General features: G+C 39.2%; 4 protein-coding genes and 1 non-coding gene across 7 annotated transcripts; 1 reads left to right on the top strand and 4 right to left on the bottom strand.

The window, feature by feature from the left end:
• Window positions 1-21354: 21354 nt before the first annotated feature.
• Window positions 21355-26601, bottom strand: LOC142532388 (uncharacterized). Its single transcript, XM_075638698.1, has 9 exons — window positions 26392-26601; window positions 25645-26329; window positions 25010-25092; window positions 24672-24770; window positions 24403-24551; window positions 24089-24351; window positions 22645-24039; window positions 22431-22482; window positions 21355-21955 (listed from the first exon to the last, which is right to left on the bottom strand). Exons 1-9 carry the CDS (start codon window positions 26599-26601, stop codon window positions 21355-21357), a joined length of 3537 nt encoding a protein of 1178 aa, XP_075494813.1.
• A 2236-nt stretch (window positions 26602-28837) lies between these two features.
• On the bottom strand, window positions 28838-29791 carry LOC142533101 (zinc finger protein GIS3-like). Its single transcript, XM_075639734.1, has one exon. The coding sequence runs from the start codon at window positions 29676-29678 to the stop codon at window positions 28983-28985; it is 696 nt and encodes a 231-aa protein (XP_075495849.1). The 5' UTR covers window positions 29679-29791; the 3' UTR covers window positions 28838-28982.
• A 7591-nt stretch (window positions 29792-37382) lies between these two features.
• On the bottom strand, window positions 37383-38210 carry LOC142532386 (uncharacterized). Its single transcript, XM_075638697.1, has 3 exons — window positions 38091-38210; window positions 37838-38006; window positions 37383-37756 (listed from the first exon to the last, which is right to left on the bottom strand). Exons 1-3 carry the CDS (start codon window positions 38208-38210, stop codon window positions 37383-37385), a joined length of 663 nt encoding a protein of 220 aa, XP_075494812.1.
• A 13323-nt stretch (window positions 38211-51533) lies between these two features.
• Window positions 51534-58908, bottom strand: LOC142532589 (chaperone protein dnaJ 15-like). 3 transcript variants are annotated; one of them, XM_075638893.1, is made up of 13 exons: window positions 58851-58885; window positions 58753-58800; window positions 58199-58650; window positions 57113-57236; window positions 55325-55407; window positions 55136-55247; window positions 54933-55037; window positions 54644-54694; window positions 53723-53812; window positions 53531-53639; window positions 53278-53426; window positions 53123-53176; window positions 51534-51996 (listed from the first exon to the last, which is right to left on the bottom strand). In XM_075638893.1, exons 3-13 carry the CDS (start codon window positions 58330-58332, stop codon window positions 51769-51771), a joined length of 1239 nt encoding a protein of 412 aa, XP_075495008.1. In that variant the 5' UTR covers window positions 58333-58650; window positions 58753-58800; window positions 58851-58885; the 3' UTR covers window positions 51534-51768. The 3 variants fall into 3 exon arrangements, with proteins under 3 accessions (XP_075495008.1, XP_075495007.1, XP_075495010.1); XM_075638892.1 differs by having other exon boundaries at window positions 58753-58908; XM_075638895.1 differs by having other exon boundaries at window positions 58199-58509; window positions 58753-58891.
• Window positions 58909-67723: 8815 nt separating this feature from the next.
• LOC142533992 (small nucleolar RNA R71) lies at window positions 67724-67830 on the top strand. The gene has a single exon (XR_012816865.1). It is a non-coding gene; the product is annotated as a small nucleolar RNA R71 (small nucleolar RNA).
• The last annotated feature ends 4259 nt before the right edge of the window (window positions 67831-72089 follow it).

The following is a 72089-nucleotide window of genomic DNA, read 5'->3' as shown; positions in this document are numbered from 1 at the left end:
TGAGTTATGTCGAGAAACCGATTCGGATTATCGATCGCAAGGAAAAGCAACTCAGAATGAAGACTATTCATCTGGTGAAAGTTCAATGGACTCGTCATGGCATTGAAGAAGCCACATGGGAGACTGAATCAGACATGAGACAGGAATTCCCAGCATTGTTTCACTGATGTGAGTTTTCTATTTCAGTTTCTGTTATTTCTGATTTGATTGCCTGTGATATGATTGCTTGAGATTTCGAGGACGAAATCATGTCTCAGAGGGGGAGAATTGTAAGACCCGAGATTATATCATTTTAATCCGAGATTATTTAATTTATGAATTTTGGAATGATGAATTAAATTCCACGATTTTTGTAATTAATGAGGATTGAAAGGGAATTAAAAAGAGATTTGAGGACTAAATTGCAAATAGTGAAGAATTCAGGGGCTAAAGTGCAATATTGGCTTGAGTGAGACACTTGGCATACCATGCTTGGTTGAGATATATATTCTCATCTCCCTCGGCATCTACAGGAAGAAAGAATCGAGACTTTCCAGAAAATTTCTCTCAAGCTTCATTTGATACTAGAATTGTGATTTTGCATGTACCGATGATCCGATTTTTAATCCGAACACAGTTCTGTGCTCCTCTCGTCACCTACTACACAAGGACGTAAGTTTCATTACTTTCTGATATGGTTTGAAATTTATGTATTGGGAGAATTATTATTTGATCATTATGATGTGTTCTGGGAATACTAGACATTGCATAATCAAAGTCGGATCGAAGAACAGATTGATTATGGAATTGTTATGATTTTCTAATTATACTGATTTGAAATCAGACATATTTGGATTATGAATGAATTACAGATTGTATCGGATATGAGTTATGATTTGTAATTGATATCTGTTGATATGGTATTGACGGGGATACTGAGATTGTGCCGTTATGCCGCGAATTAAATTAAATCCAGATTAATCAGATTCAGTGTTGACTTGAGAATGGAATATTGATATTATGATTCTCGATATGTCGTTTCAGATTTACAGAGACAGTCTTGAGTTCAGAAATGTTATTGCTTCAGACCGAGACTACGAACGAAAGGTATAAGTCAATGTGGTATTGGGAGATCGACTCAAGTAGGATATACTTGAGTTTCCCTAAATCACATACTTCTTATTACTATGTTCATTGATTTGACTTGATATGCTTGTTCTATGGATGTATAGAAAGCATGTATTAGTCGAGTGATCTTGTGACAGAAGTGCCTGATAGTGGTGGGATCGCCACGGGCACATTGCACGATGTCACAAGATAGTGTATTGGCGATAGTGCCACAGTCTGTGACGGATAGGTCAAGACACTGGATGTTTGGTTATACCTGACGTGGATAGAATCAGAGTTTCTTCTATTACTGTTGGTCGATATAGGAATACCAACGTCTGGAAACCGGGATCCCTAAACTAGGATTGAGTCTAGTCTGAGTCGTGGAGTCACGAGTATGATTGATAGTTTTATATTATTTATGTTTCAGACTTTGATATATATATCTGATATCTGCTTCATGCTTTATATTGATTATATGATTGCATGTTCGTTGATTTATACTGGGATTATATTCTCACTAGAATTATCTGGCTGTTGTCGTGTTTGTATGTGTGCATGACAACAGGTGGGACATGATCGGGGTCGAGGAGATGACGAGAGATCATGATTAAAGTGGAGATCACGGACTTTGATGTTTATGTAGATAGGGTTTGAACACTTGATAGCTAGTTGTTGAACCTTCGTCTGTATTGAATGTATGCTATACAGGACTTGTACCTTATGTTATACTGATATGTATACTAGTATGATTTCCATTACGTTCCGCATTTAAAAAAAAAAATTTAGACCCTGTTTATTATAATTGATTAAATGGTCTTAATGACGATTATGAACTGATTAGTGTCCGGGTCCCCACAGTAGTTGTAGTACTTATTTTACACTACACTACACGGAGTTGAAATACATGTAAGTCGCTCTTTTTTAAAGTCGTGATAGATGTAAATTCGGATTGACACACACGATTACCTTTTTTCTTTTCAAAAGAAATAGAGAATAAAAAAAATAAAATAGATGTATTTGGATTTGATGGTGTTTTTGTAATTTATCATGTAAAATGTAAGCTCGAGTGTAAACTTAAGTATACATTCAAATTTTTTTCCCCGAGTCGGAGATGCAGTAAATTCTATTTTGAAATTTTAATGGATTTTTGTTGTTTTGGGTGAAGATAGTGGTGGATCTCAGTTTTATGACCCTTCATCAACTGTGGTAAGATTTTGGGCTTGGATTTGTGAACAAAAAAAATGGCAATAATTAATTTATATGGCATCAATTAGATGACCTAGTAATGACTGGGCCTTTTCGATATCCAGGCATTATAAAAATGCATGATTTGAGCAGTATATGATTCCAATATGTAAATTAAATCTGCTCAGTCTTTGAGCAGCTCAAGTTGTACAAGGCAGATATTCAGAATCGAACATACCTGGGTAAATGATTTTTTTTATATATAAAAAATCAAAATATATATGTACATTTGGGAAATAAATATTTCAATAATGAAATATAAATACATATATATACACACTGAAAAAATTTTGTGAGACGGTTTTATAAGTCAATTTTGTGAGATGAATATCATATTTGGGTCATCCATGAAAAAATATTAATTTTATGTCAAAAGTATTACATATTATTGTAAATATGACCATGATTGACTCGTCTCAGAGATTAATCGTTTCACGAAAGACCTACTATATGCGCGCGTGTGTGTGTGGGTGTTTGTGTTCTTGCAGAAGATCTAGTATTTGAAAGAATGAAAGAAATAATGCCCTGGATTTTAAAGCAAAGCATTTTTCCCTAGGGCTGATTGAATTACAAGTAGACCACAGGAGTTTGAAAAATCGATCGGCTCAAAACATGTTGAAGTTCATCAGCCCATCCAGTTCTCCTTGATATCCCAGGGATGAGCCCATCAAGATCTGGCCCAAACTCTCGGCCCATATCTAGGGCCCACAGGTGAAGGGCCCATGACAAGCCCATGTATTCTCCTATAAATTTCAGGTTTAGGTGTTCAGTTGATGAATTCACTATATTGTTTTCAGCAGCGCCCTTAGCTGCTCCCCCCATATATCCTCAGTCTCTGACTTGAGCGTCGGAGGGGCTACGCCAGGATACTCTCCTGGCCCCCTCCTAACGGTCTTATTTGTGATTTCAGGCCCAGGGTAATTTTGAAGCCCGTGTCTGGATTAGTGACGCTTGCGTGGATCGGACCCTAAATTTCCCGTGAGTATCACTTGGCGCCGTCTGTGGGAAAACTTGAGTTAATACGTAGAGATGGCAGGCAGGAAAGGAAGTAGAAGAGCTACCTCAGCATCATCGCGTCCTCAGAGGGGACCCGAACAGTCTCATGTTGAGACAAGACAGGAACAACCGCGTCTGAAGACGAGACAGGAACAACCTCGTCAAGAGACAAGAGCTGAGCAGCCCCGTCACGAGACGAGGGTTGAGCAAACCCGTCTTAATGAGAACGTGGGAAACTTGACCCTGGAACAGTTGAGCCAATTCATCGCCCGTACAGTAGATGAGGTCATGAGGAGGAACCAAGAGTCCATGGGTGCTGGGGAACAGGCCCCTCGTCAGGAGCATGAGGGAAATGTTGAAGTCCACCAGAGTAGGGTGGAGGAGACGCAACCCATACAAAGTGGAGAGATTAGTGAGATGGGGGAGATGTGGAAGGAGATACGGAGGTTGAGGGAGCAGATAGGGAGTAGGGCGCCAATACCCAAGAAAGGAAGCCATTTTTCACTAGCCATATTGGAGGAAGGGCTTCCTCCGAATTTTCGACAGTCGAATGTGGGAGAGTACGATGTACATACTGACCCCGAGGAACACTTGGGGAGATTTGAGAATGCGGCCCTGTTACATCAATATTCAGATGGAGTCAGGTGCAGGGTGTTCCTAGGCACGTTGGTGAGGTCAGCCCAGCAATGGTTTAATACCCTGCAGCCCAACTCCATACAGTCTTTTGACGATTTTGCTACAGCTTTCTTGCACAGATTTGCCAGCAGCAAGAGGCACCAGAAAAATTATTTGAGCCTGTTCGTGATGAAACAGCAAGAGAATGAAACTTTGCGAGAATTTGTTCAGCGTTTCAACAGTGCAGCGCTGGAAATACCAGCGGCTACCCCTGACATCATGATAAGTGCCTTCACACAAGGACTGAGGGGAGGGGAGTTTTTCAAGTCGCTGGTCAAGAAGCCTCCGTTGAGCTATGATGATCTGTTGGCTCGAGCTGAGAAATATGTAAACTTGGAAGATGCCCAACGGTACAGAAGCCCGGAGGAAGTAGAGTTGAGGGAGCGGAGAAAGGAGGAAGGAAGAGGGGTGCGGGGGAAAGAGAGAAAGACAGAACTAGTAGTAGAAGACAATTCTCATCCCATGTTCCCCTAGATAGGAGTCGGGACGAAGTCGCGAAGGGTTGGGTACAGTGCTAGATTGTCTTCACGGGATAGACGAGAAGGATCCTCATTAAGGAGTCGACAAAGGTCTCGCTCGCCCCCTAGGCGTGGTCAAGGCCCTCCATGGATAAATCAGAGGATGGGTGAGCAGAGAGGGGAAGGTGGATGTCAAGATGTCCCTCAGGAGCTCGTGGAACCGAGGAGGGGAATGAATGAGGATAACCACCATATGAGAGGAATGATTCATATGATCTCGGGGGGTGCTACTGATGGAGACTCTGGGCGAGCTCGGAAGGTACATGGGAGAAGGTTGGAGAACTTTGAGATATATAGGGGTGCAGACTTACCACAAGACCCCGTCATCAGCTTTGGGCCGGAAGACCTCCGAGGCGTTGTGACTCCACATAACGATGCCTTGGTGGTAACGACCACCATTGCCAATTATGATGTGGCGAGAATATTTATTTATAATGGAAGCTCCGTGAACGTCTTGTTCAAGAGCACGTTAGATCAAATGAAGATGAGAGGATTTGAGTTTGAGCCGGTATCCACCCCGCTGTATGGGTTTGCAGAACACGTCATCTTGCCTTTGGGTCAGATTGTTCTTCCCATGTCCTTGGGGACTGATCCTCGGCGGGTAACAAGGGTGATAGCCTTCACTGTAGTAGATACCCCGTCAGCGTATAGTGGAATTCTAGGACGACCAGCCCTGAAGGATTTTAGAGCAGTAGCTTCCAGTTATCATCAGAAGCTTAAGTTTCCTGTGGGAAGAGGAGTTGGAGTCCTGTGCGGGGACCAAAAAGTCGCACGTCGTTGTTATGAAAGAATCGTGAAGGAAGAAGAAAAGAGAGGTTACGAGCATTCGCATGGAAGCTTGAGCTCAGTCTTGCAGTTGTATAGTCATTCGGAGAAGCTTCTAAATGGGTAACTTTGTCCTGTAGAAGTACAAGAGGAGCTGAGAGGAAAGTTGGAGAATGCGCTGGGTAAGGCTCTAAAGAGGCATGGGAACACTTACCATCTTAGAGAATATCTTTACTTCATTTTTGATGTATTTCGTTCCTGAATTTGTCTTACGTTATCAGTTGATATTTAATAAAGCCAAGTTCTTATATTAAGTACGTGGTTGTTCTTGTATTATGAGGATTATATGAATTTTATTTTACCTACTTAGGCTGCGCCTAGTAGAGGAGAAGAGTGGGGGGGGAGAAAAGTTAAATTTTTCCTGCTAAGGCATCGCCTAGCAGAGGAGTAGAGGGTGAGGTGGAGAATATTTATTTTCCTGCTAAGGCATCGCCTAGCATAGGAGCAGAGTCGGCAATGAGAGGAGCAGAGTGGAAAAGAAGAATTTTTATTTTCCTGCTAAGGTATCTCCTAGCAGAGGAGTTAGAGGGTGGTGGCGTTGAATTTTATTTTCCTGCTAAGCATCGCCTAGCAGAGGAGTTAGAGGGTGGGCGCGTTGAATTTTATTTTCCTGCTATGGCGTCACCTAGCAGAGGAGTTAGGGGTGAGGGTGGATAATCTTTGTCTTCCTGCTAAGGTGTCGCCTAGCAGAGGAGTTAGGGGGTGAGCGGAGTTGGGGATGAGGAGAAGTTTTATTTTCCTGCTAAGGGATCACCTAGCAGAGGAGTTAGAGGGTGGAGGTGTTGAATTTTAATTTCCTGCTAGAGGGTGGAGGTGTTGAATTTTATTTTCCTGCTAAGGCCCGGCTTAGCAGAGAAGTTAGAGGGTGGAGGTGTTGATTTTATTTTCCTGCTAAGGCCCGGCTTAGCAGAGGAGTTATGAGATGATGAGGTGAGAGTTTGATTTTTCCTGCTAAGGCCCGGCTTAGCAGAGGAGTTAGAGGGTGGAGATGTTGATTTTATTTTCCTGCTAAGGCATCGCCTAGCAGAGGAGCAGAGTCGGCAATGAGAGGAGCAGAGTGGAAAAGAAGAATTTTTATTTTCCTGCTAAGGTATCTCCTAGCAGAGGAGTTAGAGGGTGGAGGCGTTGAATTTTATTTTCCTGCTAAGCATCGCCTAGCAGAGGAGTTAGAGGGTGGGCGCGTTGAATTTTATTTTCCTGCTATGGCGTCACCTAGCAGAGGAGCTAGGGGTGAGGGTGGAGAATCTTTGTCTTCCTGCTAAGGTGTCGCCTAGCAGAGGAGTTAGGGGGTGAGAGGAGTTGGGGATGAGGAGAAATTTTATTTTCCTGCTAAGGGATCACCTAGCAGAGGAGTTAGAGGGTGGATGTGTTGAATTTTATTTTCCTGCTAAGGCCCGGCTTAGCAGAGGAGTTAGAGGGTGGAGGTGTTGAATTTTATTTTCCTGCTAAGGCCCGGCTTAGCAGAGAAGTTAGAGGGTGGAGGTGTTGATTTTATTTTCCTGCTAAGGCCCGGCTTAGCAGAGGAGTTATGAGATGATGAGGTGAGAGTTTGATTTTTCCTGCTAAGGCCCGGCTTAGCAGAGGAGTTAGAGGGTGGAGATGTTGATTTTATATTCCTGCTAAGGCATCGCCTAGCAGAGGAGTTAGAGGGTGGAGGTGTTGAATTTTATTTTCCTGCTAAGGCCCGGTTTAGCAGAGGAGTTATGAGATGATGAGGTGAGAGTTTGATTTTTCCTGCTAAGGCCCGGCTTAGCAGAGGAGTTAGAGGGTGGGGATGTTGATTTTATTTTCCTGCTAAGGCACCGCCTAACAGAGGAGTTAGAGGGTGGGGGCGTTGAATTTTATTTTTCTGCTAAAGCATCGCCTAGCAGAGGAGTTAGAGGAGGGTGGACGCGTTGAATTTTATTTTCCTGCTAAGGCATCGCCTAGCAGAGGAGTTAGAGGATGGAGGTGTTGATTTTATTTTCCTTCTATGAACTATTTTAGCAGAGGAGTCAAGGGCACGGGGAAGTGAAAACTATTTCCCTTCAAAAGCTTAGTAAAGGACCTTGAAGATGGGGGCGACGAGGGCATATTGTGTTAGAAAAATTTATTTCGTTTGTCGTTAACGAACAATGTTTGCCGCTGCGAAAATTACGGGGATCGACCTGGGCGTGCTTGGGCGAGGGCATGTTTGGGCGTCGGGGCGAGCTGGCGGATGAAGGGCGAGCTGGCGAGGGCGAGCTCGAACGTTGGCGATGGGCGAGCTGCAGGGGCGAGGCTCGTTTGGGCGAGCTTATGTGCTGGGAGAGGGGCGAGATGGCGCTGCTGGGCGAGCGTGCAGGGCGGGCGCGCGGCAAGCTGGGCGAGCGCGCATTCTGCTGGGCGAGGAGCGAGATGGCGCTGCTGGGCGAGATGATGTGCAGGGCTGCCGAGGGGCGAGGGGCGAGATGGCGCTGCTGTGCGGTGGGCGAGCGCGCGGCGTGCTGCTGGGCGAGATCGCGCGTGCTGCTGGGCGAGATGGTGTGCAGGGCTGCCGAGGGGCGAGATGGCACGTAGGCGGTGGGCGAGCTCGCGGCGTGCTGCTGGGCGAGCGTGCAGGGCGAGCTCGCGGCTGCTGGGCGAGCTCGCGGCATGCGGCGGGGCGAGCTCGCGGGGCTCTTGCATGGGACGAGCACTCGACTTGCTGAGCGTCGGAGCAGGCGAGGGCGGGGTTGTGTGGGCGAGAGCGCGGCTGGGCAGGGCGTGCGCGCGGAGAGGCTGGCTGGGCGAGGTGGCTAGGGCGGTTGGCGCGGGCGGTGATTTGCGGGGTGATGTGTAAGCAAAGGAGAATTGTTGAATGTAACGCAAAGGAAATTTTGAGGAGACTAGTGAGCAGCAGAGCAAAAATGCACAACTCACATGTTGCATACCGAGGACAATACAATTAATCGAACTTCGAACCTGCGATTCAGTTCGACTTGGGAGGGGGAGACTGGTGATACCCCAGGGATGAGCCCATCAAGATCTGGCCCAAACTCTCGGCCCATATCTAGGGCCCACAGGTGAAGGGCCCATGACAAGCTCATGTATTCTCCTATAAATTTCAGGTTTAGGTGTTCAGTTGATGAATTCACTATATTGTTTTCAGCAGCGCCCTTAGCTGCTCCCCCCATATATCCTCAGTCTCTGACTTGAGCGTCGGAGGGGCTACGCCAGGATACTCTCCTGGCCCCCTCCTAACGGTCTTATTTGTGATTTCAGGCCCAGGGTAATTTTGAAGCCCGTGTCTGGATTAGTGACGCTTGCGTGGATCGGACCCTAAATTTCCCGTGAGTATCACTCCTATTTAAATTTACACTTCATGTTTTAACTATATAATGATTGCCACTTATTATAAAAATAAAAATATATAAATAGTATTTAAAATATTCACACATATCTATTATTCTAATAAATCATATGAATATATATTTTTCATGCAATAATTTTTTGTGTAAATAATTTTTTTAAAATTTTTAAAAACTAGAAATCATATTTTGAAAGGCTATTTTTATAAAGTATTTTGACAATTAATTAAATAAATATCCAAACATATTAACTTTTATTTTTAAAATTTATAGTAACTTACGATTTTCACCCGAGTTTCAAGTTTTGACTGCCACCATGAAAACGATGTCCTGTGCTATATCAGTACAACTTAGAAAATCAAATCGAACGAATTTTGATCGATTATACAATAAAAAAAAACATATATAGAGACTATATATTTCTTCTCTCCAGTTCATTATAATACATTATTGTATGTCAGATCAAGGAAAATATTAAAAAAATATAAATATCATTTAATTTCAAAATAAAGAATTTAAAAGCTTTGACCAATAAAAATGGACAGCGATCTAAGGACACCCACAATAGGATGTTAAACCTCTTCATTGTGAGTGAGCGTTAGGAGAGAGGGTATGGGACGTTCAAAGAATTGAATGCCCCTGTGTCAGTTTATTTTTTTAAAAAAATTGGATAGCGACGGCTTTTCAAAAACCGTCGTTGATTGGCTAACACGCGGGTCCCACGACTTTTTTTATTATTTAATTATTTTAATTATATTTTCATTTGGGGTGCTCCAAGCTCGATGGGCAATTGTCAGAGGTCCAGCTCGTTATTGGTACAGAAAAAAGTTAAAATATATTATGTTAGCATGCATTATTTTACATAACATGATTGTCGAAGATGAGGGGGTTCACGTGACAAATTGATACAACGATGAAGGTGACGAACCCGCACAACCCGTCCAGGGCTCAAACCGAGGATTTCATGAATATCTCCGAACAAATTCCGAAATACGTGACACTCATGTTCATCACCAACTTCGTGCCGACTTAGTTGAACATATTTGGCCACAATACAACAACAATCCTTGAATTAGTATTTTGCATATTCTCTTAAGTTTAATTTTTTTTTTATTTTTATGAAAGTTTTATTTATTATTATATGTTGTACCGTTTTATTTTAGGTTTATAATAAATTTTTAATTTTAAATAAGTGACACTCATAAAATTAAATTATTTTACGTACTAAATATATAAAAACATATTATTATTAATATAAAATAATAATAATTTAAATTTCTTAAAAAATTTGAAATTGAATTTATTTAATTTAAAGTAAGAATAAGATGAATGAATGGACAGCGGGACCTACAAATAATGTGTGTGAATGTTTAAATGAATGTGGGAGAAGATGTGTTAATGTAATGTGTATGTGGTATGTGGACTCTACGATTTTTGATGAGGTGTTGGGTGTGTGCTCTAAGGAGACATTTATGGTATCTAAAAGACAAAAACACGATCGAGTAGGGGGACCGTGTCAAACAACGTAGTATATGGTCTGAATTCTGAACTCTGGAGACCGAGAAGTAAAAATCAGCAACAAATGGGAAAATAATAATAATAATAATTTAAACAAAAATGACATGAAATGAGGAATCCGTAAAATCATGTCACGTCTCCCGCAAAGTCTACTGGAAGCCTGGCCGAATAATATGGTAATTTGGCTTACATATTCTTTATCAAAACTTTAAAAAAAAAAAAAAACAGTGGCAAAATAGAGATATTGCCTTTTCATGTGATTGTTAATTGAAATATTAGCACACACACACATATATTTGTTTGATCTCATCAGTATTTAGGTGAGCACTGTTGAAATAACGTACTTTGTTAGTTTTTTTTTTTTTTTTTTTTTTTGTATCTTATCAAATCATCTTGCAATTTAACCCATTTTAGGTTTTGGTTTTTCCGGAAAATAACTTTTTTTGTCATGTAATTCGCACTTTTCTATTTTTTGTAATGTTAACGATGAATTTGACTTTTTAGTCTTGTAATTCGTATATTTTTTCTATTTTTGGTCATGTTACATTGAATTTTCGTTTTTAGTCCTGTAAATTATACTTTTTTTTTCATTTTTGGTATTTCAACTTGTATTATATTTCATTTTTGGTCATTTTTTAAATGTAGTACGCGTTGGACTTGGCTAAAAAAATACTAAATGAAGGAAAAAGCATACAAGTTATATGCAATGAAAAGAAGCGCAAATTAAAAGGCTAAAAATATAAATTTATTATTAACAATCAAACACATACACTAACATTTGACCACCAAAATATCATAGTTCATAAGGATATTGTTGTAATAGAGCTAACATATCTTCACAATGATATGATATTGTCCACTTTTTGCATAGGTACTGATGGATATGCTTTTGGACTTTACGTACCCAAAAAGCTTCATACCAATTGAGATTTTCTTTCTATCTTATTAACTCGTGATTTTCCTTGTGTATTTTTAATGCGAGACTTTGGTTGATTCTAAACAATCTTTTCTTCAAACGAAGGACTATCATTCTTCTCATGGTTCGGACATTCCCACAATCCCCATTTGTCCATTCTCGAAGCAACTTCTCTCCACTGTTGGGAGCACACGCTTTATATGAAATATTTGGAGCACTGTCTACCTCGATATCATCAAAGATTTAATGAGAGCCTCCACTTCTATCGTTTAAGTATCCGAAAATTCTAACCACATGAAACGATCTAAACCAGAAATCTAATACCACTTGTTGTACAATGAAACTCACATATCTCCACAATAATATGATATTGTCTACTTTGGGTATAAGCTCTCATAGATTTGCTTTTTGACTTTACCCAAAATGTCTCATACCAATAGAGATTTTCCTTCTTCTTACTACGATCTTCCTTGTGTATTTCTAATGTGAGACTTTAATTGAATTTCGAGCATACATATAATATCCTAGTACTATGTTGTATGCCATGAAATATTATTTTTTTATTACATGTACCATTCAAGGTAATGTTACGCCAAAAAAAAAGAGAGCCTATGATGGTTAATAAATTACATGCTCGTAAAACTTTATAAAATGAAAATAAACACATGTTAACGTATATATAAAAAGTTTTATGGTAATATTCTACATATTTACAAGAGAGTTGTTGGGAGGAGGATTCGTTCCTATTTGGGTAATCAATTATCACTTCTAAGGCACATGTGATTTAGGGAACTATGGGCCCTAAATTGATGGGGATCATGTATATAAACCTAAACCGGACACATGATCCCCATAAATGTCGGGTCCCGTGGTATTCCTAATTCACATGTGCCTTGAAATTGATATTTATTTCCAATTCATGCAATCGATTAGTCAAGTACTGTGAGAACTCGAAATTTCAACAGTAGATAGCATTTTGCAGCGGCTAGCAATATTCAGCAGCAATGCAAAAAGTTCAGCAGAAGCTAACAATTCCAGCAGCAACTGATATTTCAGAAACTGGTATGTTTTCAGCATATGGAATCCAGCAGCAGAAGAGTTCAGTAGCGCGAGTTTCCAGCAGACAGTTACTGATTCTGCTTTTGACTTGTAACTGAATCATTTAATATGGAATAAAGGCTGTAATGGCACATAATGGCAGATTATGGCCATTTATTTGGGAGGCTAACAGTTAGAAATTTACCTATAATTAACACCATCAAATCTCTGAATTAGTGTTACACAAATCTTGAGTACCACTTGAAAATTTGAGTTAAGAGAGTGCCTTTGTTCAAGCAGAAAAATCCAGTAGCGAGAACAACAGATTTCAGACTTCAACCGAAACTCCTAGCAAATTACTGTAAGTGGGCTTATGTATAAATATCTTGAAAATCGTTTGATGACTTCTGTTTTGAAGCAAAGTATATGTATTTTTGAATTCTTATATCTGATTTTTGAAGCACTGAAACCTAGCGAACTAATGGTAGGAATATATATTTCTGAACATTACTGAATTCTAATTACTGACCTCACCCCTTAGAGGAGAGAACATATATGAGACTGATATCAGTTTAGCCATGAAATTCACAAACGTGCTCAGTGCTTACTTGTTAAATTTCTGATTTCTGTCCTGAATACTGATTCCTGTTTTGAAAATAAGAGTTTCTGTATATTATTTGTATGACTGTTTCTGTTGAAAATGACTTTTAAATCGGGAGTTATTCCTGCCCCCGCTTACTGAGTGACAACCATATCACTCACCCACCAAACCCATCTCAGATAAGAACGAGGAAGAGTTATTAGAAGAAGAAGAGCAGATCCAGTTCTGGGGCTGATGAAGAAGACTGTCATTTCTCAGTTCTAGTTTATGTTTTTCTAATGCATCTGTTAAGACGTTGTTATATTTGTTTTACATTTTCGCTGTAAAACATTAGTCATTTGACTTTGTATCAGACAATGGATATTCAGTATTATGAATAAAAGACTGGTTTCTGAATTTTGTACTTCCGAGGCTTGTTGTTTTCTAATGTAAATTTGAAAGCAACGCCGGTGTCGACCAACCCCATCCCTGGGACGTGACATTGAAGTGGTATCAGAGCAAACCAGGTTTCATAATCTGGGGAGGAGGAACTAGAAATAATGAGTTCGGATAGACTCCCGAAAATAAGTTCTGATAAACTACTGTAGTAGACTACTGAAAATAAACTACTGTAATAGAATACTGAAATGAGTAGAAAAAAAATTCAGTAGGCCAAAATCAGTAGATCGAAACCAGAAGATGACTGAAAAACAGTAGCATCAAAACCAGTAGTCTGGAACCAGAACCAGCAGATAGAAATCAGTAGATCGAAATGCAGCAGACTGGTTTTAATAATGCTGGAAAGCAGCAGACTCAGAATTGCAGTAGGAAGTGAATTCCAGCAAGCGCATGCAGTAGGACTTGCAAAATTGTATGGAAGTTGAGGTGTTTTTCGCACAAACTTCAAATGGCCATAACTTTTGATCAATGAAGAATTTTTACTATTAAAAGATACCGTTGGAAAGCTCTCGACGAGGAGAACCTAACCTAGAACCATAATTTTGTGCCAATACCGCCGACGAACCCCAAAATCCTTCGTTTAGATAGTGATATCGTCATTTCCGTAAAAATTTTCAATTTTTCAAAACTTTGAGGAATTTTCATTTCCAAACGGCTCAGTATTTTTGCACCAAACTTGGTACACTTCATGATCTTGGTGTGAAGAATTTTTAGTAAATTTTTCACGTGATTCTAAGTCAAAAAATTTTTGAGCTAATTTTTCCCTTTTAAATATTATAGACTGTACTGATTTTGTTCATTTCAGTAATTGTCTATAATTCTTGAGATCATTTCTGAACCTTGACTCACATGTTTTGGATGTAGATCATGGCTGACCAGAGTAGCTACATTAAGAGCTTAGAGAGGAAGCTAGAAAAACTCAAGGAACATAACTATTGCTTAAAGCTGAACAAAGATGAATTACAGCGTAGAGCAGAGCACTTGAGAAGTGATGTTCAACGTTATGCTCACTATCTGCAGAAGGCACAAGATAGGAATAGGAAAACTCAAGAGGAGTTCGAAACCTCCCAAGAGTCTGTTGTAGAATTAATCGAGTTACGTGATAACTTGGTTGAGAAGATCCAAGTGCTTAAGGATCAGAATCACCAACTCGTGCACCAGCATAATCAGTATGGTGAGCAGACTGATGCTCAGATTCATGAGTTGCAGAACACTGTTGAAGTTCTTAGCGACCAGAATGCAGTTCTGCATGGTCATATTGAACATCTGGAAACAGTAATAGCCAACCATGAAGATGAACACGAGGAGGATCCCGAAGAAGAAGAAGAAGTCGAAGAGGATCCTATGGATTTGGGATTAGGAGAAGTGATAGATTAGACATTCAGTAGTAGTTCTTTGTAATAGCACTTGTTCCATTTACATTTCTGTTAGCATTTTCGATGTTCAGTTGTAATTGCACTTTCGTGGAAATCAATAAAATTTATTTCTATCCATTGGTTTCATATTTAATTTTTGAGTAATTACTCAATCATTTTGATTCCTTTGTATAGGCTCTATTCTGCCAACAACCTTAGAAATTTCATATTTGTAGGAAATGGACGGGAGATCCGTGAGAAACAATCGCAACCCTCGTTATGGAAACCGCAACAACAACCGCAACGATGAGGCTTCACAACAACCACCACCAGCAGTTGGACTCAATCAGGCTGATCTGATGGCTATAGCCACGATTGTGGCAACCACGCTACAAGGGTTTGTCAACCCTAATGCTAATCAGCCATCGCCACCACCTCCAGCTCAGAATGGGACTAAGCAGCATTATGAGTCCCTCCGAAGAGCAAGAGTTCTGAACTTCGATGGAAGCTCCGATCCTGAGGTCAGACAGAATTAGATGAAGGAAGTGGAGAATCATCTTCGACTACTTGAGGTTCCACAAAGGATCAATGTAGATGTGATTACACCATTTCTTGTGGATAAAGCAGCCAAATGGTGGGAAGGAGTCTCACCAGCTATGTCAGGGACGGGACCTATTACGTGGCAAAGGTTCCGAGAGGTATTTCTGAATCAGTACTTGTCGACAGCAGTTCGAGTGCAGAAACTGTCAGAATTTGAAAGCTTGGTTCAAGAACCAAACATGACAGTGGTGGAGTATTCATCTAAGTTTCACTCATTGGGAACTTACTCCCCAACAATCATGAGAGACGAAACCTTGAAGATACATTGCTTCAAGAAAGGATTGAACAGACGCATTCAATCTGCCCTTACTGTTATCGAGCCCAACAGCTTTGATGAATTGATGGGAGCCGCCATCAGGGCTGAAAACAACATCAAGAGGCGTGAAGGTGGGAACAAACTCAAACGTCCTCAGTCAAGCCAGTACCAACCGGGCCAACAATTCAAGAAGCCTAGGTTCTCAAGCAATCAGTTTACTAGTGCTCTAGCCCAAGGAACCACTTCTTCTCAATCAAGCAGAGAGGAAGTCAAGTGCCAAACTTGTGGATTCACTCACACTGGTGAATGCCGTAGAAATTCTGGAGCTTGTTTCCGTTGTGGAAAGATGGGCCACCGCATTGCTCAATGCCCTTTTTCAGATCCAAGGAATGGTCCAGCAGGAGGAACAACTCCAAACAAGCCTAAGGAGAACAAGCCCAATGCTCGAGTCTGTGCTATCACTCAAGAAGAAGCTGACAATTCAAATGATGTCGTAGTTGGTACCACTCTAATCAATAATATACATGCTTATTATTTGATTGTGGTGCTACGCATTCATTCATGTCTAAGAGATTTACCAAGAAGTTAGGAGCTAAGCATGATAACTTAGAAGAACCATATAGGGTAGCAACTCCTGCAAATCGGATTTTAGAAACTCACATTCTATATCGGGATATTAGTGTTCTCATAGAAAATCAGGGTTTCAAGGCAAACCTAATCCAACTAAACATGGTGAAATTCTATGTAATTCTTGGAATAGATTGGTTAGCCAAGAATCATGCTTTAGTAAACTGTCATGGAAAGACGATAACCATCCAAGCTCCACACCAAGAGAAACTTTTATTTCATGGTAAGACAAAAGAACGAAAGACTCTTCTTTCTGCTTCTCAAACTTGGAAAGCCATGAAGAGTGGAAAAGAAGTTTACCTAGCTATGTTAAGCGAGGTAAAGGAAGAAACCACACTTGCACTAGAAGAGATTCCGGTAGTACAAGAGTTTCCGGATGTCTTTCATGAAGAACTCCCTGGCGAAATTCCCAACCGCGAAGTGGAATTTGAGATTAATTTAGTACACAATTCTACACCAATCTCAAAAGCACCATACTGTATGGCTCCAGTAGAGTTGAAAGAACTCAAAGAACAACTTCAAGAATTGTTGGATAAGAAGCAGATCCGACCCAATGCATCTCCGTGAGGAGCCCCTGTACTATTTGTGAAAAAGAAATACGGGAGTATGAGGTTATGTATCGACTATAGAGAGTTGAACAAGATTACAATTAAGAATAAATACCCATTCCCGAGAATAGATGACCTTTTTGATCAATTGAAAGGAGCCAAGGTCTTTTCAAAACTCGATCTGAGGTCAGGATACCATCAACTGAAGGTCAAAGCGGAAGATGTTCCTAAAACAGCCTTCAGGACAAGATACGGCCATTACGAGTTTACAGTGATGCCGTTTGGACTGACCAATACTCCAGCAGCATTCATGGACCTCATGAATAGAGTCTTCAAACCATACCTCGATAGGTTCGTGGTCGTATTAATCGACGATATTCTGGTACATTCTTCAAGTGAAGAAAACCACAAAGAACATCTTCGTCTCACCTAGAAGACGCTGAGAGAGAAGGAACTGTATGCCAAGTTCAAGAAATGTGAATTATGGCTAGAGAGCGTCACATTCTCGGGACACTTAATATCAGCAGCAGGAGTATCTGTGGACTCTAAGAAAGTTGAAAAAATCTCAGATTGGCCTAGACCAAAGACTGTGACAGAGATTCGAAGCTTCTTGGGATTAGCAGGCTATTACCGAAAGTTTGTTGAAGGATTCTCTTCAATAGCAATACCTCTCACCAAACTCACACAAAAGAACTCAAAATTTCAATGGAGTGAAGATTGTGAGAAAAGCTTCGAGACTTTGAAGAAAAAGCTTACCTCCACGCCAGTGTTGGTATTGCCAACTGAAGGCAAAGACTTCACCATCTACAGTGATGCATCTAAAGAAGGTTTAGGATGTGTACTGATGCAAGAGGGAAGGGTGATTGCATACGCGTCAAGATAGTTGAAGTCGTATGAACAGAATTACCCAACACACGACCTCGAACTAGCTGCAGTGGTGTTCGCACTAAAAAGTTGGAGACATTATCTTTATGGAGCCAAGTGTGAGATTTTCACTGCTCACCAAAGTCTCAAATATTTGTTCACTCAAAAGGAACTAAATATGAGAAAAAAACGATGGATTGAACTCATGAAGGATTATGACTTGACGATAAGCTACCACCCAGGCAAAGCCAACAAGGTAGCAGATGCTTTAAATCAAAATAATATGAGTAAGGTGATCCTGACATCACTTTCAGCACAACCATGCCTTCAAGAGACAATCAAGATAAGTCAAGATAGAGATTCTTCTTTAGTGAAACTGAAAAAGCAAGCTAAAGAAGGAAAATCACCAGATTTTGAGACAGACAACAAAAGAATCTTGTGGATGAAAGGACGATTGTACGTACCAGACATTGATAACCTTCGACAATAAGTAATGTCTGAAACACATAAGTCAAAATTTTCAGTTCATCCTGGCAGTACCAAGATGTACAAAGATTTGAAGAAAAATTTTTGATGGAGTGGAATGAAGAAAAACGTGGCAATGTTTGTTTCTACGTGTCACGTGTGCCAGCAAGTCAAAGCAGAGCACCAGAGACCTGGTGGACTTCTTCAACCATTAAAAATCCTGGAACGGAAATGGAAACATATTTCCATGGATTTTGTAGTTGGTTTACCCAAGTCGAGACAAAGTCATGATGGAATATGGGTAATAGTAGATAGACTGACGAAATCTGCGCATTTCTTATCTGTCCGCATGAACTATAATTTGGACAAGTTAGCAACATTGTACATGAATGATATCGTGTGATTACATGGAGTTCCAGCTAGCATACTGTAAGACAGAGATCCTAAGTTTACATCTCGATTTTGGAAGAGCTTTCAACAAGCTATGGGAATGAAAGTTACTCTTAGTACGGCATATCACCCTCAAACTGATGGCCAAACTAAGAGGACAATACAAACTCTTGAGGATATGTTGAGAGCGTGTGCTCTAGACTTCAAGGGTAATTGGAGTGAACATCTGCCCTTAACCGAGATCGCATACAGTAATAGTTACCACAGTAGTATTGAAATGACACCATACGAAGCTCTGTATGGACGAAAGTGTCGATCACCACTGTATTGGAATAAAGTAGAGGAAAAAGCCATCGTTGGACCCGAACTAATCCAAGTAACAGTGGATAAAATTGCTATGATCAAAGAGCGACTAAAAGCTGCACAAGATCGACAGAAAAGCTGGGCTGACCTAAAAAGAAGACCCCGTGGAATTTGTAGTGGGAGAAAAGACATATGTGAAAGTGTCACCCATGAAGGGTGTAATCCGATTCAATAAGGCTGAGAAACTGAATCTCAGATATGTTGGACCTTTTGACATTCTAGAGAAAGTGGGAACACTTGCTTACAGACTGGCACTTCCCCCTGATATGTCAAGAATCCAAAATGTTTTCCACGTGTCACAGTTAAGAAGATATATTTTCGATCCAAGTCATATTCTTGAAGCTGGACCACTGTTGGTTGAGGGAAATTTAAATGAAGAACTGAAGTATGAAGAAATTCCAATTCGAATCGTGGATAACAAAGACCAAGTACTGAGGCGACGAACTATTCCATATGTCAAACTACAATGGTCCAACAACACCGAAAAAGAAGCTACTTGGGAGTTGGAAGAAAAGATGCGAGTACAATACCCTTACCTCTTTGAGGATCAGGTATAGCCAAGTTTCGAGGACGAAACTTTTCATAAAGAGGGAGGGATGTGAGAACCCGAAATTCCAGCAGTAGATAACATTTTACAGCGGCTAGCAATATTCAGCAGCAATGCAAAAAGTTCAGCAGAAGCTAACAATTCCAGCAGCAACTGATATTTCAGAAGCTGGTATGTTTCCAGCAGATGGAATCCAGCAGCAAAAGAGTTCAGTAGCGCGAGTTTCCAGCAGACAGCTACTGATTCTGCTTTTGACTTGTAACTAAAGTATTTAACATGGAATAAAGGTTGTAATGGCACATAATGGCAGATTATGGACATTTATTTGGGAGGCTAACAGTCAGAAATTTGCCTATAATTAACACCCTCAAATCTCTGAATTAGTGTTACACAAATCTTGAGTACCACTTGAAAATTCGAGTTAAGATAGTGTCTTTGTTCAAGTAGAAAAATCTAGTAGCGAGAACAATAGATTTTAGACTTCAACCGAAACTCCTAGCAAATTACTGTAAGTGGGCTTATGTATAAATATCTTGAAAACCGTTTGATGACTTCTGTTTTGAAGCAAAGTATATGTATTTTTGAATTCTGATATCTGATTTTTGAAGCACTGAAACCTAGTGAACTAATGGTGTAATATATATTTCTGAACATTACTGAATTCTGATTACTGGTCTCACCCCTTAGAGGAGAGAACATATAGGGGACTGATATCAATTTAGCCATGAAATTCACAAACGTGCTCAGTGCTTACTTGTTAAATTTCTGATTTCTGTCATGAATACTGATTCCTGAATACTGATTCCTGTTATGAAAATAAGAGTTTCTGTATATTATTTTTATTAATGTTTCTGTTGAAAATGACTTTTAAAACCGGGAGTTATTCCCGCCCCCGCTTACTGACTGACAACCATATCACTCACCCATAAAACCCATCTCAGATAAGAACGAGGAAGAGTTATTAGAAGAAGAAGAGCAGATCCGGTTCTGGGGCTGGTGAAGAAGACTGTCATTTCTCAGTTCTAGTTTATGTTTTTCCGCTACATCTGTTAAGACGTTGTTATATTTGGTTTTACATTTCCGCTGTAAAACATTAGTCATTTGACTTTGTATCAGACAATGGATCTTCAGTATTATGAATAAAAGACTTGTTTCTGAATTTTGTACTTCTGAGGCTTGTTGTTTTCGAATGTAAATTTGAGAGTAACGCCGGTGTCGACCAACCCCATCCCTGGGACGTGAAAAATAGGCTTGAATCCTGATGTGACATCGAAAATGTTGACATGAAATAGAAAATTACTGTCTTGTCAGATGTCACATCAGTAATTAGACTAAAATAGTCGAAAATTAAAAATTAGTATATCAAAACAAAACTTTTACAAACTAATGGTCCAAAACCTAAAATTGAAAAAGTTAATAGATCAAAAAATAATTTTCGTTAAAAAATATCATGCATATGTTTTTGTTGTATGAAAATGATTGACCTGAATTTATTCATGTGATCCCCTAATTAATCAATTCAAATGCCTCTTCCAAAACGAGATATGACAAATGTATTATTATTTACCCTACTTTAGAATGAGGCATCATTGACATGGTTAGGTTCATCGAAGTTACCGGTATCGAGGTTCCAAAGATGATATTTACATATTCCACATATCGCTCTATGTAGCATTTTATCCCACAAATTCAAGATATAACTTCCACATGTGTATCACACGTCTCTGATATCATTTTGTCACACTTTGAATATGAAACCACGTAATTAACCCCGGTTGTGCTTAATTGTCATAAGTGTATGTGTATATATTTATTAGCTAAATGAGAGAGGAAGAATGATGAGGCACTGACTTTAATTTACCTAAAACATGAGCGAGTCATGCAAATGGAGCGCCGACTTGGGACATATAATCATATACCCATAAAATAAAAAATGCCCTCATTTTATTATTTTTTGCTTTTTACTATTTTCATGATTTGGTTTAAAATATTTGTGGGCTGCTTTAGGCTTTAGGTGCTTAATTCTTGGAATGCATTATCTTGTTTTCGTACTTACACGCTAGCTTCCTAAGATGCTAAACTCTATTGGTTCTTCACATAAAATTATTCGAATTGGATTTTAATAAATTGTGCTCTTATTATTTTTTTTTGAAAGGTAAGCTTGTAATTAAATTAAGATAAATCGTTCATTACAAACTCAACCAACCAACGAGGAAACTCCCCATTCAACCAAACAAAGGGTGAAGGGGACAAAGAAGCAAATTTTGCCAAATTATGATCAACATTATTAGACAATCTAGGCTCATAAACTATGTCAGAGATAAATTGATCTTGAACCAATAGATTGATGTCAGACGCACAGGCTCCAATATAACCAAGGTTTTCATGTACGGCTTTGACTGCTTGCACTGCCAATACAGAGTCAGAAACAACTAGAACCTCACGAAAGTTCTTTTCATAGACCAATTTAACTCCTTCCCGAATAGCCAGAAGTTCACCATGGGCAACAGATAGAGGTTGAGAGATTTGGTTTCCAAATGCTAACAATAATCTCCCCTGACAGTCTCTAAGAACACCACCTATGCTGTATAGGTTAGAATTCTCATTAACACAAGCGTCAACATTCAGTTTGTAGGTACTTGTAGCTGGTTTCTTCCATCTCTTGTTAGCAAATTCACTATGAGATGCGACCTCTTGATAATCGAGGGCCTTAGCTCGTTGAAATTCTGAAAGAAAGGTCAAACTCCACGAGACATCCTTGGCCATGCTAGTTCTGTTTGTATCATGAATCATATTTTGTCTTTCTTTCCATATGGCCCAAGTTTGAATAGCAAATTTTTCAAAATCAACTATTGATAGTTATCCCTCATCCACCCACAAAGATCAATAGTACTGCTCCTTCTTGCCAATCGAAGGAATAAATAGAATTCGGTATTTTTTCATATAGGCTTGGATGTGGCACAAAAAAATAAAGAGTGGCTTGTTGTGTCTTGTAGGTTGAAACAAAGCACACAAGCTCCAGAAGTCGGGACTGGTGCCTTAGAAGATTGATATTTGTAGGTATAATATCATGGGAAACATGCCACCAGAAAATAAGCACCTTCGGCGGAATAGAGAGACCCCACAGGAATGTCCACCATGTTTTCAACATGAGCGCCGATTGGTGGGCTGGTTGTGTAAATAATCCTTGTTGTAGGCGATAACCATCACGAACCGAATATTTCCCTGTCTTGTCAAATCTCCAGAACCTCGTATCACAATAGTTCCTTGTCGGCAGAGGAATCTTTAGAATCTCCCCCGCTATCCAAGGGTTAAAGTTATTAGTTATAAGGTCCATATCCCAAGCTCCATCCTTTATCAATGTGTCCACTGTGGAGTCATTTCAGTCTATTCCATCCATCCTCCCTAGCATCGAGGCCATACTAGGAATCCACGTGTCGTCAAAGACTCTTATGGACTTACCGTCACCAACCCTCCAAAGGAATCCCCTCTCCAGAAGCCCTTTACTCCAGAATATTGATCTCCCAATATAAGATGGATTGCTACCCAAACCCGCCTTCAACACTTCTCCATGTTTAAAGTACCGTCCCTTAAGAATTCGGGAGGCTAAATAATCTGGAAATCTAATCAATCTCCAAACTTGCTTCGCCAGGAGTGCTCGGTTAAAATCCTCCATTCTTCTGAAACCCATACCACCCTGTACTTTAGGCTTGCATAATAAATCCCATGTCTTCCGGTGTATTTTCCTCTTCCCATTTTCCACTCCCCACCAGAAGTTAGCGCACTCCCTCTCAATCTCAAAACAAATAGCCTTGGGAATTCTGAAACAGTTCATCGCATATGTTGGGATAGCCTGAATAACAGCTTTAATCAAAGTATCCTTACCTCCACTAGAGAAATATTTGTGTCCCCATCCTTGTATTATCTTCACAACTCTTTCCACAAGATACTGGAATTGGAGGCGCTTGCTACGTAGAGAAATAGTGGGGAGGCCAAGGTAAATCTCATGCCTCTGAACAATGGGAATAGTGAGAATAGATTTAATCGTCTCCATTACCAGCGGATGAGTATTGGGGCTAAAAGAAAGAGCCGATTTTTCATAGTTAATCATCTTACCCGAAGCTCGTTCATAGAGGTATAAGCATTCTTTGACCCGAGCCCCATCCTCCATTGTGGCCCTGAAGAATAAAAGGCTATCATCTGCGAAAAATAGGTGTGACACTACTGGACAAGTTGAAGCAATCTTCACTCCTCGAATCAGCCCCCAAGACTCATAAGTGGTGAAAAGTCTAGACAAACCATGTGCACATAGAACGAACAAGTAAGGCGACAAAGGGTCTCCTTGTCGAAGTCCACGGCTTGGAGTAATAGGCCCAGTAACTTCCTGATTAATACGGAAAAAGTATCTCACTGTCCGCACACACTTCATAATCTTATCAACCCACTCTGTCGCAAACCCCAATCGAATCATTAGAGCCTGTAAAAAATCCCATTCCACTCGATCGTACGCTTTACTCATATCAAGTTTAAGCGCCGCATACCCAACTTTGCCTGATTTTCTGGTACGCATCCAATGGATGAATTCATATCCCACAATGATATTGTCTGTGATCATCCTTCCCGGAATAAAAGCACTCTGGAACTCATCAATCAATTTCGTCATAACTGGTCTAAGCCGATTAGTTAGCGCACGAGACACAATCTTGTAACAGACGTTACAAAGACTAATTGGTCGGAATTCCTTCGTAAGCACCGGATTAGCGGTCTTTGGTATCAAAGTGACCATGGTATCATTCCATTTATCAAGAGGGGCACCATCATTAAGGACATGCAGGACAGCATCTGTAACATCATTACCTACAATATGCCAGAATTTTTTGTAAAAGAGCGTAGACATACCATCGACCTGGTGCTTTATCTTGGTTCATATCAAAAAGAGCTTTTCGGACATCCACGGTATTAAATGGAGCACAAAGAACTGAGTTCATAAGCTCATCTACGACTGGAGATAAAGTGTCTAAGACAGGATTCATATTCGTTACAGTAGGGGAGCCAGAAATGAACAGGTTGCTGAAATACTGAAGAACAATAGCGGCCATACCAGTACTATTCGAACACCAATCTCCATGAGAGGAAACCAAGCCCTTGATAGAATTCTGTGCTCGACGCCTAGATGCAGAGATGTGGAAATATCGGGAATTTCAATCACCATCCTTTAACCATAAAGCACGACTACGTTGCTGCCAATACAATTCATCTTGGGTTGCAATTCTTTCAACTTCAGATTCTAGCTCTCGAATCTGTCCAGTAGATGAACTCCAATTCCAGCTTTGTCGAAGGTTCTTTAATTTCCACCGCTTCTCCAGCAGCTGCTTGGATAAGCATTTAAATTGAGCATTAGACCAGATTCTAAGCTCACGTTGGCAACTCAAGATACGTTCATGTATTGTCCTAGAACCGGTAAAGGCGCCCCACCCTGCTTTAACTACCTCCCCACAGTCTTCCTCACAGAGCCAATATTTCTCAAATCGGAACAAATCCTGCTGCATCCCACCTCGATCCTGAAACAGAGACTTGGTTCCATTGAACTGTAGGCAGAGAGGTCGATGATCTGAATGATAGAAGTCAAGAGATGATACATGTGCGGCCGGGAAAAGTAGTCTCCAGCTCAGATTACCAACATATCTATCGAGTCGTTCAAGAGTATCACGGAATGCCTACAATCTACTAGGGGCTCTCCTAATACCACCCAACTTTTCACTATCAAAACAAATCTCATTAAAATCACCCCCGACTAATCATGATAAATCAAGGAATTCAGTCAAACCTTTGAGATGTAGTAGGAGGTCCCAAGAAAAGTGTCGTAGTGCGGCATCCGGGTGTCCATAGAATCCTGTAAATCTCCAGCATCTATCATCAACAGTTACGATACAGTCAATATGTCAAACAGAGAAAGATTTAATAAGTACATCAAGAGGTTCATTCCAAAGCAGAGCAAGACCCCCGCTATTCCCATTACAATCCACCATAAAACAACCAGTAAAACCCAAAGAATTTTTCCAATGTTTGCATCGTGACTCTCTTATTTTTGTCTCACTCAGAAATAAGAGAGTTGGGTTCTTGTCGGCTACGAGGCGCCGAAGTTCTCGGAATGCTCGTGGGTTCCCAAGCCCTCGAACATTCCAAGTTATTAGATTCATAATGATTGGCGGGGTTGCAGAGCAACCGCCGCCTCCTTATCTATAGACATAGGATCAGTCCTTCCCAATTTCACTTTTTTCTTCAATGGACTTGTATGCTCCGGTGATAAACTGTCATTTTCAGAGACAATTATTTGTCGGTTAGCCATTTCAGGAGATAGCTGCGTTTTCTCAACAACCCGAGCCATACCGACTTCTCTAGCCCTGCGTTTCCACTATCTTGACCCGCCAACTGTTAGGCTCGGTGCTAGAGGAGCCTTACCACGTAGTTTTTCCATAGAAGGCACAGACTCAGGAATCATCAAATGGGTTGAATCCAAATCAATAGCAGAGTGTTTGTCCTGGACTACAAGCGCCTGGCTTATTGATTCCGTGTTGTATCTGTCATTGGACTCATGGTTCTCAGCTTCATCATTCAAAGGGCTATCCGGAGGGATAGAGGATGATTTCTCAGTACTGGACGAACTTTTCCTGCTACTGCCAATGTGAGATGATGCACGCATCCAAACCCCGTAAGCAAGTGTGATTTTATTAGCCTCTTTGTCGTCACAGTCGCGGACCGTATGCCCAATTCTCCCACAAGCATAGCAGAAGTCTGGTAGCCTCTCGTAAACCAGCAGAACAATAATGTCTTTTTCTTCCCCCTTGGCTTTAATCCGAATGAACTCCATCAATGGTTGAGAAATGTTTATTCTTACTCGAATTCTCGCGAAACGACCCAAGAATACCCCATTTTCTCCCGAATCCACTTCCTCCACTTTGCCAATGTGGCGGCCGACTTTGTTTAGCAGTTTTCCTTGCATGAAAGCTAATGGCAGGTTATGGCATTGAACCCAAATTCCTATCTCATTGAATACCATATCGTTAGGATTTTGCCAACCCATCGGTTCTTTAAAAACCACCAAGCTTTGAAGAAATTCCATGGCCCTTTCGTAAGGGCCATGTTCCTGCCTCTTTGGGATACAAAATCACAAACAAAAGTATTGTCTCCCATAGCCTCAATGTGTACCTTTCTCGACGCTTGGAGGATGCGTGGCATCTGCTGCCGAAAAGTTTCCCTATTCATAGCTTTTGGGGAAAGAATATTCGCTACCAGGCAATTATGCAAGCGCTCCTGTCCAATTCGTGTCTCTGAATCATCTAAAATAATAGTGTCATTCTCCTTTGGTGCGGAGAGTCTCATCTCCTCGACCAGACGGGAGATCTCATCTGGAACCATAAACCTGGTGACCAACCAACGTTCAGTTCGGAGGATTTGGAAGAACGAAACAATCCCGCACAACGCAGGTTCCCAGCCCTAAGAGTCGAAGAACCCTAGGGAGTTTTTTACATACACATATTGTGCTCTTATTATTACTATCCAAATTTTACGCATTAAGTTTGAATACAAGAACACGGTATGACCGTTTTTAATATTAAACATACGATATTTGTAATGATCTTTTAAATTTTAATATATAAATTTTAGAAAAATTGCAACTTCGATCCTACATATTTGTTCTTTGTGATTTTAATAATATATATTGTCAAATTCAGTTTATAATCTCTATTTTTCTTTTTCTATTTTATATTTTAGGATTTAATTCATTTTTCTGACATGGTATTGATATGTCGTCCATATGATATACTGACATATGCTGTGTCACATAAAAAATCCAGGGGAAAAAATAATTTCGGCAACAAATGAAAGATGAAATTCGACAATATAGAAAACTAAAATATCCAAGTCATCTAGTGTGAGCTGAATTTTATCTTGTGCTTCATCAATTGCAAAGTTCTTGATGTTAAAACGCTCTGGAAGTTATCGTAATACTTTACTGAGCAATCTTTAATTTGAAATTGGATCACCAAGGCTGAACACTTCAGTGGCTATCTCCATCAATCGATGATTATCAGTGATTGCCTCAATTTTTTCCATCCCGACACTTTCAAATTTAGAGTTTAGCATTCTTAACTTCGTTCTTTGTACACTTTCATATCTTTCACGATATTTTTGAAGGATTTCTCATTCAAACTTAGCAGAAACGCAGTTGGTAATCAGAATAAATGTGTTTATAGCAATTGAAATGAAGATGACATTTAATGCATTTGATTTGTAGTTTGAAATTTAGACTTCATCAGTTTTCTATTCATTTTATGATTTGACAAGTCTGTCATCATTTTCTTCAACTCTGTTCGATGGAGTCCAACCGTTGTCAACTCTTTGCCATACTCTTTTATCTATGGACTTGATATAGAATTTTATTTTGATTTTTCAAAGAGCATAGTTGAATCCATCTGAGACAGATAGTCGTAGTGCAGCGTTGGAAAGTGACACGTTCATTGAATTTTACATGTTAAACAAAAATAAACAGAATCTCACTTCATAACATCAAGAGTTGGCTCTGATACCAAGTGAAAGTAGAATAATATAACACGCAAATATTTGACCAAAATTCGGAGCAACAAAATAATTCTTTAATCAACATTTTGTCCGGGTGTTGTCTTCAAATGTTTCGAGTATGTCACGACAATATAGTAAAATAACGACGCTTCGTCTTTACGAGTTCTTCAGAAAATTCTCTCCCTAGCTTTATCCTCGCCTTTTTTGTCTGCAACAATTATTTTTTAATATATATATATATATAGACTTGTGTTGATCTTGATTGGATTCCTTGAATATTTTCTTAAAAAATAAGGAAAGTAGTTTTTCATTATGAAACAATTTTTTTTAAATATTAAAGATCAAGTCTAGAGTTTAAGAAACTCATTATTCTAGAAATACAACTCTTATGCAAAATCTTATCAAAAAAGAAAATAATTTAGGAGATAAATCGTGTTTTGTAAAGCAAGACACATTTCCTTTAAACACTTAGTGTTATCTTTAGATTCATTTTATCATATGAGTTGAGTTATTATAACTAAAACAAAATAGTTTTTTTTTTAGAAGTTTGTATAAAATATTGAAGAAGTTGATACTAAGAGTTTTAGTTGGCAATGTTTAAGTCTACTGAAGTGGGTGATTATAGAAGTTATATGTATCAAAGTTTTTTAATGAATACCTTCCGAAAACAGAAAAAAAAGGAGAGGTAGAAATATTTTAGTTTTCGAACTTCCAGAAACTACTATTTCACATTTTATTCTCTTCGCACAAATTTTCAGTTGTTTACAAAGTTTAGGTGGACTCATTCCACATTGATTATATTAGTTGTTTGCTGAACTTTGAAGGGTAAAAAAGAGTTCTGTTATCAACATATGTAAAGGTTGTCATTTTACAAGAAATTTGTGAGTTATTTATTTACCCCTCTATACACTTCGACTGATCTTAAAAATTGCATTTCAAAAATTCGGAATTGATATACTCAATGAGTTATGAAATCATTATAGTTGAAAAAAACAACTAAACTTGATTAATGGATTTGAAATACATCGATTTAAAAATATTATTCATAAAATTAAGTGATTCACGTGATATCATTTGAAATTCTTTGCTACTTCGCGAACCCCCCAGTCCAAATGCGACAAAAAAATTAATTAATAAATAAGAAAATGTAAAAATTCAACTAGGGCCAAACTAGAAACGGATCTGCAGCTGATTAACCAAGCCGAGTCCGTGACACTCTACGGCGCGGCTGGAGCTAAGCTGAGGTGCAAATCGAGGCTCAACGAGTCATCAAATGTGGGCCCATCATCCACTCTCGAAAACCTACTCAATGAAGGCCCATCCAATCTTCCACTGTGGGCCTTAATCTGCTGTTGAGGCCCAATATTATTAACGCTAGACTCCCCCGCGTGCGATATTATACTCCCCACACTCCTCCCTCCCGTCGAACCCGGAAACACACCCCCATGCGACACCTGGAAGGGCGCCGCCGCTCGTGGGACGTATACCCACGACGGAGACTGGCCAACCACCGAGGGGACTACCACAGATCCGGCGGGGGCGAGAAGATGGGTCGACGGAGTGAAGGCCGAGATCATGGGGTTGCGCATGAAAGAGACGGCGGCGTTTCGGCTGGCCTGTATCTGGGCACGCTTGAGCTGCTGCCGTTCTTTCTTGTGAGCGTTCTGGTGGCCGCCGAGGGCCTGCGAGTTCACGAATTCGCGGTAGCAGTACTGGCACTCGTACTTCCGCCCATCAGACGCCGGGAAGCCACCGGATTCCGGCTGAGCTGCCTCGTTTTTGGCGGATTCGACTTCAAGTTCTTGATCTTGATCGGCTGTCATGTTGAAGCCGAAGAGTTTCCAACGGCCATTATTGGTTGTCATATTGTTGCATGATTTGTTTTGGTAGTCTAGCTCGGCCATTCTGTACATACTGTTATTCTTTTGGTGAGAAAGAGAGGAAGTGTCGGAGTTCAAAGCCAGTGAGACAGAAAATTGGCTGCCTAGGACAGACAGTTCTTGCGATCGGGAGGGGGTATTAATAGAAGCTCAAAGGATTTTGAAATTATTTAAACCTAAATTAAAGTTTCTATAGATCCTTTATTATTTATATTATTTTATTTTATTTATTTTTATTTTTTTGACAATGGGGCCTTATATATAATACCATAATTCTTATTTTATTTTGGGAAAATATCGATTTAGTCATCTCAGATATCCTATTTTACCGACAAAATATCATCACTTATCACTTGACATGTAAGTATTTTTTGATGTCAGATCAACATTTTTCGACGCTCAAATCAGCATTTTTCAAACGTCACACGTACAAGAAGGAATATGACAATTTTCTCTTCTTATAAAATAAGTAACCATAACAATATATAAATTTAAATATAACCTTTGAAGCAAAAAATTGGTCGATATCATTATATTTTAGTATATAAAAGTTAAAAATCAATTTTTGTAAATTTGTGAATATGCGTATGCGCTTGCCAAATTTTACTAATAGAAAAGTACACTTGAGTTTCAAATTTGAATAGTCATGTTAAAAAAATAAAGAAAATAGAAAAATCTGTATTATGAGGACCTAAATTGGTTTTAGTAATCTAATTAGTTAAAATTATGTTATAATAATATAATAAATTTGCTTCTTTTGTATTTTTACTTTTTGTGTGTGTTAGTGTTATGCAGAGATATATATTATAGACATGGTGGATGTTTATTAATATCGGTTCATCACATTAGAAAAAATGATTAAAAATAAAAAAATTCCAAGCTATGAATCTCATCTATTCAAACAAAAAGGAATTCGAAATCATAGATTCGAAATACATCGACCCAACCATAACCTTTCGAGTACTTGATTTTGAGTAACATGTTACTCCTAGATTTTTATGCAGAATTGTATTTTGGTTAAGTACCTAATAATAATGCATAAAATTTGGAGGGGCAATCGTACGTTAAAGTTGGCTGTTTTTCTTTGCGTTGGGTGTGAAGGAATGGATGCATGCATGTGAGAATTAAAGGGTTGTTGAGCTATCAAATGATTGAGTTTGCCCCATGTTTTTTGAGTAAAAAAATCAGACACAAATTTGATTAATCAGATTAGTTTACCAAAATCGTCGATATATAACTCGAATTTTTCCTATTGCATTTCTTGTAATGTTTATGTTCTATAAATGCCAAAGGAGCAAGAAAATGAAGCTGAACTTATCCTTAGCTTCTCAATTCACAAACACAATGATGTGATCTCGTTGAAATGGATGAACCGGGTCAACGGATCAAACCAACAATTTATAGTGTTTGGGAATTTTGAGTGAAGATAATGGCCGAGATTAACACCTGCAAACAAGAAAATAACTCGTGAATGGGCGTCGGAGGGGTGTCCGACGTGGTCACTCCGATGCTAAAGTCAGCAGGTTGAAGATGAACACAAGCAATATCTGAGAAAAAATATGTATAATGCTTAGAGTTCAAAGATTTCAGAATCCTTTAATCTCATTAATACCTGCTATTTATAGTAGAGGAATGGGTAGTTACCTCGATTTCCGTGCCATCTACTAAGTCGGTTTACCATACTAGCTTCTGATGATTTCTCGGACACTCCAAACCCAAGTTGTTCTGACAGATTGGATTGCCTGTATCAATCACACTTGAGTGTGGTTCATTTCTCGAGGTAATGCAGTTCTCGAGGTTGCCCAAGTGGTGATGTAACCGGGAACTCTGCCCGGGAAGATGAGAAGCGCCCGGATGGTTCCGTGTTGGTAGAGAGCTCGGGTAAAGCCATAAGCCCGGGAAGAGAAGACTTGCCCGGGTCTTTAAGAAACTTATCCTTTACATGGGTCATGATCTCGGCCACCTCAGTAACAAACCGGGTTAACGATGACCTGGCTCCTAATGGGGGTATCACCACCCATCCCTAAAATAGTCGGGCTAGAGTTTGACTCGTTGTCCCGATCAGTCATACTTGTTTATTTTAAGACACAACCCAGTGTAAATAAGAGTATTGGGTCTTCAAATATTCCACAGAAGTGATGGTGTGTCGGGGTCCCATATCTCCCGGGTTTTAAATAGTTGTCGTTTAGTACTCTCGGGAAGTCCAAAAAGTGTCATTATGACGTATGCGTCAGTATTGATACCGCCGAAAATCGTTCGTATTCCGAGGTAATAATGATCCTGCCTCCTCGATATCCGTACATGTTTTTTCATCTGCCCAATACAACTTCCAAAGTTCATCCTAGTCGTTCATGTGCTCATAGATTAACGGCTGCGATTGGCTCTCTCCTCCTATATATAATAGGTCACATATTTCCCCATCATACCAGCAAATTACAATCTGAGAAGTATAATGGCAGGTTCCAGTAATTCGAAGGCTCTCGATATGGCAGAGGAGTTCATGAAAGCAACTTCCGAGCAACGGAAATCTGAATTGGAAGATGAAGTCTTCCAGAAGGTCCTTCGCTACTGAGAAGAATTGCAAGGACTTCAATTTCTCTACGAGTGTGGAGAGGCTACCACTCCTCGGCTAGTGGCGAAGCTTGAGAAATATCGGGAACGCTTGCGCATTTCCGATACGGTAAATCTCTTTGAGGACGACTATGTCCTCAAGCTAATCCTTTATAAGGAAAGGAAGACGCTGCAGAACATTGCCAATTCTGTCAGTTTTCTCAAGGCGTTCACTGGCAGCTCTGTAAAGAGCTTGATGATCAAGTGGATGGCCTCTGTAGAGGAGGAATTTTTTAATGTAACCGGTGAAACCTTTCCTGAATAAAAGATACTTATCTGGTTTACTCTTGTTGTCAGCATTTTAATTTCATCAATTGATACATGTTTCATTAAGTAAATTAAAATAGATGACCGTAACTGATAAATGACCAGCTGAAATACCGGGACCTAAAATTTCCCGAATTTTAAAATAAAGTACCGGGGCCTTATACCTCCTGGGATTTCGATAAGATGCCAGGGCCTCGAATTTCCCGGGCTATAAAATAATATGTCGGGGCCTCAAATCTCCCGGGCTATGATGTGGTATCATAATGATGCACGAATCAGCATTAAATTCCCGCCGAGAAACGTTTCGTATTTCGAGGTGATAATGATCTCGTGTCATCGATACTTGTGTGCCCTCCTTCGATTGCCCGGTACAATTTACGAGGCGCATCCTGATCGTCCACGTGTGTTTAAATCAACGGTTGTGATTAACTCTCCTCCTGAATAAATGGGAAAACGTTTTGATTGGTTTGAAACCTTCCGACTTCTTCCATATTGAATGCCACTTGCCTATAAATAAGATGGTAGAGATGAAAGGTGATCATCAATTCAATATGTCGAGTTCAAGTGATTCCAGTGATTGCAGCAGCACAGTCTCTTCCATTGGTGCACATAGTCAAATACCAGTTGAGCTACGTCCTTATGTGGAGAATCTCAAAAGGACGGTCGAAGAGTACATCGAGGTAAAGATTATGTCTACTTGGTACAAGATCCAAGATATTAACAACACACACCAAAATGGCTTGGCTCTCAACCGTGCACAAAGGGCAGCAGTAAGGAAATACAGGCGAGAGCTTGGAGTAGCTTGAGTTGCAAACCTGGCCACTGACCAAGTTCTGTTGCATGCGATGCTGTGGAAGGAATGACATCATCTGAACAAGATATCAACCTCCGAGTCATTCTCCAATCTTCACATTCGGGAATTAACTGATTGGATAACTGAGTGGAAAGATTATGTAGCCTCAAGAATGGCACAGATGTAATACGCCATTTGATAATTTCCTTAAAAAAGTTATTTGGTTTATCTCTGTCTTCTACTCTGTTGTAAGAAATTAATTTCATCAGTTGATATATATATCACGAACTGAATAACTGACATGAGACTAACTGCTATTAGTTGAAGCCGAATAACTGATAGATGACAAACCAAAATGCCACGACTTAATATTCCCCCGAACTTTTAGAATAAGAAACCGGGACCTCAAATCTCCCGTGCTATAAAATAAGATGCCGAGGCCTCAAACCTCCCGGGCTATAAAAGAAGATGTCGGGGCCTCAAACCTCCAGGGCTATAAAAGAAGATGTCGGGGCCTCAAACCTCCCGGGCTTAAGATGAGGTGCCGTGGCCTCAAACCTCCCGGACCATAATGAGATCTTGGGTAACCTAAGGGGTGTCATGATAACGCGTGCCCTTTTACTCAACGGTCAGGAACGTTTCGCACTTCGAGGAGTCGATAAGTCTGACATTTTAATTATTGCGTGTGTCCCTTCGTATATCCGCACAATTTCCCAGGTTCAACTCAACCGTCCGATTTGATTCAAATCAACGGTGCAGATCAACTTTCCCCTTCTATAAATTTTGGGCGCCTCATTTTTCAGAAATTACTTTCAAATTCGAAACTCCGGCGAAGCCCTTGCAAAAATTTTTCTCGAAGCTCTTCCGCGCAAAATTCTCCATTTCCGGTGAATCTCCATCACTGCAACCACCCGTTTTTCTTCAGGAACCGTAAGTCTTTCCTTCTCCTGATTTCAAGAATATGTCTAATTCTACCACTTCTACATCAGGAGCAAATGCGCGGGGCTCGCCCAGTGACGAGTCTACGGCGCTGCGCTCTCCGTCTCCCCCTCGCAGCTCTATCACCCAGCCTTCTAGACAACCCTCATCTATCCAAATTAAACCAACTTTCTCAAAACCTTCTACTTCTGGCCACTCCCGAGCTCTTGCCAAGAGCAAGGGTAAGGGTAAAGCCCGGACTTCGCGCCCTCCTCCTACTGAGATCCCGGGAGCCCCTTGGTTCTCTTCCCTGAGTAGCACATTACGCTTGGGGGCCGATGAGGAACTTCGAGCCCTGGGAAATATTCCTTCCTCTTTTTCCATTTTGATACCCGGACCTTCTGACAGAGCCAACAACCCTCCTCCTGGGTATACTAGTTTCTTTCGGGACCAGGTCAGAAATGGTCTCCGATTTCCCGTCCACCCTTTTTATATTGCGGTTGCCAAGTTTTTCGGCGTACCGGTTAACCAACTTCATCCCAACTTCTTTAGTATTATGGCCTCGGCCTATGTCCTTTTCAAAATGAACAATCTTCTCATCACCCCCCTTATCCTTCACTATTACTTCTCTTGCCGGCTTGGGGATAATGCTTTTTCCTTGACAGCCCGGCTTAATGCCCGATTTCTTGATGATATTCCTTCCTCTCAGAAGGAGGGTGGAAAGGAAAATTTTTCTACATCCGAATCCCGGGTCCTTTACCTTGTCTAACCGGCTTTCTCCCTTCCCTTCCCCAACAACCTTCCCTGCCACAATCCTACAAATTCGAGGAGCCTTTCCTCATGAGTCAAACCTTGGAGGAGGGGCGGAAATACTCTTCTTCTGTTCTCATCGTAGATGAGAACCTCGTTACCTATGGGTTGAGTGCCCCGTGCTGATGACCCTTTGGACAGGGTGATTGACGAAGTTGCTGTCTCGGGCGCTCAACCCGGTAATTCTTGACATCCTTAGTCTTTGTTTTTTCAAATTTCATACTTATTACTCGTGCTGAAACTTCTTCTTATTCATGTGCAGATAACTCAAAAATGCAGGAGGCCTTCGCCAAGAAGTGGGCGGCAGAAAAGGCGGCCAAAGAGAAGAAAATGGCAGCCCGGAAAGCTGCCCTTGAAAAGCAAATAGCCGAGGAAGCAGCAGCCCGACGTTCTGAGTCAAACCGGGTTGAGACTCAACCGGAGTAAGTGGCCCGGGAAGCACCCCAAGAGGATCCTGGGAACCACGTCCCCCTTCTTCAGCGGAAGCGAAAGGCTACCACGAGCCCAGAGCTGATCCTGACTGAGACTAATCAGGAAGGAGGGCAGGGCACCTCCCAGGCAACTCAGCCACTCACCCCTCCCCCACAACAAACTACAGGGGAACCTCCTCAAGAAACTCCTCTGATCGATCAACCCACCTGGCCCATCATTTTCCTGGAGGGGGCTTCTTCAACAGGCATTCGGCGCTTTAAACACATGCTTACTCCTGGAGAAGAGGCCTTTTTGAAGAACTCTGGGCCCGGTGCAAGGTTTCTTGAGGGATCCAACCGCTTCCTATCTGTAAGTTTTCCTCTTCATCGCCCCTCCTCTTTCTTCTCTCTCTTTCTTTTAATTTGCTTTGTACAGGCTCCCAAATGATGATCTCGGCCTTCGAGGTAGTGGCAGCGGCAGCCACCAAAAAAGGCCAACAAGCCCGGGCTGCCAAGGAAGTTCAAGATCAGTTGCACGGAGAGCTCGCCCGGGCCAAAAGCCTTCATGAAGAGGAAATCGCCGTCCTGAATGCTTCCTTGGAGTCGGCTCACATGGCTCTGGAAAAGTCTTGGGAAGATCTCAACGAAGCGGCCCTTCGGGAAGAAAATCTTAGAGGTGCCCTGTCTGCCTCGGATATGAGAAACAATTCTCTATCCGAGCAGATGGAGGAGCAGATGTCCTGGGCAGAAAAAGCCGAGAATGCTTTGGCCCGGGTGGAGTATGATAAAAATAAGTGGCAGGCTTCCTTCCTCCAATCTCCTGAATTTAAGAAGGCCGTGACGGACAAAGCCTATCCTCTTTTTCAAACCGGTTTTGAGAAATGCCGGGAACAATTTGAGGAAGCCGGACTCCTACCCCAAGATAAGGAAAATTTTCCGGATTTTGGTCTGGCCATTGCATCCCTTCCCAAGGATGGTGAGGAGGAGAAGGAGACGACTCAAGAAGAGCAACCCGGGCCTGAACATGTAGATATAGACTAGGACTTGTACTTTTATTTTTCTCTTTTTATTTGCTTCTGTCTGTAACTTTCAGGCCTTCAGGCTTTTATTAATGCAATCTTCCTTTTCTTCTAACACCCTTGTATTTCTCTGACAAGTGCTCGGCGTCCTGTCTTTACATTAACCGAGATATTTGATAGGTCACCAGAAATTTATAAGCGTTAAGGACTTGATTGGTAATTTCCCGTGAGTATCCGGGCTTCAGGTCCATATAAGATAACATGATGCTTATATCTTAACAGACAAACGAGATGTCATGATTTCAAGGAGAATAATCCCGGGATTCAGAATGATCGAGATGTGGTTCCGGGAGACAGGGTGTAGCGCCCTGAGCTTTTTAAGAACCAAGGTGCGGAGCCTTGGGCCGGGGAGCATGTCCGGGACTTGTGAATGGTCGAGGTGTGGTTCGCCGAGCCAGGGTGTAGTGCCCTGGGCTTTTTAAGAACCAAGGTGCGGAGCTTTGGGCCGGGGAGCATGTCCCGGGACTTGTGAATGGTCGAGGTGTGGTTCCCCGAGCCAGGGTGTAGTGCCCTGGGCTTTTTAAGAACCAAGGTGCGGAGTCTTGGGCCGGGGAGCATCTCCTGAGACTTGTGAATGGTCGAGGTGTGGTTCCCCGAGCCACGGTGTAGTGCCCTGGGCTTTTTAAGAACCAAGGTGCGGAGCCTTGGGCCGGGGAGCATGTCCCGGGACTTGTGAATGGTCGAGGTGTGGTTCCCCGAGCCAGGGTCTAGTGCCCTGGGCTTTTTAAGAACCAAGGTGCGGAGCCTTGGGCCGGGGAGCATGTCCCGGGACTTAATAATAGGAGTATTCAGAACACGCTCTGAGAAAATATATCTTTCATTTATTTCTTCCATCAAATAATTACATCTGTCATGCATAGTACTGCTTTAAATTAAATACATTCCAGGGTCTTTTAAGAAAGTGTCCTTGCGCATCTTCCAGATAAAAAGATCCCGAGCTGACTCTCTGAGTGATTTTGTAAGGCCCTTCCCACCGAGCTTCCAGCTTCCCAACATCACCAGCAGGGTTGACTTTCTTCATGACTAGATCCCCGACTTGGAAGTCTCGGATGCGAACCTTTTTGTTATATGATTTCATAACTCGGCTCCTGTATGCCTCCATTCGAATGAATGCCCGATTTCTTTTTTCTTCTATTAAATCCAATTCCATGACCCTGCTTTGGTCATTATCATTAGGGTAAGATTCTACCTGGGAAGAAGTCGGGCAGATTTCTACTGGAAGGACTGCTTCAGAACCATATACCAAGTTGAAAGGAGTTTCTTGAGTAGGTGCCCGAGGAGTAGTTCGGTAAGCACATAGAACACTGTGTAATTCCTCCACCCAGTCCCTTCCTTTGCCCTGAAGCCGGGTTTTCAATGCTTGTACAATAATTCTGTTGACTACCTCAGTTTGGCCATTTGCTTGAGGATAGGCAACAAAGGTGAAAGACTGAGTGATCTTCATCTCCCGGCACCATGATGTGATTTCTTTGCCCTGAAATTGCCTCCCATTATCTGAGATTAGTTTCCTGGGCACTCCAAATCGGCATACGATGCTTTTTCATAAAAACTTCAATACTTCCTGCTCGGTTATGTTTGCCAAGGGCTCAGCTTCTACCCATTTGGAGAAGTAGTCAACGGCAACTAACAAGAATTTTTTCTGAGCCCCGGCAATGGGGAAAGGGCCCACAATATCCATGCCTCATTGATCAAAGGGGCAAGATGCCCAAATAGACTTCATGAGGGTAGCAGGGCTGTGTTTGAAATTCGAATGCTGTTGACAGCCTTCACAAGCTTGGACCACCCTAGCAGCATCTTGACTTAAAGTTGGCTACCAGAAACCAGCAAGCATTGTTTTTCGGGCCAAAGATATTCCTCCGAGGTGCTCGGCACAACAACCTTCATGAATTTCTCGGAGGACATAATCCACTTCTCTCTCAGATAAGCATTTCAAAAGAGGTCCCTGGAATGATCTCCTGTACAAAATGTTATTTAAGAGAACAAACCTGGGAGTTTGTCTCTTAGTTTTCTGAGCTCGGACTCTATCTTCGGGCAACTCACTATTTACCATAAACTTGATCAGAGGTGTCATCCAGGAGTCCTCTTATTCTGGTAACATTTCTTCTTCAGTAGAAAGGATCAACCGAGAAACACGCAAGACCTCCCGGGTATTAACTTCTGACAAAGAAACAACCATTTTTGCCAGAGTATCTGCCTCACTATTTTCTTCCCGGGGTATTTGTTCAATACCCCAATCCGCAAAAACTTTTGCTCGGGCTTTGATGAGCTGTAAATATTTTAGCATCCTGTCATCCTTAGCCTCATACACGCCCTTTATTTGTTGAGTAATGAGTTGTGAATCGAAATATAGAAAAATTCGGGAAGCCCCGACTTCCCGGGCGGTTTGGATACCAGCCAGGACAGCCTCATCATACTCAACCTCATTGTTGGTTACCCGGGAGTCAATTCTAAGTGCCAGTTTAATCTTTTCTCCCGGGGGAGATATTATCACAACCCCTACTCCGCATCCGGCAAAGCTAGACGCCCCATCCACGAACACTCTCCATACTTCCTCTTCACTGGGTTGGACCATCTCGGATAAAAAATCTGACAGAGCTTGTGCTTTGATGGCCACCCGAGGTTTGTATTCAATGTCATACTCCCCCAACTCTACTGTCCACTTGACCATACGCCCGGATACCTCAGAGTGAGTCATGATCCTGCCAAGAGGACTCTTGGTAAGAACAATTATTTGATGTGACAGGAAGTAAGGTCTTAGCTTCCGGGCAGTCATGACCAAGGCGAGAGCAATCTTCTCTACTTCACTGTACCGGAGCTCGGGTCCTCTTACAGCATGACTGACATAATAAACAGGCTTTTGATCGGAGCCTTCTTCTTTTATTAAAACCGAGCTGACAGCATACTCCGTAGTAGACAAATAGACATATAATTTCTCCCCGGGCTCCGGCTTCACCAACACAGGGAGTTCTGCAAGGTGAATCTTCAAGTCTTGGAAGGCCTGTTCACATTTATCATCCCATCCAAATTGCTGGGCCTTCCTCAAGACTTGAAAGAAAGGATAACTCCGATGCGCTGACCGGGAAATAAATCGAGACAGGGAAGCAATCCTCCCGTTCAACTTCTGCACTTCCTTGACAGATCGGGGAGATGGCATGCATAGCTCAGACTTGACTTTTTCCTGATTCACCTCGATCCCTCGATCTGTCACTATGAATCCCAAGAATTTGCCACTCTTTACGCCAAAAATACACTTGGCAGGGTTGAGCTTGATCCCGTACTGCATGAAAGTGGCAAAAGTTTCTTCCAGATCACCAATAAAGCTTGCCACCTCCCGGGTTTTGCCCAGAATATCATCCACATAGACTTCCACATTCCGCCCCAACTGCTTCTCGAAGACTTTGTTCATCAGACGCTGGTAAGTTTCCCCTGCATTCTTCAACCCGAAAAGCATTACAATGTAACAAAATGTACCTCCCGAGGTGATGAAGCTGGCTTTATCTTGATCACTCTTGGCCAGGGGGATTTGATGATATCCCTGGTACGCGTCCATGAAGCTTAGCAATTCGAAACCCAATGTGGAATCCACCACTTGATCAATGCGGGGCAGAGGATAATGATCCTTGGGGCAGGCTTTATTAAGATCGCGGAAGTCTACACACATGCGCCACTTCCCGGTAGACTTGGGCACCAAGACCACATTCGAGAGCCATGAAAGGAATTGAATCTCTCGAATGTGGCCAGCCTTCAGGAGCTCTTTTACTTGTTCATCAATAACTTTGTCCTTCTCAGGACAAAAGTGTCTCTTTTTTTTCTTCACCGGGTGAGATCCCGGGAGAATGTTCAATTGGTGCTCCGCTATCAGGGAGAAATCCCTGTCAACTCCTGTTGGGACCAAGCAAACATATGGATATTAGCTTTTAAATAGTTAATTAAACTAACCCGATGGATGCACTGAGATCCCGAGCCACCTAGATTTGTTGGCCTGGTCCGAATTCTACTACTTCCTGCTCCTCCTCTGCTACAAAGTGCACCTCTCCTCTCTCCATTACTCATCCTTCTACTCCATCCACCCTTGACTTCTTTCCTTCCCTCCTCGTTTTGCTCTGATCAGCCCGGATTGCCTCCACATAGCATTTCTGAGAAGATGGCTGATCTCCCCGGACTTCTCCTACCCGGGCTCCCACCGAAAACTTTATTTTTTGGTGGTAGGTGGATGCTACAGCTCTGAGCTCGTTCATAGCCGGCCTCCCCAGAATGATGTTATAAGATGATGGGGAATCCACCACAGTGAAAGAAGTCATCACTGTCTTCTTGAGATCCTGAGAACCCAGGGTTAATGGCAAAACAATCTCCCCCTCCGGGTAAACCACATGGCCAGCAAAACCAAAGAGGACAGTTTCCACAGCTTCCAAGTGATAGCCCTGCAAATACATCTGGATAAAGGCATCTTTAAAAATTACATTTACAGAGCTGCCCGAGTCCACGAAGACTTGTAAAATATCATAATTTGCCACTCGGGCTTGGATCACTAGGGCATCGTTGTGGGGCAGATTCACCCCTCTCAAATCTTCCGTGCCAAAACTGCTGGCCGCCTCACTTTTTCTCGCTCCCTCCACCTCCAAACACTCCCTCCTACTTCTCGACTTCCTTGCCCGGTTGGAGTCTCCATCAGTAGAGTCTCCTAATATCATTTTAATCAATCCCGTGGCAGGGGGCAAGCTCTTTTTTCCCTCGGGTTCAGGCTCCCTTCTTCTCTTGGGCTCAATCCTCGGGATAATCCTCATACTTCCTCCTCGGACGCTGGATCCTTGTTGCCGAGATGTCCAAGGTGGCATTCTCGGCCTCTGACTATTGTTGCTGGGTCCCGGGATGGAAGGTGAGATATAATTACCCTTCATTGCTTTGCAGTCTTCCGTGTTATGGTGGCACACTTTGTGAAAAGAGCAAAATCCGCTCTTCTCTGACCGGGAGAACTGATGATCCGGGGCCAAATCTCTGCTGCACTCCTGCACTTCCCTTTCCCGGGCAATTTTCAGAGGCACGTGATGAGAAAAGTGCCCTGTATTGCCTCTCTTCTGTCCCCTCTCCTCGGGCTTAGACACCCGGTCTCCTCTTTCCTTCCTCACAACTTCCCTCTTCTGTTTCTGGGCCTCTTCCATATTGATGTACTTTTCTGCTCGTGACAACAGATCCTCGAAATCCCCAAGCACCTTCTTGGTTAGTGACTTAAAGAATTCACCCTCTCTCAAACCCTGGGTAAATGCAGTAGTCTTTGTTTCAGCGGCACAGGTAGGGACGTCTAAGGCCACTCTGTTGAACCTTCTGATATAGGCCCTTAAACTCTCTTCTGGGCTCTGCCTAACTTCAAAAAGACTAAAAGCAGTCTTTTTGTACTTTTTACTGCTGCTGAAATGATGTAAAAACACATTCTGAAAGCCTTCAAAAGAGCTGATACTTTGGGAAGTCAAGCCCTCGAACCACCTCTGAGCTGAATCCACCAGTGTTGTAAGGAACACCTTACACTTGATTCGATCAGTGTAACAGTGCAACATGCCATATTTTCAAACCTGGCCAGGTGCTCTTCCAGGTCGGCATTGCCATCATAGTCTTTCACCTTCGCAGATTTGAAATTTCCGGGAAGAGGCTCCCGGACAATGATATCAGTAAACGGGCATCCTCTCGGGACTGCCCGGGCAACGCTCCGACTCTCCAACTGTCCTTCCAGGACCTTCATCTTCTTCCTCAACTCCCGCAACTCTTCTGCCGTAGTCGGAGATTTCGACCCAGCACTGTACTCCTCATTCTCTCCTCCCGCCTCCTCCTGCCTCCCCAAGTCCTGCTCTTGCTCCTGCTCCTGCTCTTGTTCTCGCTCGGATGGGATGACAGGCTGAGAGACTTCCTTTCTGGCCATAGCTTGCACGATGGCATCAGCCATCATTTTCTTTAGCTCTTCAGGGGTCATGGTTATGAGATTTGGCCCGATGTTATTAACACCTCTTTGTCTCGACGTTTTTCCCCCGTCCTCCTGGCCCCGAGAATTATCCTTGTCCGTTCTTCTCGTACGAGCCATATCAACGCCTTGAGCTCAATTTTCCCACAGACGGCGCCAATGATGTGATCTCGTTGAAATGGATGAGCCGGGTAAGGAGCTCCAACGGATCAAACCAACAATTTATAGTGTTTGGGAATTTTGAGTGAAGATAATGGCCGAGATTAACACCTGCAAACAAGAAAGTAACTCGTGAATGGGCGCCGGAGGAGTGTCCGACGTGGCCACTCCGATGCTAAAGTCAGCAGGTTGAAGATGAACACAAGCAATATCTGAGAGAAAATATGTATAATGCTTAGAGTTCAAAGATTTCAGAATCCTTTAATCTCATTAATACCTGCTATTTATAGTAGAGAAATGGGTAGTTACCTCGATTTCCGTGCCATCTACAAAGTCGGTTTACCATACTAGCTTGTGATGACTTCTCAGACACTCCAAAACCAAGTTGTTCTGACAGATTGGATTGCCTGTATCAATCACACTTGAGTGTGGTTCATTTCTCGAGGTAATGCAGTTCTCGAGGTTGCCCAAGTGGTGATGTAACCGGGAACTCTGCCCGGGAAGATGAGAAGCGCCTGGATGGTTCCGTGTTGGTAGAGAGCTCGGGTAAAGCCATAAGCCCGGGAAAAGAAGACTTGCCCGAGTCTTTAAGAAACTTATCATGTACATGGGTCATGATCTCGGCCACCCCAGTAACAAACCAGGTTAACGATGACCCGGCTCCTAATAGGGGTATCACACAACATTTCCAATTTTTGGTAGCTTTGATCCTTATTTAGATGATAATGTTCTTGCTTTAAATACTATGTATCTTTTGAAAAATATCTTTCCCCTTTGCACTTCAATATTATATAATTTATATTATTTGACCGACACAAAAAAATAACCAGATTCTAGAATTCGGCCATATCGTCCTGATTCAGCCATGTTGACCTGCAACACATATGTGAGTAAGTTACATATAAAAATAAATAGATTCATTTAACATCAAGCACCATCGGTCATCTTCAATCAGGTTTTGCATGGCCCACGTTTCAGCATGCAAATAAATATCCACCATTTTTTTCATAACGATACTCTCAAAAGATGGAATCCCTCACCCCAAGGGTCCCTCTACTGCGGTCCCGAGCATGTGGATATGAGGTAAATTACCGTGATCGAATTTTAAAATCTATGGTTTTTTAATATTTTAATTTGATATATCTGAACTAATATCGTATTAATTCAAAATTATACAAAATTTACATATAAATTTTTTTAAAATAAATTGGGCCAGCCCGAGTGTTTTACCATGTGGTTCTGCCACTGATTATATATATAAATATACACACGCACTTACTTTTGAATTTGAGTTGAACTTGGAACATGCAATTTATAATTGAAGCATGTATAGTCAACAATCTTACAAAATTCAAACTCAAAAGGTAAAGATCACAAGATTGGTTCAAAAATCTTGTTGATATTGTCAAAAAAGTGTTGGAATGAGAACTATAAAAGTAAGAAAAAGTTGATGCTAGGGTTCAACTTCATCTCATTAAAATGAATTAGTCGTCTCACACATGATGTTTATAGATACGACAATCATCTTTCAAAATAAAAAAAGGACTGAAATGTATGATTATGAAAGTGTTTCTATACTAATACAATCGCATGGACTTAGAAAGTTAGAATGTGATATGCAGATTCAGGGGGTCCTATGTATATATACTTCTTGAAGAGTTGAAAAAATCTGGTATATTATATCTTGATTTAATGGTTTAGATCACAGACCCTCGTGATAGATCATGACACGATTGAATCTCACGCGCCTATTTTGATGTAATAATAATCAAGTTGGTGTGATTTTTTTCCATGCAACGATGGTGATAGAGTTTATGTTTTATCGTAGATTCGAATTTACACATATCTCATATGGTGATATATTTGTGTCACTACACCACCACATGCAGGAATGTTGACAAGCAGATATGAAATTAAGTACCCGGTGTTGGCTTAAATTATGGAGCCTACTCGCCACCATTATGTGTTAATGATGAACTCTTTCTTTAGCATGTTTGCGTGATTGACGTTGAAATTTATATTTTTTAAGCTTTTGCTTTGTATGGCAATATTTCCAAAAATCTTACTAACTACACGAAGGGAATATACATACATATATATTATATTGAAAAAATCGTTATTCTGGTCTTATATGTTTGTCTTTTTGTGATTTTGGTTTTGTTGTATTATAAAATTTTAGTTTTAGTTCGATATCTTTGTTTTTTTTTACAATTTTAGTCCTTTTTTCTACGTGACGTTGATGTGACATCAATAAAACGCTGATGTTTGAGGTGTGACATTGTCACTCCAAATGAAAAAAATGACTAAAATTGTCAAAAATCTGAATATATAAATCTAAAATTGAAATTTGATACATAAATGAACAAAATCATTAAAATACAAACATACGTGACTAAAAAATGATATTCTCTATTATATTATTGTATGTATATAATATATATTGAATCATGAAATTAAATAATATGTATTTATCAAAAATTAAATTAAAATTACAATTTGGTTGATATTTCCATATATTTTATCTAAAATTAAAATCACAACTTGTTTGATATTGCTCATATAATTGGAAAGATTACCCGAATTATTATTAGTATCTATATGGTACGTAATTAAAGAGTTTTGTTTTCTTTTTTTTATAAATAATACAAAAAAATAAAACCAAGCTTAAAAAAGTCTTCACCACAACTCCAAGAATGACCCACCATGTCTCCTCTTTTTAAGTGTGTTTGATTTCACATCACACCTAATTTTCAAACAAAAAATAAACTATTTTCAGATGTGGCACTGTAGTATTTAGAGAGCATACAAAAAGACAGATTTTACAACTATAATTTATACGAAAAGCACCATTGTTAATTTAAATGCTTATCTGAGTCAGCTTGAAGGATGTTTGCCTAAATTTTTTTAAAATAATTTATAAATTCTTATAATTTATTTTAGGAGTATAAGTACTTATATAATATTATTTTAAAAATAAGTTGTTAAGATATCCGGTTAAAATAGGATAATAAATCTTAAAATATCAATATGTTTAATATTGTAAAATATTTTTATTGGTAAACTACAATTTTAGTCATGTATATTTTTCATATATGATTTTTGGTTTTATATGTTGTCAGATTTGAGTTTTGATTCATTATCTTCGTTAGTTTTGTAATTTTAGTCCTTCCCGACATGTTGTTGACCTGGTGCAAATGCGGAACCTACATGGCTCTGATATTGAGCTGATGTGTGTAATGTAACATCAGTATTTTAGATAAAATATGATTAAAATTACCAAAAATCGAGAGGTACAAGACTAAGACTGAAATTGGACAACATATATGATCAAAATTGTAAAGAAACCAAGATATAGTTTTGGGTTAAGCGTGCATAAGTAAGAGTAGCACTAAGATGAAGAAGTTCTCGTGCGTCAAACTACTGACGTTGTGCCGCTTGATCTGGTTGGATAACAATCCGACCCATTAGCTCTCAAGTAGGTGCACTCTGCTGCCACGAGCATAAGGAAATAAAGTTGTGTCTTGCTAATGACTATAGTTTTTTGACTAGCGTTAAGCGCTTGATTCTATCAATTGATATCAGAACGATTTCATGTGTTCAAGTTTCTCAAGAAACATATTTCTATACAGGGGGATGTTGGGAGGTTGCACGAGTAAGAGTAATATTGGGATAAAAGACCTCCTCGGATCAAGCTGTTGACGTAGCGTACTTGATCTGGTTGGAAATGTGGACACTAAAAGAGTGACAACAGATCTTAAAGGATAATATTGTCTTTGCTGGAGACAGAGCCGACGGTAGGGATATGATAAGCACTTATCCTAACATATATATATATATATAATAAAAACTACAGTTTTTCCTATTTTCATTATCACAAGTACATGATAATATGAGAAGAATATAATTTTTTTGAACATATTTTGGCAATTGTGTCATTGAATTTGGGAGGATATGATAAAACTTGTGATGGTCATTCGTTTTCTCATAATAATACTCCACGAAAAATATAATTTATTTTAATTGATGAAAATTAAATCCAATAGATACATTTGGAAGACGAAAATAAAAACTCAAATAATTAAATTTAAATTTTTTAAACCAAATTTTCTTCTTAAATTGCAAGGGAAAAAAACACTAAATATAAGCATGCAATTACCATATATGCATCATATTCGTGGGACCAATTAAGTAAGTTGAAATTGTTGGGTGTTGAGCCACTAAAGGGTACTTAAAGAACTTAAAAAATGACAGTAGATTTAGGTGTAGGTTAGGATCCAATTATGGAAAAATGTTAATAAATTCTATCTACTTTTTAGCTTTAGAGAAAACATGGATCCAAAGATCATCTCCATTATCACTTTCAAGGGGCTCAAGAACCTACCAAACGCAATATTAATCTTAGACAATATAACCATCTTTCTTTAATCCGATTAGTTTTGATCAATAGACTAATAGTTTGACACGACGTGATAATTAGCAAAATAATATTGGTTAATTATTTTTTTAGAAAACTAATACTTTAAATGATATTTGAACACACTCAAATATACTTGTGCATGCTTACTTTTCAAAAAATTAGTTTGAAAAATATTGTTTTTTAAACTTTTCTCTCGACACAATTAATAATAATAATAATAATAATAATAATAATAATATAGGTTGTATTTTCATCACATATTTTTTTAAAAATATTACCGCTAATCTTTTAATTGAAATTATTTTTTGACAATATGTTTAACATACCAAATTGATTAGTATTTGATTTATTTCATCTTATATGAAGCTTGTATAAAATCGTTTAAACTTAAGGGAAAATTATAATTTTGGTAATCTATATTTGTCTATTTGTAATTTTGGTAATGTATATTATCAAATTTCAGTCTCAATTCACAATATTGTATGCTTTCTTTGCAATTTTAGTCAACATCACCACTTCTTATAAAAAATGACTAAAATTACAAAAAATTAAAAGATGTATGACTAAAATTCAATTTTTACAACAAAAAAGACAAATATACGTGGAATCAAACCCTCATAGGAAACAAGGCATCAACCTAACCAAAAAAAAAAAATATATATATATATATATATATATATATATATATATATATATATATATATATATATATAAAAGAAGGGGAGATTTGCACATGATGGTTCCCATTGTTTCAGGGAAACACATGTTGTATTGCATCCATTTGGTCTCTTAAATTTTCAAATAATGGCAAGAACCAGTGCACTCAACCCATACCAAGTGTGGACCAACAAAATATATATGAAGCAAAATCTTTTAATATAAACCTATCTAGCTAGGAAACTAGAGTGTAATGGAATCAATATGTTTTGTCAGTTTCTTCCCAAGGCATTCAGATGCTAGCTAGAGATGGAGGAGGCGGACTTTTTTTTAAAAAAAAGAAAAGAAGATTCATATTTATTTCAATTTTTGTAATACATTTTTTTAGGAAGTATTGCACAAAAAGTACTATTTATTTTTTCTAAAAAGAAATAAAACAATCGAATAAAAAGTTGGATAATTGGAAATTAAGGAAATCACTCAACCATACTCTCAGGTCATGGTTGGAGAACGCATATGCATGACACGCAGCTTATCCATACTATGTAAAAGTTTGGAAATTAGTATTGTCTAGATTTGAAAAATGATCAGAATAATGTGTTTGGATTGTTCTACGATTTAAAAGATTGAGTTAATATCAGGATCGATTATCAACTATGACTTTTGATAAATCGTTAAATGTTTAATATTAATAATTGGTATAGCATGTTTCTTAAGGGGTAAGACCCTAACATTTCTTATGTATATATATGTTTTTAATTATAATCACGTATGGTATAATAAACCTGACTCATTGGAACTCAAATATGCGCAACAAATCCACCTACCACTCAAGATATGACTGTCATATTATATAAGAAAATAAAGTTTCATATTTATTAACATTTATGTTATATGACATAATCATAATATTTGATCCTACAATTAATAAAAGAGCTATACTCACGAGTTTTCTTCTCATTGATTTGTCCAGTTATCGAAACATGAATTATTTGGAACTAATAATTATTCATATTAAGATAACGATCAAAATATAACAGTTGGAGTACTATTATAAGACTTAGATTATTTGAGTTACATTATTATTATTTCCTATAGTACGTACCAAAAACTATCGATCATACATGAAATGTATCAGAGCAGACTTTTGATATTACCAGGAGTTTAATTTCCCTTCTTTTATGTATGGTTTGGAGGAGCATGTATATTTGTTGCAACTTGTCTAATCAACTTTTTTTTCCATGTTAATCAATTGATTAATTAACAAATGCTTTCCTTGTTGTTAATGGTATCCACCACCTAATCTATAACTTTTGAAGACTTAATTAATCATCATGGTTACTTTGGTGTTGATTGAAGTGATGCCAATATTATCATTTTGGATCTCCTAAATCCCAAGTTTGGCCCACAAAGATGTGTTTACCAAAGTAATTAAGACAATCAAAGCTTATTATAATAAATTTCAACAAAAGATTACTCTAGACATAATCATTTCATAATACATCCCATTAAATTTCTCATCATTTTTGTTCCTTTTTTGCAACCATTACTTTGGAAGGATCCCAAAAGTTTTTAGTGACTAAGTTTCAAGTTGTGATCCTCTTTTGTGTGTGTCTTTATTATATATATATATATATATGTTCAAAAAATCTTCAACTGATCCAAACTGTGTGGGGCGACTCAAATAAGTCCCTCTGTGTATTCCAAGTGACACACCTACTTCACTAAAATACATAAAGCAGTTTAGGTTGGGTGGAGGAGTATGCTAGCTTTATTTAGTTTTTTGAACTCCTTTTCTTTTTCTTCTCCCTATAAGGTAATTAAAAATATACCAGCTTATTTTTTTTAAAAAAAAACGACATATATATTATTATTAGAGAAAATTGCATTTTTTATCATCTTTGTTATCAAATTTCAATGTTAGTCTTATATCTTTCAATTTTTAACAGTTTTAGTCATTTATGATAGGGAGTGACAGACATAACTGTCGCATTAGTTCCACATTAGCGTCAAGTTGATAGAAAAAATAAATTACCACAAGACTAAAATCAAAATTTAACAACATAGATGTCTTAAAAAGAAAAACGAAAAACAAAAAAATTAACAAGAGAAGGGAGTTAGACCAAAATCTCTTTAGTCATCGAAATCAAAAAATTTTAATAATCATAAACAAATAACCCATAAGCTACTAATTACATGATTCTAGAAACTTTAAAGTAAATTTAGGCACCCAATTCTATTTAACCTGCATTTTAATTAATCATCTCCATATCTTCCTAAAAAACATATCTTAAATTCTTAATTTTAGAAAAAAAAATATTTAAAAACTTTTATGCCAAACGTACTGATCAACATGAAAAAAACCATGTACATAAAAGATTAATTTATATGCATCCAATATGTGCAAGTGGTTACTAACATATATATAATATTAACAGAAGATAGGGTAAGATAGGGTGTCGAGTGGAAAACACATAAAAATCAATATAATTTTTTTTAATGGAGAATTATTAAGTAATCTCACCTGAATTCTAAGCTTAGATTTCATAGAACAAGAGCCCAAAATTTTTAATATCTCCATGATTCCTAAGTCCATTGATTGGGTATTGAAAAAGGGACAGTGGTCAAATAGTGAGACAAATTAAATGTGCTTTGGGTTGGCGATAGAGTGGACAATTAGGCGGCAACACAAGCACCAGGTAACATGTTAATCAAAGCAAACTAGTTGGGAGACACATGCACTTGTCTATGGATTCCATTAGATTAATTTCATTCAAATATTTCTCCTATTAAACATATATAATAAGTTGCCACGTGGACGGCTTCTCCGTTATACACGTCAGCATAATAGGTATATATATATATATATATATATATATATATATATATATATTAATGATACAAGAGGAATAATTCCTTGCACTAATTGATCCATAATTTTATTTGCAATTGTTGGTTAAGCTCACATAAAATATTGCATATGTTTGAATTCGATCGATGCCCAAGTGTGATATATTTATTCACAAACCTATTAGGACAAACAAAAGAATCTAGAATTAAACAAAAAGTCCTTGAGATCCAACACACAATTATTCATAGTGCATGCATGTGGAGGACTAGGTTGTTCGATTTTTATATTATTAGCATAGAAACATGCTAATTCGTTTATGAAAAGAACCTTCTTAAAAATAAAGAAATTGTAAGTTTGATGATTTATGTATGTTTTTTTTTTGATGATTTTAATCTTATATATTGTCAAATTTAGTATTAGTCCTACGTCTTTTCATTTTTTACAATTTTCGTATTTTTCTATGTGAGTGTTGATATAACAAAGCTCATGTTGCTGTCATATTGATGTCACATCACGGTTGTATTGACGTTATATTAATGTCACGTCAAAAAAATGACTAAAATTAAATTACACTTTGTGTACGCAAATGATGATTTGTACTGATCAAACACAATTTATAAATAGACCCTGTTATTTATTTTTTTATTTAGATCTGATTTTATTTTATAATTGAGTAATATTATTATAATAATATTAGACATAGGATGGACCCAAACATGGTGATGCCTAAGATCTTTAATTATTTGGGGAAAAAAACAAGTTGAGGCGCAGCAGTCGGTCACCATTATGTGTCAAATTTAAATAAAACTATAACTAGTCTTAATCTCATCAAGGCAAACAAGGGGGAAAAGTTCTTTTTGTAAAGAGACCAACCAATATTATTTCACACCCTTTCACCAATCGAATGATCAAAAATTCATTATTCGAATATAAAACCCAAAAAAAATGAAAAATAAGCATTGCAACATAAACCAACTTCTCTACAATATACTTCAACAAGTAACTAGGTATATATTGAAGATAACTTACCAAGAACTATAATAGAAATCAAATCAAAAGCCTCTACATTTCTCGTTATTTTACAGTAATATATCCCTAACCGTATAGAATGGACCAAACCATGTATAGACAGGGAACATTGAGGTATAAAATCGTGCAGCCAGAATAAAATTCAAAAAGTAGAAGATCAGGTACAACTAGGCTCATTTCTTTTCAGACCCTTTCATGTTAATATTGAACCATTTCTTCTTCGAAGATTTGTCCTTGGAATTTGAGCTTCCGTCTTCACCTGGACTCGCAGATTTAAAATCTTCACCGGGGTATTTGCTGCTACTTCCATTACTGAATTGTGCGCTCCCATTGGAAGTAGAAGATATTGTCGCCGTAAAAGAAGAGTGGATGTTATCTCGCTGTTTTAGCAGCTCATCAACCTGTTCATGAATTAGATAAAAAAAAGAAATTGTTAAATGACCATGCAGAAAGCAACCAACAAAAAGCTAGTTCAACAGATGAAGATTAGCTTACTACTTGTGTGAAAATACCGATTTGAAACAAGAACAAAAATCCCCAAAGCTGACAAAGAGCCGGGTGATGGACTAAAAAAAGTATTGCATGACAGTAAGGCCACAATGCTTCATTCTGATTGGAATCATGCAAAAAACCAAAGTAGAAAGAGAGTTGTATAAAATAATCAGTCTCCAACAAAGTTGTGAAATGAAGCACTTTTTGCCATGGAATTCCGTGTCAATTTCCCTCCTTCCCTGCTCTCCACTAAATTATGAAGATGGGGAAGTGATAAAGCCACCAAAAACAGACATTAAAACAAGGGGAGCCTACTGCATTTTTTATGCAAAACTTGTATGGGTAAAAGCCGATATCAGAGCCAGAGAAGGCCATCACTTCTTCATGTATGACTGGGCTAGACAATTTGCTGCTATGACTTGAAGACATTTTAAGGATCGGGTCCTTGCAATAAATTCTCCATGCATATAACATCAAAAACTATAGTTAGCAGCTGGGAGTTCATGGAAAGCAGGCTTGAATACCCATCTGATTGATCAATCCAAAGGTTTTATTTTATCTAAGTTTGCAACCACAATTTTGTATATGCATCCACGGATTCATCAAAAATAGGCTTATTGTTTTGGGGAATAAATGAAGAAAGCAGAAAACGTAACTCAAAAATATTTCGACACAATTGGAGCAACAGTTAAGAGGTAATCAGTAAAAAAAACAATTGAGATTCAAAATACATTTTGAATACTTTCATGAGGCAGAAGAATCCAAAATTTCAACTTCAAGATATATAAATGCTTGGTGAAAATGTTTCTCATTTTTTAATCTTGTGTAGATGCTTGGTGAAAATGTTTCTCATTTTTTAATCTTGTGTAGATGCTTGGTGAAAATGTTTCTCATTTTACTGTAGTTTTCAACTCTATCAATAAAACAGTCTGGAGCAAATGTAATAGCTGCAGCGTGAGGAATATAAACAGCAAAGACACTCCGACAATAAAAACATTTACACTTAAGTAAAAAGTTATTGGTAAGCAAACTTACAGACTGCTTTTCTTGACTATATCTATTGGTTACTTCTTGGTATTGAGCCAATGCCTGAAATAGAGAGAAAAAAAGGATGTGTACCGAGAAACAATGCACAACTCTTACTAACAGACTTTCATGGAAAACGAGGCACGATTCACGAGGGAGAATACCTTTCTATATTCTGTCTCAAACAGACGTAGTTCATTTCTCTTCCTCAAAATCTGAGCTTCAATATCCTTTAATTTATGGGTTGTATCCTCATATGTCTTTGCACAAAGTGCCTCAATTGTGTAGGTAGCAGGTTTAAAAAAGTTATCTCCTGAAAGAACCAGGCCAAACATTACTGCTTGAGGGATTTATAAGTGGTTTCTAAAAATTCAAAATAGAACTCAGAAAAAGAACATGCATCAACTAGCTTCTGACCATAAACAGCAAATATGTGTGTGCCAGCATTTAGTTCTGAAACCTCGCAAGGTTGAAGTCCCTCCAGTCTCTTAAAGAAAGCAGCTTCAGGATCCTTCGCCATTGCCAACTACACCATCAAACTACTGCATTTATCAGCAAAAGTAATCGTGCAGGCCTCTTCAGTGAAAAGTAAAGGTAAAAACTAAATACCGCATTCAAAGTTGAATCCATTCTGTACACTTGAAAGTGCAAGAAGTACATTCCAGCAGATGTAACCTTGCCTGCCTTCTCACTATCTTCCTAAACATGTTTGGCAGAGTATAATGCAAAAAAAAGGCATCAGAAAGGAGGGGATAAGCAAAGACCCCTGATAGCAAAGAAAACCCAAATCCCAAAAAAAAATTGAGAGGAAACCAGGCCAAGAGTTTCACCTATTATAAAATTACTATTATTGGCTTGCATGCCAGCAGTTCAGGAAGAGAATTTAACTACTATCACGTAGAAAAACCAAGTGATGGGATTCTCTCAGTTATCCGTTTTTCGGCATGCTGCAGCTGAGACCAAATTTCAGTACTTCATGAATATTATGAATTATTTATTCTCTTTTAAACTCAGACATCCAGTTTTTAGTACCATTCTGCTTTTATTCTTATGATTTACCCAGAAAAAAATTAAGGGGCACAATTTAATCTCTTAAATTACTCTCTTTTGGGAGAAGCAGGATATTTAAATCCTCACATATCATTTTTGCAATCGATTTATTTTATGGTAGTCTGTGTGAAAGATTGGCCAGATTCTTTCTTGCCCACAAAGTGACTGCCATTTGATTTGGCCTGCCAGGAATTATTGTTCACTCCTACTATTAACTTTCACTTCCAATGACAGGTCAACACAAGAGGCATGCCGATCGAAATAGTTAAACAGCACATTACAAATGTTGCCATTCATTTATCATATGTTATAGCTAATTAAGCAAAAAATTGTAACATGTGCATATGCACAGTGAAGTAGCAGCTGGAATGGAATAGGTGTTGAGATTTGATCTCAAGTAGAGAACGGACACTTCAAGCTGGGAAAAAGGATCGAGGTAAAGAAATCTTGAGGTCATTAACAACCAAAAGTGGAAAGTACCTGCAAGGCCAACCCATACCCTCCATTTTCATCTCGCTCAAAGTACAAGAGCTGAAAATCACATGTAGCAAAACCATTAGTCAGAAACTTATGTCGCCTTCAGTATGCACATGAAAGAAATTTTTTTGTCCAATTATTTGTCTTCTGGTAATTAGAAGTAGTAGATAATTACAATGGTTTAGAACCTTCTCTACTTCAACCTTCAAATGGACCTTAATGCAGGCGAATGAAAAAAGGAAATCTAGTATATCACCACAAGATCTGAACTCAAAGTAACATAAATACACACCTTGAACTTGCTTTGCGCAGCTGAAGTAACTCTAACTACAACTCCTGCTTCTGCTTGTTCGTCACTAATAGTCACGCTAAAGAAGTGCGCACACTGCTTTTCTACCTGTTTAATGTATTAAAGGTGAAAATAAACAAATACAAGAATGAAAAAAGGATGGCAAACAAAAACTATGATTCTTATCCAGACAAGGGGCTAGGTACCTTGCCAGTAACAGAAGTTCCAATAGGAAGAGGTCTAACTGTGACAGTTCCGCTCAAAGCCTCTTCAAGAACATTAGCAGAAATTGTAGTTTTGATGGGGACACCCAGCTTGCTGTCCAAATAAATATTCATAAAATAATCATAAAATTATTCTTAATCATGCATAATCCGAGATTAGAAAGAAAAAACCTGAATAAAGCAGCGAACATCGTATTGACAGTTCCAAGATTTGACAAATCAATCTCCATATCCATTCCTTCGGTTTCAAGGGCCTTTTTGTCAAGAAAAGCCAAAATAAGAGACACTCACCAGACTTTACTCAGGACAGAAACAATTTAAAGTATTAGATGTCGATTTTAATTATAGTCTGCAATAGTCATCAATTATTTATATAATGTCCACACAAGATGGAGGCTTTTGTAACCTAAGAGAAATTAAATATTTATACCAACTCATATGCCAGGATATTTATAAATCGTTTTTGATATGCTTTGAAGTTCGACCACAGTGGTAATGGACCGAGTCAACAAAAAGGTATTAAAGAACAAGATTCTATCTTTAAAAAATTGGAAAAAGTCTTATCGTTAATAATGAGGTTGGTCAAAATTTTCAATAAACTGTCTTGGTATGCACGCCTAGGATAGGTGATATTTAAATACTTATGGCAAGCAATGATGAGAAAGCTCGCATAGCTGTTAAGCCATGAAGCTTCAATATAAAAATTTGAGTCCACCTTCATCAGCATGCATCAAAATCAAGGAAATTTCCTCTTGATTCACTAGCATAGAAGTTATTCCCACAAATACAGCCCCCAAGACACAACTGTTGGCTTCAACAAGAAGAATTGGTTTGCTAAGAAGTAATAATTCAGGAGAATCCAAGTTATGCAAGAAAAAGCTTCGCAGAGAAAGGACATATCGTTGTCCACACAACAAGAGTTGAAACATTTTTACATCCTTCAGAACAGTAATTTTAGGAAGAATTCAGCAGATGCAGGAAAAGAAATTCTATTTTGGCAGGGAAAGAAAACAAATGTTTACTAACAAAAGATAAAGCACCTGTAACCCGTTCACCATCTCAGTAAAGAACTCAAATATTCCGTCTTCTGAGAAAATATCAAATTGCTAAATTGATACATGGTACAAAATAATCCATGGTATCTCTATGTTTTCCATAAACTTGAAGGAATTTCATGCCACTAAATGGTGATGACAAAATTCTATTGCACGTCACCATGTTAAAATAGAAGGGGTCATATCATGACACCTGAAACATGACTATCACAATTTATTGCCTCCAATTTTATGGAGACAGAGAAGGAAGCTAGGGTGTGGTGAATTGCTCTAAGGTTACTCTTATGTTTTACAAGCAAAAGTAGTCTTGCCTGTGCATATAAGTTAAAGTCATAAAACACTACCCAACAATATAGGAAACTTTTTTCTGAACAACTGATACCAGAAATTTTATACAAGACCAGGGACAAGGAAAGCAGTGAATCAAATGTCTTGTGTCGAGAAACTAACAATGGATAACAATATTTTCATTTTGTGTATTTTTAAAATGCCAAGTTTTTGATGAAAGCAAGAAACAAACACCAAAAAAGTAGCCCCGTGTCAGGAGAATAAGTTTTATGTTTGACCTGCAGCATTAGAATCATCATTAGTTTTATACGTGTTCACTGCTTTTAACATATTACATTATCACATAGACTAGAAACCTAAAATGCATAACATCATGTGTCGTCATTTTCTGAGCACCCATGCATATTTGTTTCCCTTTTGTACACATTACTGGTTTTGTTCTTTGCCCAAAACTGAAAGTACATGTACACATTTTGGCCAAAACTTGAGGTCCTCGTACTGCGAAAGAATGTAATTTCTCATGATTGTAAATATTTGTCCACGACCCATTTAATGTTAAGAGATTGGAAAAATGTAAAAAAAAATAACTGCTGTTACTAAGGAAACAAAAGGTCACCTCAAACCCTGCAGTATCATAGTGTCTCCTTTTTTCGGGATCCGATAAAATGCTGTAAGAATACGCAACCTCCTTGAAAAGCTCGGAAGCTTCAGGATTGCTGACATTCTTGTCCGGATGGTACCTATCAATTGCTTGATTTGTTAGTTAGCCAGTTCAAGAAAGCATTCTCAAAATCCACATTCTGTTGTTGATGGAGTAAGTGTGGAGCCATTCTTAAGTTGAATAAAGACCAGAATTCCCTAGGCGTCAAGTTGTTATTCTTTTACATATCAAAATAAAAGTTCTACTCAAAATTCAAAACTTAACACAAGCACACAGTCAAAACTCATAGCTATTGCCTCTCTAACGTGTTATTGGTTGCAATAAAGTATATCAAACTGAAATGATAACACAAGCACTTCAAGAGAAAACAGGCTTTCAAACCAAAGGTTTTAACAGGCAAAAGAGTAATGTATATGCAACAGGGCAGAGTAAACTTCAAATCATATTCAAAACCAAGATTTGGGTTCACTCTAAAAAAATAAAGAAAGAAAGAGAACTTCAATAAAAAGCTAAAGCGCTCATTTGATGACCGTAACACTAAAAAGCACTAAAACATCCAATTCATCTCAATCAATTCCCGCGTAATCAATACAAAGACATAAAAAAAATAACAATGAACTGCCAAATACAATATAGAAACTATAAACATCGCAATACCCAGCAAACTTCACAAAAACACATAGCAAGCTTTCTATCCAAAATGGAAACTTACAAGAAATGACCATACTAAAACTAGTATATCAAGTTAAGAAATGAAAGGACAACAATCATTGAAAATTAAATTTCATCATCGTTAAGGTTTGGATAAAGTACCAATTAATAAAAATATGGTTGAAATTACTTTTATCGACATCATGAAGTAGGAAATCAAACAAACATTTCTGTCATAGTCCATCTATACGCATCTTTCCACGAAACAGAAAAGCTTCGAAGGTTTTCCTAACTGTTGTCTAAGATAAAATACTACGTCCAAATTTCAAATACTAAAGAAATTAGAAACTCCGAGGAAAAAGAAGTGGATCATTGAAAGGAAGTGCCTACTTGAGAGCAAGCTTTCTGTAAGCGGTCTTAATTTCCTGATCAGAAGAATCCCGAGAAACGCAAAGCACCTCATAAGGATCCCGCCGCAACACTGGCACTCCAGCCGAAGGCCCCTCCTCTTTCGAGCCTCTCATCTCTAGCCAAATTTTAAACCTTTTTCTGTATTTTTATTATATCTCTGTAAATTTCACCAAAATTATGTTAAATGTATTTTCTTTTCCTTCTGGCTTCCTTCACGGTTGATCTCTTTTCTTCTCTCTATCTGAAGAACACTACCCCCTCATATATTGGAACCCCTTTTTTATACAAATCTTCGAGTAAATTTTAAAAATTAAAAATCCTTATAGAGGGGGAAAAAGCACAGAACTTTCGCTATAATCGAGGCGGAATATGAGCGAGCGAAACTCAAAAATTTGAGGCGAAACCACCCAAATGAATCGATTCCTTCCACACTGATCAAGACAATAATGAAAAATCAATTCACGAACAAAAACAAACAGCAAAGACTACAATCAATCAGCAATCAGAAAGAAGCTAGAATTCGAAGATTTTACCTGGCATGCGAGTGAAGAGAAAGGACGATGCAAAGAGGAGGAGGCTTCCTCGTTTACAATAAATAACGGGCCCCCACTCAACTGAGGGACAGTTTTACCATTCTAACAATACTCATCCATTTTGGTCCAAATTCTTTGATTTTTCTGAGATTATATTACCATCAGAAAAACAATCAAGTTGAATTATTGATCTATCTATATTCTTTAAGATTATTTTACGTGTTAAAGTGTTCTTTTGAGGTAACATTTGAACAAATACTTTTAAAATATTTTTAATGTTTTATAAATAATAAAACATGTGTTTAGATAAGATTTTTATGAAAAATATTTTAAAATATTATTCTACGAATATAATTTTCTGTACTACTGGATTTTTTTTAAATAAAACAAGCCTTCGCCGAAAATACATATATATATATATATATATATATATATATATATATATATAATTCGTAACATGCATTAAAATAATTCCAACCTCTGTATAAAATCGGCTGTAGTTCAGATCTTGAAAATGTGACCAACTGAAATGTTTTTTGTTTAAAAATAAAACATCAACATATTACAAAAAATCTACTAATCCTCAAAACATAAAAAGCAAGAATGTTTTGAAAAGCTGTCTCAACCATAATTCTCATAAAAATCATAATTTGTGGAAGAAACGCAAGGTCCTCGGGCTTTCAGTGTGCCACCAGCTCAGTCCACTCAGTCTTCAGCACCTCCAGTCTCCTAACAAACACTGCAAGATCAAATCTCTGAATATCCGCCAGCAGTGGTCTCTGAACAGACAACTGAGCAATCACTGTGTTTTTACTGCTCTAAGCATCTGCGACTACATTAGCTTTTTCCGGGTGGTAGCTAATGTCAAAGTCATAGCCCTTCACCATCTCTAATCATCTTCGCTGCCTCATATTCAGCTCTTTCTGGGTGAAGAAGTAATTCAGACTCTTGTGATATGTAAAAATCTTGCACTTCTCCCCATACAGATAGTGTCTCCAAATTAATCTTCAGAGCGAATACTACTGCAGCTAGCTCGAGATCATGAGTCAGATAATTCTTCTCATGAACCAACAGCTGTTTGGATGCATAGGTTATCACTCTGTCATGCTGCATCAGAACTGTGCCCAAACCGATCTTCGAAACATCCGTGTATAGCACATACTCTCTGATCGAGCAAAACTTGCACAGTGAATAATTCCAAAATTTATTTTATAAATGAAAGCTCGATTTAAATATCGCAAGTGCACGATAGTCAAGTTATAATAAACGTAAGTGAATACGAGTATCGTTCCACAAGGACTGCGTTACACTATTTTTATTTTCAAGTAAAATTTCTTTAGCAACAATAAAATGAGTTGATGATTAAACTAATGTAAATTAAACAACTAAAATAATTAAAATGCAAAGAAAACGTACTCAAGAACGCAATGATTAATTTGGATTAAATCAAATGAGAAATGAATTTGTTGGGAATTAGCAGTTCACCTACCACTCGTGTTTAAATAATCACACTCGACTTTTACTCGTGCGTTCGACGGAATTCCCTAGACTAATTAATATACTCTGTCGAGCTATATTAATACTAATAAAAAACATGCAGTACTCAAGTGTCCTCAAATATTTAACAGTTCAAGATTGCATTACATTCTATGGAATCCACTAGCTTTCATTCGGGTGAACTATCACTATCGACACGTACCCAATTCCGTATATCTACTAAAATTGTAAATCCGTGGTTTATACTATTTGATCGTATTGTTAACTATTCTATCGAACTCATCAACAACATGAAATAATCAAAGGAAGTTAGCTAGGTTTCGATTGAAACAAGAAATAACAATAGCATAAACAAATCACTAATAAAAACGTCGAGAAATAACCGAGTACGGGGTAGGATCCACTCAAATCCCAACAAATCTAGAGTTTAGTTACTGAAATTCATGATAAAAACCAACAATCAATGTAAGAAATAAAATACTGAATAATGAAAATACTAAAGATGACGATGGATGACGGCCACGACGCGTGGAAATCTCGAGGTCTTCGAAATCTCCTTTGCTCCTAGACTCCTCTCCAAGAAAAATGATGAAAAGTCTGATAAAGTGTGTCAAAAACGGCTGATCTCGTGTGTTAGGTCTTGGTGTAGGATAGAGTCCCTCAAAATTTGGAAACAAATCTTTCTCAATCTCGCTTCTCGCTAGGGCGGTATATTTTGACCGCCCTAGCGAGAGGTCCTCGAATAAGCTTCCTCGAGCATGTCCCTGGTTTCGCTGGGGCGGTCACTTTTGACCGCCCTAGCGAGACACTTGCGCAAAACAATCCTCGGCCAGACCACAATGCTCGCTGGGGCGGTCATTTTTGACCGTCCTAGCGAGACCTCTTCGATATTATGCCAAAGTTTCTCCCACTTTTTGGTTCAATTCCTACAAAATAACCACAGAATACACGAGATTAGTCAAATGCTCAATAATGCTAAAAAAAATGCAAAATTCAACTAAAACAACCTAATATGATGCATGAACGCGACTCAAAACCAACACTAAAAACACGTAAAAACGAGTCCTATCAACCCCCTCATACTAACCTTTTGCTCGCCCTCGAGCAAAATAGGTTAAAGCACGAGATTCTAAACAAACAAAACAAACACAAAATACTCAAACAGGAAATAACCAACACAAGTAAATGTCAATGGTGAGTTAACAACTGTTATGCTCATGCCTCAGTGAACTTTCCCACATACAAATTATAATCAAGTCAAATCACAAACGAATACTCATTCTCATCTACACATAAATCTCGACACTAATTTGAACGTGTGTGTGTGTCATGATGGGTCTAGTCATTCGTACTTCAAATAGATCAATCATCCGATCATGCGAGTCACTCAATTAGCACTTCAATACAAGTCTCACTAGCATGCACCCCCGTGTCCATTTATCACTAACCATAATTTGAACTTTATTCGATTCTTAAGTGCAGAGAAGGGTGTCGAAAAGAAGGAAAATAAGCTCAAGTGGCTAACAGTCGGGAGTACACCGATCATTTTCATTGTGCAATCGTCAAGACTTTTCGTCTGACTTTCCTCGTCTTCTTACATCTCCACTTTTTAGCCTAGGAATAGAATTTCATTCCTTTTATTTCGGCTCCCCCTCACCTTACATCTCCACCATTTTTTTTCTCTCTTTTTTTTTTTTTTGAATGCACAATTTTCACACATGTACTCCCTAGGCTAAGAATATATAACTTTGGATTACAGCTGGTTAGGGGTATGATATTTTTATTCAGTGCATTGAAAAAGGGGTATATGTAAAGTTCAAGGCAAATCACATGTTCTCATTCAAGGTCCCAATTAGTGACTTATTTTCACGTGTTTACATGCTAAATCAACTCATAAATGATGCCTTTCAAGTTAACCACACAAAACCTTCAGATTTCACCATTATTCCTACAAAATTCTAGTCCCCACACATATGTGCTCAAAAAGTTCAACTTTGTGTCAAAATTCATGCTTTAACAATCAAGAGTACCATTCATGAGGTGACCCAATCAATACTTTTGTATACTATCAATTCAACATCATCATTGGCTCATACACTATGTCTTCTCACCATAAAAGACACCAAATAAAAGAAATGCAACAATTTAAAACCAATTAACTAAGCAAACATAACAATCTACCCCCCTCATACTAGAGTTGTGCAATGCCCTCAGTGCACAAAACGAAACAAACACTAAAAACATAAAAAAAACTCATGAATTTAAATGCAAAGATAGAATATGCAAAATAAAAAGAAAGGGGAAACAGTAAACTCCCCTAATCAGAAATCGTCCTCCTCCTCATTCTCAGGCGGTGGGACTCCCTCTTCAGCCGCTAGGGGCATAGGATAATGGTATTGAAACTGGAAGGGTGGCGGGTATGCTGGTGTAGGTGGCCCGTCCGGAGAAGAAAATCTTGTAGCCTAAGTGCTTCCTTGTGGAGGGTATGGACCAAGATGGAGTCTTTACCCTGAAAAATCACCAAATAAAACGGATTTAGCACAACAGATGGAGGGGGCGCCGAAATTTGGAGAGGAAAAGAGAAGAGCAATGTTTTTATAATCTGCGCGACTCGCTAGGGCGGTATATTTTGCAAAAGAAGTGTTCGGGAAAAAAATTTGAATGCAATGCCATGCAACTACCTAAATGCAAATGATGCGATTTATAACTAAAAAAAAAACTATAATCAAAATCGAAATAAGGAGTAGAAGTAGTTCTCAATTTATAGTCTAGAGCTCGACTCTTCACTCATGTCCTCAATGACTGTCATGGAGCCGAGTGACTCCAATTTGTGGCTCAATTGTGCCACCGATATAGTGCTTCAACCTTTGAGCGTTCACGGTAAATGTCCCTTCCTTGCCATCATGAACCACCACTGCACCCGATGGGAACACCTTGGCTATAGCGAATGGTCCTGACCACCTTGACTTTAGCTTGCCCGGAAAGAGTCGTAAGCGAGAATTGAATACCAACACCGCTTCACCCACTTTGAATTCCCTTCTTATAATGTGTTTGTCATGGGCTCGTTTGGTGCGTTCCTTGTAAGATAGTGCAAGATCATAAGCTCTTCCCCGAAACTCATCTAACTGATTCAACTGCAGCAATCGTTTTTCACCTGCAAGAGCAAAATCAAAGTTTAGTGCTTTGGTCGCCCAATATGCTCTATGCTCTAATTCGACTGGTAGATGACATGCTTTACCAAAAAACAACCTATATGGTGTAGTGCCTATAGGTGTTTTAAAAGCAGTACGATACGCCCACAAAGCATCATCTAACCGAATGGACCAGTCCTTCCTATTCACATTAACCGTCTTCTCTAAAATCCTCTTAATTTCTCGATTGGATACTTCAACTTGTCCACTAGTTTGGGGATGTTATGGAGTGGAAACCTTGTGGGTGACACCATATTTGCCCAACAGTTTATCAAAAATTTTGTTGCGAAAGTGGGTGCCACCATCACTTATGATTGCACGTGGTGCACCAAATCGATTAAAAATATGTTTCTTCAAAAATTTTAACACCACTTGTGCATCATTAGTGGCACAAGCCTCTGCCTCCACCCATTTAGATACATACTCCACTGCCACCAGAATAAATTTCTTTTCAAAAGACGCAGGAAAAGGACCCATAAAATCAATCCCCCACACATCAAATATTTCACACTCAATAATATTATTTAAAGGCATCTCATGACGGTTGGAAATATTACCTGTGCGTTGGCATCTATCACAATTGAGAATATACAAACGAGCATCCTTAAAAAGAGTTGGCCAATAGAAGCCACATTCAAGTACCTTAGATGCCGTCCGTATGGGTCCAAAGTGACCACCTACCTCACGGTCATGACAATGGTTCAGAATTTGATTGGTTTCCTCCTCTGCCACACATCTTCTTATCATGGAGTCTGCACAAATCTTAAACAAGAACGGTTCCTCCCAAAAATAATATTTCACGTCTGAAAAGAATTTCTTTCTTTGGTGAAACAATAAATTAGGGGGAGGTGTGCCAGTGACAAGAAAATTTGCAAAATCGGCATACCAAGGGTACGCATTTACCTCAAGCAATTGTTCATCAGGAAACCAGTCATCTATATCATCGTCACTGCCCTTAATTCTAACATGCTCAAGCCTAGACAGGTGGTCAGCAACTACATTTTCCACACCCTTTTTATCTCGAATTTCGAGATCAAATTCTTGCAATAATAAAATCCACCTAATTAACCTAGGTTTCGCATCTTTCTTAGCAAGCAAGTATTTTAGGGCAGAATGATCTGTATACACAGTTGCTTTAGACAGAACAAGGTATGAATGAAATTTGTCGAAAGCAAATATTATAGCAAGCAATTCCTTTTCAGTAGTTGCGTAATTCAATTGAGCATCATTTAAAGTCTTACTTGCATAGTAGATGGTATGAAATACCTTGTTCTTCCTTTGACCCAGCACCGCACCAACAGCTGTATCACTAGCATCGCACATCACCTCAAACGGTAGCTCCCAATCAGGGGCAGTCAGAACAGGTGCTGTCACCAAGCTTTCCTTGAGTATCTCGAATGCATGCAGACAAGTAGAATCAAAATTAAATTCAGCATCTTTCATCAACAAAGAGGATAAAGGTTTAGCAATTTTGGAAAAATCTTTAATGAAACACCTATAAAAACCAGCATGCCCTAGGAAACTTCTAACTCCTTTTATTGATGAAGGTGGGGGTAAGTTTTTGATTACTTCCACCTTGGCTTTGTCAACCTCAATTCCATTCTCCGAAACCTTGTGTCCTAACACAATCCCCTCTTGAACCATAAAATAACACTTCTCCCAATTCAACACCAAATTGCTCTCCTCACATCTAACTAACACCAAGTTCAAATTCTCTAAACATTCATTAAATGAGGAGCCAAAAATAGAGAAGTCATCCATAAAGATTTCAAAGAAATTTTCAGTCATGTCATGAAAGATAGCGGTCATGCATCTTTGAAATGTTGCAGGTGCATTGCATAAACCAAAGGGCATACGCCTAAACGCAAAAGTACCATAAGGGCAAGTGAAAGTAGTTTTCTCTTGGTCCTCGGGTGCAATTGTGATTTGATTGTATCCCGAGTATCCATCTAAAAAGCAATAAAATTCATGACCTGCTAATCGTTCAATCATTTGATCGATAAATGGCAAGGGAAAGTGATCTTTACGGGTTGCATCATTCAATTTCCTATAATCTATGCATACACGCCAACCCGTAACAGTTCTAGTGGGAATCAACTCATTTTTTTCATTAGTAATAACAGTAATCCCACCCTTTTTAGGCACACATTGTACAGGACTTACCCACGCACTATCAGAGATAGGATAGATAATACCTGCATCCAGAAGTTTAATTGTTTCAGCTTTTACTACCTCTTGCATCTTTGGATTGAGTCTCCTTTGTGGTTGTGCTAGAGGTGAGTATTTATCTTCCATCAGAATTTTGTGCATGCAGATCGAAGGACTTATCCCTTTTATGTCCGAAACCTTCCAAGCGAACGCTCCTGTATGCTCCTTGAGGACTCCCAAGAGCTTACTCTCCATATCATCTGTCAAAGAAGAGGAAATAATAACAGGCAATTTATTATTTTCTCCTAGATATACGTACTTGAGATGTGGAGGTAATGGTTTGAGCTCCAAAGTAGGTGGCTCCTCTAGGCTTGACTTTTGAGGCATTAAATCTTTTCTGTCTCCCAATTCCTCTAGTCTAAGCCTCACTTGCTTTCTCCAAGGTGGAATGGCATTCAAATGAGCTACCATCTCCATCTTTTCCTCGTCTAGCTCGTCCTCCTGCTTTTCAGTAGTGAGAGTGGCCTCCAATGGTTCTTTCAATCCATCCTGCACAAAATCACAAACAAGCGAATCCAAGACATCAATACGAAAGCAACTATCATTGTGCATTGTGTGCTTGAGAGTATTGAAAACATCAAAAATAATTTCTTCTTCTCCAACTCTCAGTCTCAATTTCCCCTCCTCAACATCAATCAGTGCTTTCCCTGTAGCCAGAAACGGTCTCCCTAGGATTAAAGGCATCTCTAAATCTTCCTCCATGTCAAGTACCACAAAGTCTGCAAGAAAAATAAACTTATCCACTTTCACCAGAACATCTTCGATAATCCCACGTGGATACTTGACAGATCTGTCAGCCAGCTGCAACGACATCCTAGTTGGCTTGGGTTCACCTAATCCCAGTCTCCTAAACACAGAAAAAGGCATCAGATTAATACTCGCACCAAGATCACATAGAGCTTTATGAAAATTAATGTCACCAATAATGCAAGGTATCGAGAAACTCCCTGGATCTTTTTGCTTCGGAGGCATCTTGTTTTGAACTAAAGCGGAGCAATTTTCGGTCAAATTCACCGTCATATGATCTTCTAGCTTCCGCTTATTTGCTAAGATATCTTTCAAGAATTTTGCATAACTTGGCATATTCAATAAAGCATCAGCAAAAGGAATGTTAATATGCAATTTTTTAAATATCTCAAGAAATTTACCAAATTGTGCATCTAATTTAGCTTTCTTCATTGCTGCAGGAAAAGGTGGAGGGATAACAATTTTATTCTGTGCAATAGGTGTAGATGTAGAGTTAGAAGACTTACCTCCTCGATTTTTCACCTCATCCTCACCGTGCTTGGTCTTCTCCTCATTAGACCCGAGTGTTTTTCCACTACGCAAATTCCACCGCCTTCACATGTTCTCTTGGGTTAGTTTCCGTGTTGCTTGGTAAAGTTCCTTGCTCCCTATTAGCAATCAACTTAGCCAATTGTCCAATTTGATTCTCTAACCGCTTTATGGATGCATCTTGGTTCTGAAATCTCGTCTCTGTTGCAGAAATAAATTTAGTCATCATTTGCTCTAAATCGGACTTCTCCTCCCGAGACGGTTTTGGCTTGAATCCTTGGTGCATCACATATGGTGGACCTCTTTGTTGGCGATGTTGGTTGTTTTGACCTCCCCATGAAAAGTTTGGGTGATTCCTCCATCCCGGATTATATGTGTTCGAGTAAGGGTCATTTATAGGACGGTTCTGGAATCCCACTTGTTTTACCGGTGCTCCCTCAGGCACATAGAATGGATTGCCATCTTGGCAATCCTGCACATCATGCTCACCCCCACACTTATCACAGAAAATTTCTTGCGGACGCATAGCCGACCCACTCATGCTCATCCCATCAATCTTTCTATTCAAAGCCTCTAACTGTGCTGAAACCGCCGACAAATCATTAACTTGATTAACTCCAGCACCTCGTCTCTGCCTATCAGACTGAGGATGATAGCTACTAGCAGCCATCTTCTCCAATAACTCATATCCTTCCTCCGCCGTCTTTCTCAGTAAGTTACCACAGGCAGCAGCATCTATCATAGTACGGTTAGGAGTAAGCAAACCGTAGTAGAAAGTTTGAACAACTAACCCAAGAGGCAGCTCATGGTGTGGACATCTCCTCAACAAGTCCTTGTAGCGCTCCCATGCCTCGTAAAGTGACTCTTGCTCATATTGAGCAAAAGTAGTAATGTCGGCTCTGAGCTTCATAGTCTTCGACGGAGGAAAGTACTTGATCAGGAACGCCTTTGCCATATCTTCCCATGTAGTAATAGACCCTACAGGCAAACAGTTTAACCACGACTTAGCTTTATCTCTCAGTGAAAATGGAAATAAACGCAAACGAACAGCGTCATCAGACACGCCATTAAACTTAAAAGTATCACAAATTTTAAGAAAGTCAGCTATATGAGAATTAGGGTCGTCAAGTGCACTTCCCCCAAATTGGACAGTGTTCTGAATCATCTGAATGATAGCTGGCTTGATCTCAAACTGATTAGCTCGGATGACTGGTCTTACGATGCTTGGACGTGCTCCATCAAGAGACGGCTGTGCATAATCCAACATCGGTATACGCCTTGGCTCCTCTCTTTGTTGATCGCCTTCCATTCTTTCCTTCGCTCTTTGCTGCTGTAGTCGACGTCTAGCTGTGCGTTCGATCTCGGGGTCAAAAGGCTCAAGCTTAAACTCGAGTGATCTTCGCATGCACCACAAGAAAAATCTGCAACACAATGAGAGTATCAAATAACAATAAAATAAATAATACTAAAGAATTTAAATGAAAAATAAAAAAATTGTGAATCAACAGTCCCCGGCAACGGCGCCAAAAACTTGATCGAGCAAAACTTGCACAGTGAATAATCCCAAAATTTATTTTATAAATGAAAGCTCGATTTAAATATCGCAAGTGCACGATAGTCAAGTTATAATAAACGTAAGTGAATACGAGTATCGTTCCACAAGGATTGCGTTACACTATTTTTATTTTCAAGTAAAATTTCTTTAGCAACGATAAAATGAGTTGATGATTAAACTAATGTAAATTAAACAACTAAAATAATTAAAATGCAAAGAAAACGTACTCAAGAACGCAATGATTAATTTGGATTAAATCAAATGAGAAATGAATTTGTTGGGAATTAGCAGTTCACCTACCACTCGTGTTTAAATAATCACACTCGACTTTTACTCGTGCGTTCGACAGAATTCCCTAGACTAATTAATATACTCTGTCGAGCTATATTAATACTAATAAAAAACATGCAGTACTCAAGTGTCCTCAAATATTTAACAGTTCAAGATTGCATTACATTCTATGGAATCCACTAGCTTTCATTCGGGTGAACTATCACTATCGACACGTACCCAATTCCGTATATCTACTAAAATTGTAAATCCGTGGTTTATACTATTTGATCGTATTGTTAACTATTCTATCGAACTCATCAACAACATGAAATAATCAAAGGAAGTTAGCTAGGTTTCGATTGAAACAAGAAATAACAATAGCATAAACAAATCACTAATAAAAACGTCGAGAAATAATGTTAAACACCGAGTACGGGGTAGGATCCCCTCAAATCCCAACAAATCTAGAGTTTAGCTACTGAAATTCATGATAAAAACCAACAATCAATGTAAGAAATAAAATACTGAATAATGAAAATACTAAAGATGACGATGGATGACGGCCACGACGCGTGGAAATCTCGAGGTCTTCGAAATCTCCTTTGCTCCTAGCCTCCTCTCCAAGAAAAATGATGAAAAGTCTGATAAAGTGTGTCAAAAACGGCTGATCTCGTGTGTTAGGTCTTGGTGTAGGATAGAGTCCCTCAAAATTTGGAAACAAATCTTTCTCAATCTCGCTTCTCGCTAGGGCGGTATATTTTGACCGCCCTAGCGAGAGGTCCTCGAATAAGCTTCCTCGAGCATGTCCCTGGTTTCGCTGGGGCGGTCACTTTTGACCGCCCTAGCGAGACACTTGCGCAAAACAATCTTGGCCAGACCACAATGCTCGCTGGGGCAGTCACTTTTGACCGCCCTAGCGAGACCTCTTCGATATTATGCCAAAGTTTCTCCCAATTTTTGGTTCAATTCCTACAAAATAACCACAGAATACACGAGATTAGTCAAATGCTCAATAATGCTAAAAAAAATGCAAAATTCAACTAAAACAACCTAATATGATGCATGAATGCGACTCAAAACCAACACTAAAAACACGTAAAAACTAGGTGAACTGTCAAATTCCAACAAATCTAGAGTTTAGCTACTGAAATTCATGATAAAAACCAACAATCAATGTAAGAAATAAAATACTGAATAATGAAAATACTAAAGATGACGATAGATGACGGCCACGACGCGTGGAAATCTCGAGATCTTCGAAATCTCCTTTGCTCCTAGCCTCCTCTCCAAGAAAAATGATGAAAAGTCTGATAAAGTGTGTCAAAAACGGCTGATCTCGTGTGTTAGGTCTTGGTGTAGGATAGAGTCCCTCAAAATTTGGAAACAAATCTTTCTCAATCTTGCTTCTCGCTAGGGCGGTATATTTTGACCGCCCTAGCGAGAGGTCCTCGAATAAGCTTCCTCGAGCATGTCCCTGGTTTCGCTGGGGCGGTCAGCGAGACACCTGCGCAAAACAATCCTCGGCAAGACCACAATGCTCGCTGGGGCGGTCACTTTTGACCGCCCTAGCGAGACCTCTTCGATATTATGCCAAAGTTTCTCCCACTTTTTGGTTCAATTCCTACAAAATAACCACAGAATACACGAGATTAGTCAAATGCTCAATAATGCTAAAAAAAATGCAAAATTCAACTAAAACAACCTAATATGATGCATGAACGCGACTCAAAACCAACACTAAAAACACGTAAAAACGAGACCTATCACTCTCCCTGCCCTGATGACATTGCTAGAACTGGCGCCGAAATCAAAGCTTGCTTCAACTTCTCAAAACTCTCCTGACACTCTGATCCCCACATGAAGTTCGTGTTCTTCTTCCTCAATACGATCATGGGTACCGCAATAGTCAAGAAGCCCTGAATAAACTTCCTATAATAACCAACTAAACCCCAGAAACTGCGGATCTCTGTCACACTCTTATGCACTGGCCAATATCTCTCAATCTTGCTGGGATCAACCTCAACTCTATCTCTAGAAATAATATGGCCCAAGAACGCCACTCTGTCTAGCCAGAACTCGCACTTACTGAATTTTGCATATAACTGATCTGTCTTCTTAAACTGACCTTGGGGCTTCAGCTGTCCCTGATTTCTAGGAGGCCCTGTGAACTGCTTCTTGTGGGGCTGTGAACTCTGCTAAGCCTGGTGCCTCTTCCTCTGTATCTCTATGTCGATGTCCCTCAATGCTTGCTCTGCCTGATAGGCGCATGCAGTGGCCGCCTCATAATCTCTGGGCCTCATCAGCATAACATCTCTGCGAAGAGTGGGCCTGAGGCCATCCATGAAGTGCCTCAGCTTCTCCGCATCGTCTCTCGCAATAAGGGGCACAAAGTGACAGCACATGTCTAACTTTCGGATGAACTCTGCAACAGATGAGTCCCCCTGTCGGAGACCCATGAACTCCCTAGTCATACACCCCCTAATGTCTGTAGTGGAATACTTACCATAGAACATGTCCTTGAACTGATTCCAGGTGAAGGTAACCAGATTAATCACATGCTCTGCTCCTTCCCACCATAGAGCTGCATCTTCTCACAACATATAGGTGGCACATAGGACCCTGTCAGCATCCCCCATGTTCAAATATCGAAAGTGTAGCTCTAGGGACCTGATCCAGCATTCAGCCACAAATGGGTCGGTAGTGCCACTGAGCTCCTTCGGATTCAGCCTCTGGAACTGCTCATATATGTCCTACTGAGGCCTAGGAGCCTACTGGGCTAGCTCCATCGGTCGGGCTATACCCTCCATAACTCGGGTAGCATGATCTCCTGGTGGTGGTGGAAAGCCTCTGTCATCTTCAGGATTATTATCCTGTTTGTCAGTGCTAGGAGCTCGTCTGGGAGGCATATTATCTGAACACAGTCCAAATTCTAAATGTAACCAACATGCAATTCAATCTAGCTTTTAAATCATTTAACCTCAACCATATCAACATGTACTGAAATGCATAAATCATGTAAGCATACATGTGATAACATTAAACACATTTAAAACATTTAAATCACGTTAACTTACAGACTTGAGGCTTGACGACTGAGCTTCTGAAGCTGACGGTGGCATAACCCTGCACAAGAAACCTTGTTCTGATACCAACTGTAACGTCTACTACTAGAATACTGATTTTTTTTAATAAAACAAGCCTTGGCCGAAAATACATACACACATATATATACAATTCGTACCATGCATTAAAATAATTCCAACCCCTGTATAAAATCGACTGCAGTTCAAATCTTGAAAATGTGACCAACGGAAAACATCAACATATTATCAAAAATC

The sequence above is a fragment of the Primulina tabacum genome, chromosome 18, assembly GCF_025594145.1.
Source record: "Primulina tabacum isolate GXHZ01 chromosome 18, ASM2559414v2, whole genome shotgun sequence".
In the NCBI taxonomy this organism is placed as follows: Eukaryota; Viridiplantae; Streptophyta; class Magnoliopsida; order Lamiales; family Gesneriaceae; genus Primulina; species Primulina tabacum.
Note: the sequence above shows the minus strand (reverse complement) of the source record. Positions and strands in the feature narration are given on the sequence as shown.

Excerpts from the sequence above, each read along its gene's own strand:
- LOC142532388 (XM_075638698.1), bottom strand. The coding sequence starts at position 26,601 with ATGGTTCCAGATGAGATCTCCCGTCTGGTCGAGGAGATGAGACTCTCC. Across the intron at positions 24,771-25,009 it reads CCTCCTACTACATCTCAAAG|TTCAATGGAACCAAGTCTCT; the intron begins GTTTGACTGAAT and ends CTCTGCCTACAG. Across the intron at positions 24,552-24,671 it reads GTGAGGAAGACTGTGGGGAG|CTGCTGGAGAAGCGGTGGAA; the intron begins GTAGTTAAAGCA and ends TTATCCAAGCAG.
- LOC142533101 (XM_075639734.1), bottom strand. The coding sequence starts at position 29,678 with ATGTACAGAATGGCCGAGCTAGACTACCAAAACAAATCATGCAACAAT.
- LOC142532386 (XM_075638697.1), bottom strand. The coding sequence starts at position 38,210 with ATGGATATTGTGGGCCCTTTCCCCATTGCCGGGGCTCAGAAAAAATTC. Across the intron at positions 38,007-38,090 it reads CAAACATAACCGAGCAGGAA|GGCAAAGAAATCACATCATG; the intron begins GTATTGAAGTTT and ends AGGCAATTTCAG. Across the intron at positions 37,757-37,837 it reads CTGGGTGGAGGAATTACACA|TCCTTCCAGTAGAAATCTGC; the intron begins GTGTTCTATGTG and ends GTTCTGAAGCAG.
- LOC142532589 (XM_075638892.1), bottom strand. The coding sequence starts at position 58,332 with ATGAGAGGCTCGAAAGAGGAGGGGCCTTCGGCTGGAGTGCCAGTGTTG. Across the intron at positions 55,248-55,324 it reads ATGTTCGCTGCTTTATTCAG|CAAGCTGGGTGTCCCCATCA; the intron begins GTTTTTTCTTTC and ends TTATTTGGACAG. Across the intron at positions 53,640-53,722 it reads TGGATTCAACTTTGAATGCG|TTGGCAATGGCGAAGGATCC; the intron begins GTATTTAGTTTT and ends TTGATGGTGTAG.